Source organism: Astyanax mexicanus, chromosome 11, assembly GCF_023375975.1.
Source record: "Astyanax mexicanus isolate ESR-SI-001 chromosome 11, AstMex3_surface, whole genome shotgun sequence".
Lineage (NCBI taxonomy): Eukaryota > Metazoa > Chordata > Actinopteri > Characiformes > Acestrorhamphidae > Astyanax > Astyanax mexicanus.
The window spans coordinates 30,802,809-30,863,756 of NC_064418.1; the positions used below are offsets into that span (position 1 = coordinate 30,802,809).

Sequence of the window (60,948 nt, forward strand, 5' to 3'; positions counted from 1 at the left end):
AAAATTAAACACCTTACAATGTGATTGGCTGTGAGGCGTTCTATAAGTGCCGTTATCAGCCGGTAATGCACTGTATTACTCCGCCACAGTAACCTAACCTAACCTAACAACAATGCCGCGCTTTCAATCCCAACAGTGCAGCTACAAACAGAGCAGTAATGGAACTATTTTAACTAACAGAGGACTCCCTCTTGTGTATTATTGCTTAATAATACTATATCAGATGACCTGTGAGATGAATTATTCTTTGCTGGACCTTCTGATGATTATGAGTCTCATGTATTAATGAGAAATACCTCATTTCATTACATAAATATATCCAAAAATTAATCTGTTCATCATGAAGCTTACATTTATTTTTATTTTTCTTAAATCTTGTTGGTGAGATGACTTGCATCTCCTTCAGCTTGCTGCGGACTACATTTCCCTGCCGCTGAGCAAACATATTCAGTGTGCTAGCAGCCTGCTGCTGTCATTTGATAAAAGCCTCTGCATTCTGACAGCATCAAATATCCACCAGGCCAACAGGCAGGCAGGCAGACACACACACACACACACACACACACATATATGGCAGCCATTTTGACTGACTGATCTTCTGTCAGCTAAATGGATGAGGATAACACAAAATGAAGGCTGGGAAGAGTCACTGTTGTCCTTCTGAGTAAATGACAGTTTACTCATGGGCCTCACTGCTGAATGTTGATAAGGGGCTGCACTGGTTACACCTGATTTCACATTAAGTAGGAACTGCAGATTTCTTTTTTTTTTTACCTTGACAAGCTGAATCGCTCGAGAAGAAAAGTCTATGCAGTACAGGAATGTGTCTCTCTCTCTGGAAGAAAAAAAAACAAATAAATCCCATACACTTCTTTTTCTGACAGGTAAATAACAACATTTCCATAACAAATATGAAGCAATCTTGAGAAAACAGGCCACTGTACACCAATCAGCCATAACATTATCACCATAAACAATGATTATCTTCATCTACAGTGGCATCTGTGTGCATAAATAGGCATGGATATATTAGTCAGTTCCTGAAATTGATGGGATGGGTTGGAAGAAGAAAAAAACTCTGATATGGGCCAAATTGTGATGACTAGACAAATGGGTCAGATCTCCAAAACATCAGGGTGGATCAAAGGTCTTGTATCTAGTACTCCAAGAAAGGGTTACTGACTAGTGGACTGGCATGGGATCAAACGCAACAAGGGTTCATTATTACAATCCATGGAGGCAATCTCACCTCACAAATTAGAGGATTGCTGGGTCTGCTGCTATCGTCTTGGTAACAGACACCACAGGACACCTTCACAGGTCTTGTGGAGCTCATGCCTTGATTGGTCAAGTTACAAAAGGGGGACCTACTCAATACTAGAAAGGTGGTTTTAATATTTTGGATGATTGGTGTAAATATTTTAGTTGGTTCAGTTTTAAAAGTCAGAATTACCGTATATCAGAAAAATATTAGTCAGAGTTATATAATCAATCTGCTACTTATTATTAATTGCCAAAATTTAATCTCAAGATTAAGTTAAAACCGTAATATTTTAAATTCAAGCATTATCACTTAAAGCTGATGTCCGTACGTTTTGAGATTTAGGGCCCTCTCTGGTGAGAATAGGTAATTGTACAGAGCATGCGGACCACAATAATATATTATCCCGACGGACAGTTCTGGTGGAAACAAGAGAGTTGAGGTGCACATTGAATTCTGCCGTGATTTGGGCAGCCGTGGTTTTATGTTTTTTTGGATACAATCCGGGTCAGCACCCGAACATTACTTTCAGACAGCTTTCTCTTGTGTCCACAGTTAATCCTGTTGGATGTGGTTCGTCCTTCTTGGTGGTATGCAGACATTGCCCTGGATACCGTGGCTCTTGATACATCACAAAGACTTGCTGTCTTGGTCACAGTTGCGCCAGCAAGACGTGCACCAACAATTTGTCCTCTTTTGAACTCTGATATGTCACCCATAATGTTGTGTGCATTGCAATATTTTGAGCAAAACTGTGCTCTTACCCTGAACCTTCACACTCTGCTCTTACTGGTGCAATAATGTGCAATTAATGAAGATTGGCCACCAGGCTGCTCCAATTTAGCCATGAAACCTCTAAAATGACAGGTGTTTCAGTTTCATTGTCTAACCCCTGTATATTATCTTGCAAATAGTAAAAAAAAATCCTCTACAATGTGTTGAGCTTCTCTCCTGCTAACTGTATTTGTGGTTTAGATGCTTTGTTTGTTCTCTTTAAGTTAATCCTTAAAAGCAGGGTAAAAACTTTTGGTGATACTGCTTTCAGCCACTCCAAGCTACTGGAAAGTCTTTTCCAGTAGCTTGGAGTGGCTGAAAGCAGAAGTGAAAGGAGCTGATAATATTTACATCTTTAAATGCCAAATGTAAAGCTATGTATTCAGTCTGACTTCTATGTAGGGTTTTTATAAGTGTTATGTATGCGTTTGAAACATGCAAGAGTTTTAACCTGATTGTCTTCATAATAGGGAATGCACTGTGGCCTGCACCACAGCCCACCTAAAGAACAATAAAAAAAACATACATCAGCATTTCACACAAAATATATCAGAGGCTTTAAATGACATATACAAGATGCTGGTCTAAAATGTCAAAAGGCAAATAAACATTGAATAAAACAGACATTTAAATCAACCCTGTAGAAAATATCAATTACCTCGAGTATCCTGAAGGAAGCATGTTGTCCAGGGAAAGCAACAGTTTCTTGAGATTTCACTGCAAAACTGTAACTGGTGTCCTGCTGCTGCTGCTGCTCCCTAAGTACTTCAGGGCTGTCAGAGAGTGATGCTATATGACTGCTTCCTCTGCTGACCTGGTCAGTGTCTCCACGCTTCTGCCCCCCTGAGGTATGGTCTGTCTCAGAGCCCGGGGGCAAGAGCTCTGGGAACTCAGAGAAAAGCCACTGTCGATTTTTGAAAAACTTGTTATGGTGCCTCTCATAAAATCCATTCCAATACTGGTGAGCATCTCTTTCATATCTGACTGGAACACACACAAATAAGAGCCTGCAATCAAATAAACTGGTCAGCCAAAACATTAATGCACAAAACTCATCTGTGAACATACAGCATGCTCACATTAGGGAGGTGCTCATTAATTATGTTAACATAATTATTTATAAAACATACTGTATATCAGTATTTCTCAAACATTTTAGGCAAAACTAAAACCTCCAAGTACCACCTACAAGCCATTTCACAAAAACACATGTAGTTACCACATACATAGTTATTTACACAGTAATCTAGACATATAATCCACACATATGCACCCCATCATATATGTGGAGCTTGCTCGCTTTTGTAGTCTGTAAGTTAAGTTAGTATAATTACAGAGGTTGGACAATGAAACTGAAACACCTGTCATGCTAGTGTGGGAGGTTTCATGGCTAAATTGGAGCAGCCTGGTGGCCAATCTTCATTAATTGCACATTATTGCACCAGTAAGAGCAGAGTGTGAAGGTTCAATTAGCAGAGTAGAAGCACAGTTTTGCTCAAAATATTGCAATGCACACAACATTGTGAAAATATGGGTTTAAGAGTTTAAAAAAGGGCAAATTGTTGACCAAGACAGCAAGTCTTTGTGATGCATCAAGAACCATGTTATACAGGGTAATGTCAGCATACCACCAAGCAGGACCAACCACATCCAACAGGATTAACTGTGGATGCAAGAGGAAGCTGTCTGAAAGGGATGTTCGGGTGCTAACCCAGATTGTATTCAAAAAACATGAAACCAGGGCTGCCCAAATCACGGCAGAACTCAATGTGCACCTCAACTCAACCACCAGAACTGTCCGTCACCACAATAAATAATTTTGTGCTGTAAAACCAGGTGTTTCAGTTTCATTGTCCAACCCCTGTAGGTAAGTTATTTGATTAGTTATTGTTTCTGGTTAATACAGTATTCTTACTGAGAATCTTAGAAGGATTTAGACAGAGAGAAATAAAAATGAAAGCCTAGCATAGTTATTAAGCTATTAACTGTAATGCAGAAACTGTAGTAAAGTTTTGGTGACTGACTGATTGATGCACATTATCATATCTCGTGGCGTTCAACAAGGTTTTACTGGACCAATGAAACTGATGTTAATGAAAAAACTGTAGTTCTGAGAGAGAAGGACTAAAATGTAGCTTACATATAGGTTCTAACAGCAGTAAGTAAAGTAATGTTAGGAAAATTACAGGTGGAAACTTTATACATTTCAATATTAATATTTCAATGCAAGCAGAGGTTTTTCTGAGGTCACCTTGGGATGCTTCGAGGACCACCAGTGGTTACCTGACCACAGTTTGAGAACCACTGATATATATAATTAATATATATAATTGTGACCTGTTCCCTCTTTAATTCATCACAAATTAAGGAGAAAAAAATGATTGAAGCTGATTCCAAGTGTTGACTTTGGATTTGGCTGTTTATGGGAATTCCCAAATATGCAGTTCAAGGCCATTTTTTGGCTCAAAAACAACACACCTATCAGAGAGATGGCAGAAACTTAGGAAATTTAGGAAACTCTAGCTTTATTATATCTATACTGTATTTATTATGTTATAATATGTTCACGTTTGTGGACGGCCATTTTGTTAAATGTTTGTATAGTTCCTTTAAAGACATATTGCCTACAGAATAGAACCCTTTGGAGTAAATAAATATGAACAGTGGGCATCATGCCTAATGCCAGGCAATAGCTAAAGGGGTATATAGCCTCCCACCATTGAGCTGTGGAGCAGGGGAACTTTGTTCTCTGAAACGATGGAGCTCCATCCAGTTCTTTTGGGTTGAGTCATGGACTTGAAGAGGAGAATAATCTTGCTGCTGAATGCAAGCAAATCCTCTTCATTCTCTTGTAAGTACTAATAATTAATTTACAGTTATTTTGAGGTTAAACCTAAATGCCTATATTTCAATGAGATTTTGACTGCTAAATATCAAATCTATTAGGGTATTGGGTCAAAATGACAAAAATTGTCACTGTTCCAATTTATTTACCAGATTGTTTCTTTTCTACAGACCTTTTGTCTATATATATATATATATATATATATATATATATATATATATATATATATATATATATATATATATATATATATATACATACACACTACTGTTCAAAAGTTTGGGGTCACTCAAACAATTTTGTGTTTTCCATGAAAAGTCACACTTATTCACCACCATACGTTGTGAAATGAATAGAAAATAGAGTCAAGACATTGACAAGGTTAGAAATAATGATTTGTATTTGAAATAACATTGTTTTTACATCAAACTTTGCTTTCATCAAAGAATCCTCCATTTGCAGCAATTACAGCATTGCACACCTTTGGCATTCTAGCTGTTAATTTGTTGAGGTAAGCTGGAGAAATTGCACCCCACGCTTCTAGAAGCAGCTCCCACAAGTTGGATTGGCTGGATGGGCACTTCTGGCGTACCATACGGTCAAGCTGCTCCCACAACAGCTCAATGGGGTTCAGATCTGGTGACTGCGCTGGCCACTCCATTACCAATAGAATACCAGCTGCCTGCTTCTGCTGTAAATAGTTCTTGCACAATTTGGAGGTGTGTTTAGGGTCATTGTCCTGTTGTAGGATGAAATTGGCTCCGATCAGGCACTGTCCACTGGGTATGGCATGGCGTTGCAAAATGGAGTGAAAGCCTTCCTTATTCAGAATCCCTTTTACCCTGTACAAATCTCCCACCTTACCAGCACCAAAGCAACCCCAGACCATCACATTACCTCCACCATGCTTAACAGATGGCGTCAGGCATTCTTCCAGCATCTTTTCATTTGTTCTGCGTCTCACAAACGTTCTTCTTTGTGATCCAAACACCTCAAACTTGGATTCATCCGTCCACAACACTTTTTTCCAGTCTTCCTCTGTCCAATGTCTGTGTTCTTTTGTCCATCTTAATCTTTTTCTTTTATTAGCCAGTCTCAGATATGGCTTTTTCTTTGCCACTCTGCCCTGAAGCCCAAAATCCCGCAGCCGCCTCTTCACTGTAGATGTTGACACTGGTGTTTTGCGGGTACTATTTAATGAAGATGCCAGTTGGGGACCTGTGAGGCGTCTGTTTCTCAAACTAGAGACTCTAATGTACTTATCTTCTTGCTTAGTTGTGCAACGCGGCCTCCCACTTCTTTTTCTACTCTGGTTAGAGCCTGTTTGTGCTGTCCTCTGAAGGGAGTAGTACACACCGTTGTAGGAAATCTTCAATTTCTTAGCAATTTCTCGCATGGAATAGCCTTCATTTCTAAGAACAAGAATAGACTGTCGAGTTTCAGATGAAAGTTCTCTTTTTCTGGCCATTTTGAGCGTTTAATTGACCCCACAAATGTGATGCTCCAGAAACTCAATCTGCTCAAAGGAAGGTCAGTTTTGTAGCTTCTGTAATGAGCTAGACTGTTTTCAGGTGTGTGAACATGATTGCACAAGGGTTTTCTAATCATCAATTAGCCTTCTGAGCCAATGAGCAAACACATTGTACCATTAGAACACTGGAGTGATAGTTGCTGGAAATGGGCCTCTATACACCTATGTAGATATTGCACCAAAACCAGACATTTGCAGCTAGAATAGTCATTTACCACATTAGCAATATACAGAGTGTATTTGTTTAAAGTTAGGACTAGTTTAAAGTTATCTTCATTGAAAAGTACAGTGCTTTTCCTTCAAAAATAAGGAAGTTTCAATGTGACCCCAAACGGTAGTGAACGGTAGTGTGTATATATATATATATATACAGTTGTGGTCAAAAGTTTACATACACTTGTAAAAAAAACATAATGTTATGGCTGTCTTGAGTTTTCAATAAGTTCTACAACTCTTATTTTTCTGTGATAGAGTGATCGGAACACATACATGTTTGTCACAAAAAACAGTCATAAAATTTGGTTCTTTCATAAATTTATTATGGGTCCGTGAAAATGTCACCAAATCTGCTGGGTCAAAAATATACATACAGCAACATTAGTATTTGGTTACATGTCCCTTGGCCATTTTCACGGCAACTAGGCGCTTTTGGTAGCCATCCACAAGCTCCTGGCAAGCTTCAGGTCGAATGTTTGACCACTCTTCTTGACAGAATTGGTGCAGTTCAGCTAAATGTGATGGTTTTCTTGCATGAACCCGTTTCTTTAGCACTGTCCACATGTTCTCAATGGGGTTTAAGTCAGGACTTTGGGAAGGCCATTCTAAAACCTTAATTCTAGCCTGGTTTAGCCATTCCTTTACCACTTTTGATGTGTGTTTTGGGTCATTGTCTTGTTGGAACACCCAACTGCGCCCAAGACCCAACCTTCGGGCTGATGGTTTTAAGTTTTCCTGCAGAATTTGGAGGTAATCCTCCTTCTTCATTATCCCATTTACTTTCTGCAAAGAACCAGTTCCACTGGCAGCAAAACATCCCCAGAGCATAATACTACCACCACCATGCTTGACAGTAGGCATGGTGTTCCTGGGATTAAAGGCCTCACCTTTTCTCCTCCAAACATATTGCTGGGTGTTGTGGCCAAACAGCTCAATTTTTGTTTCGTCTGACCAGAGAACTTTCCTCCAGAAGGTTTTATCTTTGTCCATGTAATCAGCAGCAAACTTCAGCCGAGTCTTAAGGTGCCTTTTCTGGAGCAAGGGCTTCTTTCTTGCACGGCAGCCTCTCAGTCCATGGCGATGTAAAACACGCTTGACTGTGGAGACTGACACCTGTGTTCCATCAGCTTCCAAATCCTTGCAGACCTGCTTCTTGGTGATTCTTGGTTGACTCTTGACCATCCTGACCAATCTCCTCTCGGCAGCATGTGATAGCTTGCGTTTTCTTCCTGATCGTGGCAGTGACACAACTGTTCCATGCACTTTATACTTGCGTATAATTGTCTGCACAGTTGCTCTTGGGACCTGTAGCTGCTTTGAAATGGCTCCAAGTGACTTCCCTGACTTGTTCAAGTCAATAATTCGCTTTTTCAGATCCACACTGAGTTCCTTTGACTTTCCCATTGTAGCTTTTGTAGCTGAGTCTAATCACTGGGTCAAATGAGCCCTATTTAAATGGGCTCATGAGAAGTCAACAGCTGTAGTCAATGAGAATCACTTACAAGAAGTGAAGAGGCCATGACATGAAGCTAATTTGATTGACACAACTCGCTACATCACCAAAATTGACAAATTTTGTTGCTGTATGTATATTTTTGACCCAGCAGATTTGGTGACATTTTCAGCAGACCCATAATAAATTTATGAAAGAACCAAATTTTATGACTGTTTTTTGTGACAAACATGTATGTGTTCCGATCACTCTATCACAGAAAAATAAGAGTTGTAGAACTTATTGAAAACTCAAGACAGCCATAACATTATGTTTTTTTACAAGTGTATGTAAACTTTTGACCACAACTGTATATATATATATATATATATATATATATATATATATATATATATATATATATATATATATATATATATATATATATATACAATATATAATAGTAAATGCTCATAGTTCATATCATTTTATTCAGTTCATATATGAATGGTCTGTAGTGAACTTACCTTGCTCTTCCACCGGAATCCGGTCTCTGGAGTTTTCCTCTGCTTTTTGTTTGGCTGTTTCAAACTCCTCAGGTGACCACTGAACATGATCCCTAAAGCCCATAAATATCAGGCATGAGTGAACTGCCTCCGTCAGCTTATCAGAAAGTTTTAGAGTGACCTCTCCATATGAATATGGTTTGGAAATGAATGAGATGAATCTAATCTCATGCAACTGCCCAACACAGCTTATTATAGTTCCTTAACTTCTTACAATGATTAGAATTAACAGGAGAAACGTACCACATATTATGCTGCAAGACGTCATCAGGGTTGGTGAGGATTCTGGCTCCTAATGGTGCAGGTGGCCGTCCACTGTGGAGTCTGAATGGGACGCATCTAACACCATGGCCTACAGCAGACACGGTCAACTTCCACAGTCCTCTCATCTTCTCTCATTAATTTGATAAAGCTGAAGAGCTACAACATGGCAATAAGAGTGATTAACCAACAGCCATTTAAAGTAGTCTTTATTTTTACAACCAAAAAATATTAACAACATATTCTTCACTACTAAAGGCATTATAAAAGTAACTAAGAAATGTTTTGCATTTACTTCTATTTACAGTAATGTTTCCAAATAAATTAGTTTCAGGAAGGGTCTCTAAACTAGCTCTAGCTTTTTAGTTGACTGAAAGATAAAACAAGGTTTCATTGGCTGATAATATTTTCTCGTGCCTGTTGCTGCGTGATGATGTCATAAAAAATTACTAGACATTTTAGACGTGGACAAAAGTTATGAAAAACCTACAGGGGGTGGTCAGAGCCACCCAAACACTCTTTTTATTAAAAATGTTTTGTTTTAAAATGACATTTCTTTCCAATGTTATTTAAATTTATCTTAATGACTAACCTTAATGACATAGCAAAAGTCATTGGACAGGAACTAATATTGTGTCCCATAACTTTTGCCACATCACATGGAAGCTATGCAGTTTATGCCGCCCGACCTGTGGAATATGCACATATGGGCTGCGTTAAATGAGGATATGATTTATGCCCGAGTCACATTTCAATTGTTTCCATGGACAATTCATGCATGGACAGATGCTGCCAGTCACAACCATTACCACCCAATGTGCTGCTGTCCACTGTGGGTGGTAATGCCTTTTATGGTGTATTCCTGGTACACACGTGACCCTGTGGGTCATGGAGCGTTAACTCTCCACACAACTTCAGAAACAGAACTTCCTATCAATCTGTAACCCACTATCAGGCTTCTCTTTAACTTTGATAATTCACATTGCCTTGCAATGAGCACAATGGCCCTTGAGGTAACACATGACTTTTGGCGTCACAGCATAAAGTGTAAAGGCACATATGAACTTTAACATGTAATCTCTATGTATATTCTCTATTTTCTTGGCATAATTATAAATAAAATAGGATCCAGCTTCTCTGTACTAACATCACCATTTTTTCCTCAGGACTCTGGCTAGCTCAAATTGAAACTTGCACATCAACCACAGCCCCCCCTTTATTAAACTCAATTTACTGAAGTTACTGTGGTGGCGCTAATCAAATAAAAAAGGGTATACCTGCAGTGAAGAAAAGATTGGTTGTCAAATTCTGTGAAATTGACACAAATAAACACAAAATTGTTATTGTTTATTTCAGAGTCTTTTAAGCATGGCAATGACAGTAGGTAAAGTGCCAGGTCACCTTCAAATTTGATAGTGATGCATTCAGAGTTTGGGTTGCCTTATGGTGCGCGTCCACTGGCACTTAAGCCTCGGCGCATCCCATTCCGCGGTGCATGCTGGGTTGCATTCGTTGAGCGCAGCCCCGCCCTCCGGCAAAAAAAAGTTCAGCAGATCTCAACTTTATTCAAATTAATCCGGTCGCCGTGCTGCATCCAACCAATCAGGGAACAGCTGGCTGCCACGTCATACACATACGAGCCTAACACACACAGAACAGGCGCCTTTGAAACACAGAAAAGAGGCTACAAATGGCAGAATATGGAGTTACAGAGCTATAGATTACAGTGAGGTTTACTAAAAATGTAAAATCTCAAACTTATGATTGACTACATCTGTTGCTTCATTTGAATTCAAAACGTCACGGACACGCCCACACGCGGCGAGCCGAGAGATCCGGCACGGCGACATGCTTTGAAGGAAAGTGTCAGTGGACGCACACCGTTAAAACATGGGAACATCTAGAGTGCTGGATTAAGATGGATTTATGAATTAGTATAAAACAAACATACAAGTTACTGACAGATGTAGCGTTGCCTAAGTCTGAAAAAAAAAACACAGTCTCCCTAAAACAGGAAATTGGTTCTGAAAGTCAGGAACAATCCATGAACCACCAAGACACGGGTCTGCAATAAAGTTGAAGCTGCTGGATTACTAGCATCACTGGTTACAGTCAAGCAAGTTTAACATCACTGTGGATTAAGAGGCTACCGTCCAAAAAAGAAGCCCCTGCTCCAACAGTGACACCTTCAAGCTCTATTCTTTTTTCTTTAATTCTTTCAGGGTCGATTTCCCATATAGGGCTTTTTCTTTCAATTAAGATTTTCCATTAAGAAAGCTTTACAGTCCAAGACTAAATTAAATCTCTGTCTGGGAATCTGATCCTTAATCATCTAATTAAATGACCATATTTGCAATTATTACAGTAGTATAATAGCTAAGTCTATTCTCTATGACCTTTTTGTGTCTGTCTGCCCCAAGTTCTCTCCTTATTCCGCAACACATTCTTCCTTTTTTCCTCACCACAGTTGCCTCTGGCTCACTCAAATCGAGACTTGTACATCAGATTTCTTTGTTGCTCTGGTTGTGTCACGCTGACATTTGTTCAGGCCTTGGAGATTGTTTTCTAGTATATTGTTTATGTTTTTCAGGGAACTGAGATGTTCTGCTGAAGGCTGTTATCAACACGCTTTTGTGTGTTGGACAGAACTGACAATGAAGTAGAGGGCCCAGGTCACTAGAGTTTGAATTAAAGGACTACAAGCTATCAGAGTGACATATACATAACTTCTCCTCAGGGGTCCACACATGCCTGTTCTATGTGGCATAAACTTTCGTACTGGTCTATAGATTTTATTTTCCTTAGCCACTTTTAAGATTTTTTAAAAATAATTAATAACTCTAACTGCTCCTGGAGAAATGCACAGTGTTCAACTTCTTAAACTAATTTCTTTTTTTATTTTTGATTTTACAATCATTCAAGATGTCTTTTAAATTACACAACAAATAAGAAAGTCCTTGTTAATGTTTTTATGAATCGTGCTTAAAGTCCAGGGACATAAAATCATTAACTGGAGAGAAACAATTCTATTTAGATATAAGTTGACTTTAACAGTTCTGAAAGCTTTTTGAAATACAGACAAATAATATTAGAATCTCATTGGCATGGCATGTCTCAAGTGACTTTCCATTTAATATACAATTGATGTTCCAATTGACAGTCTGCCTCCGTAGAATATTTCTTTAAAATACAAGTGGAACTGTGGGTTTTTAGTGGCTGCCTCAAAACCGTGGATTATTTATCTGTTTTTCGAACAAGATATGCATCTTTAGTTCTCAGCTTCTTATCTGTGCATATCTGTGAAATGTGTCAAGTTTGTGTCAATATTTGTGTTATGTGGTTAATATTAATTCAAATTAACAACATTAATTTTATACTAAGAATGTTCATTTTTTAAGTATTTAATACAATTTATATGATGTTTTATTATGTTAATGTGTTTTCTGTTTGTGTTTTAACTAGGGGTGAGCAATATGGCCCTAAAATAATATCACAATATTTTAAGGTATTTTTACAGTAAGGATATTCTTAGCAAAATGACAAAAGCACTGACATTTTAAAATGAATTTCAAGAATATACTACTGCAACAGTTAGTAAAACATAATTAGTAATTAGTTTTAATATAAGAGTTTCATACATTCAGTAGATTTTTTATTTCTTTTATTGCATTGGATATGATATGACACACCCCTAATTTTAACCCTCAATGGCATGAATTATATTTGTGAGGAAAATATTTTTATAAAAGCATTGACTTCCCAGTGGATATATCCAATATAACGTTTTATTTTGACTTAAGATAACAAATCTTGTAACACTGATCATTTGAATCAGATGTTTTAGAGCAAGAATGCTCCTAAAACATGCAGGAGTGTTCTGCCTGCATAACGTTGCCCAAAGCAACAAATGAAAAAAAAAAAAAAAACGTTTTGTTAAGTTTACAACAAGCATATAGTAAGAATATAAACAGCAAAATATACTTCTTCGCATATTCTTGCACATATACATATTTATTTATTTACAACCCATTTGTACATTTCGTTGTAGTGAGTGTAGATATGCTTTGGAACGCAATATAATAATAAAAACGCAAAAAATAAATATGTAAGATATAAAAAGATATGGTATGGTATGGAGTAACTTAATAACATTCGGTTTGATGCCTGAGGGAAACACTATGCCATAGAGGGTATACTATGCCATATATACTATTTGGTGTTTTTAAGTTGGCTAATTTTATGTTTGCATAATAAATATGTCGCTTATGAGTGAAGACTGTGTGAAAAGTGTGAATATTAATACTGTACAAAGAGTCAGCGGCAGAGCTAGAGTTAAAATGAGGCGCAGTGCATTGTGGGATACTCCTCTCACAGAGTGATGTTTACACGCTGTATATGGAGTAAAATCGAGGGAGTGAGTCTCCTCATCTTCTTGTTCTCTGTAGCGACACTGTTTTACATTGGATTTCAGGCTTTTTTGGCGGATTTTACATCTGGTGGAAGGGAATTCTCAGAAAAAATGGCAGTGTTTTTTTATGGAAATCTCTAGCTAGATAGCTGTTAGCTGGGTTAACGTTACTTTATTTAAACTCATGCCCACACTTGCTTTGCTTCAGGTTAACTGGCTTGCTAACTAACGTTAACTGTGTCTGAGAGAAACTGAGGAAACACTGATCATAATCTGCAGACCTTAGCACTTAAAAATTGTCTTGACTGTACAAACATTACCGATAACTTAGTTAACTATAACTTAAATAACTAAGCTAGCTTGCCAACACGCTAACGCTGGCTAGCTACATTTGGATTTACAGTTAAACCAAGGCATAGGATAGGTTACACAACTATTTGATTCATATCACCAACATGACACGCCGATCTAAGTAGTTTACTGGCTAAAATAGCTTATTAACATTTACTACACCAAGATATGTTAGATAACCTAGCTAGCCTGTTGGCTACCTTATAAGTTAGCTCAGCAGACTTTTAAGATATCACTCAGGTTAGCTAATTAATCCCAGCTACTGAGGTGGACATTTTAGCGTTACATAGTTATCTAGCTAATGATCTGGCTTCACATAGACACAGCTGGTTTGTCCGCTAAAAAGAAACTATAAAAGCTAACGTTACCCCATCTGCCAACATACCTGCTGTACTGTACTTGGCTTGCCGGTCATCTCAATGGTGTCAACCTCATCCTCCATGTGTTTGGATCAGCGGTCTTCCTCCGGTCGCCCTCTAGCGACAAAACAACCAGTACAGAACGCCTGCACTGTTTTAGGCTGCAGGACAAGCGGTTTAACCTCCAATGACTTTGGTAAACTACACGCAGGAAACCTCAGGATCCTCAGGAACCTCATTCTCCAGGTATTTATCCCAATCTTTAAACTTTATCAATATTGACCTGGTTATCATATTGTTTATTAATTGGGGGTGGTCGATTTGGCCCTACCCAGCTGGCATTTCAACGTTGAATAAACGTTGAATCAACGTTGATAAACGTAGATGTTATGGTTTAATCAACGTTGAATTACATGATTACATGATTTTGAAAAGTGAATCAACGTTCATATAGCGACGTTGTTTCAACGTCATACATTCAACCTTTAATAAACCATAGCTCACTAAAATAAAAAAAATCCTATGGTTAACAAAGTGTTAACAATAAACTTACATCCCTGCAGTAAAACTAAGTTTAACGAAAGTTACCCAACACTACCAATCTGATTCAACATCTGATCTCAAAAACACTAAAAGAGTAAAACTTGAACATGGTGTTAAATTAAAAAGCAGTTACTGCAAATAGAAGTAAAACACTGTTTCATTCCACATCCATCGTTTTTAGAAATTATGGTGATGAAATGTAAAATGCTGATTCAAAAGGCAGAAGGTTGAGGACATTATGATGATTAAATGTATTAGCGCAACCAGTAAAAAAATAAATGTTGATGCAACGTTGTTTCAACGTTTAATCAATAACATACATTACTTTGTTTATATATCAACCACATTTCAACATTGAAGGTCAGTTGTGTGCCAGCTGTGTAAATTTACATCACGATATTTGAGGGTATTTTTGCTATAACAATATTCTTGGCAATATGACAAAACACTGAAAAAATATTTTATTAATTTCGTTAAGAAAATTATAGTACTACAACAAAGTAAGTATATCAGTTTAAACATTCAGTAGAAACAAGCTAAAAACATGTAAACTTTTGTCTATTTTATAACAAATAGTAATAACAATAATATGCAACCACAAATTATTAAAGTGTGGTCATAAGATAATTAAGTTGTGGGAATGAATTATATAGCCAGGATTTAATGATCTCATCCCCACAACTTAAGTCATCCCCATGACTTAATTATCTAACTCCCACACCTTAATAAGTTGTGGCCACACATTATTGTTATTTTTACATGATGTCACCCTAGAAAACAAGAAATATTCTGCACTTTTTTGTTACTTTATTAATTGAAACAATATCCGACCCTTGGTGAGTTATTCTTGTTTACAAAATACATACACTTTTTTTCATTTCTACTGAATGTTGATATACTTACATCAAATCAAACTTATTTTGTTGCAGTAGTATATTCTTGTTTTATTTTTTTTCTGTGTTTTTTATTATTAAGATGTGGGAACAAGATAATTAAGTTGTGGGGACAAATTATATGGCAAGGACTTAATTGTACTATTCCCACACCTTAGCAAGTATTGTACAAAAAGCTTTACGTAAATAATAGACTGTTTTTAAGACAGAATACTGCTATTGTGATTATATGCATATTTGTATTACAATATGCTTGTGTCACAATATATTGTCTATGATTCAATAAGGCACACCTTTGTTATTAATGCACTCTGCTGCTCTAGGATGGGACGGAATTCACCAAGGTATGGACAAAGTCATCCAAATCGCTCATCTCCTACGAAAGTGGAAGGATATACTTTGAGAATTACAGAAACTGCTACAGCAGGTAAACATACACAACCCAGAGGCATGATTTTTTTTTTTCTTTTTGCTGAATAAATTATAACTGCCCTTATTTGGAATTGTTAAGTCTGACTAAAACCCACACTAAATTTCAGCCTGACAGCTGAACCACAAGTCTTGTATGAGTTACCCAGAAGGTCCAAGGCTGAGAAGATTGAGGATTCCTTGTTATGTCAGTGTCCTCTTGTAAGTGTCCTCATGAAAATATAATAAATTATTTTTTTATATTTTTTACACTTACAGATGCATGATTGTATGAGGCATGGGTCTCTGTGGGGTGTCATTATGATCTCTTTATTACAGGAAAAGGTGCTCTCTCAGGCCTCACAGCAGAAGCCCTTCCTGCTGGCCTTAACAGCCAATAACTGGCTGTATTGTCTCTCTGCAGACACAGGAGAAACACTACAAAAAGTTTACCTCTCGTCTCATTTCAAATTTAGGTAATTCAGTTGTAAAACCTGCTATAAAACACACCTAATAAACTAATAACTATTTTAGAGTGGACTTTAAAAAAATGCTTTCTTTACCAACACTAATGTCTTAACAGATCTCTGGACTGGGATATCTCACAGGAAACATTTTATGTTAAATCTGTTCATCGCAAACAGACAGCAATAGCAAGACAGGTGAGATGTATCTATTTTTTTTAATGATTTGTGCTTTTTTTATTGTGTGCTCAGTGGACTCTTGCTGCTTTTAGACTCTTTGGCCCGTTTTCTGCGCTACAACTGAACACTCTCAGCTTTTAGGCTCTTTGGCCCGTTTTTTGCGCTACAACTGAACACTCTCTCCGCTTTTAGACTCTTTGGCCTGTTTTCTGCGCTACAACTGCGTACTCTCACTGCTTTTAGACCTTTTGGTCCGTTTTTTTCGCTACACCTGCGCACTCTCGCCGCTTTTAGACTCTGTGGCCCGTTTTCTGACATCTAGCGTTCAAACTTTGAATCTCACATTATAAAAACCTGCTGAAGAGGGTTAAAAACGAATTTATTTTTCATGGTGTCATAATGGCATCTATAGCTGAATTCCAAAGTTTTATAATCTTGTTTCATAATAATTGTCTAGACCCAGCAAAAAGGCTAAAAATGTTTTGTCTCTTTTTCAGGCTGGTACTGATAATGTCCTCATGCATTTAGCCATATTTACCGTCTTTCCTCTTCAAGTAGTTGGACTCTTGGAGATAAGCAAAAAAGTAAACCAAATTGCATTTTGCCATGTATATATTATTTTATTAGATTTTTTAATACTAATGTCTGATTGTATAGTTTATATATATATTATAGATATTGACTTTCATATTGTTTTTAGGTCTTTGGGAAGTCTGTGGTTGATGTGCTGCTGTCTCAGGGAGTCTTGGCAGTATCACACAGCTCAAAATGTGTAAAGCTGTACAGCTTGGAGTACATTGTGAAAAAAGTATGGTTCAATGTTTTGCAGTCTACACTGTATATGTCTTCATATAGCCAGTCATAAATGGAGGTAAACCTAAATCTGTAAATTCAAATTATAATCTTGTCAAAAACTATATTTGCAGTTCAGGACTACAGAGCTGGTCCTGGGACAGCAGTGTGATTTGTATGGTGCGAAGGGAACAGTTGGAGAAGTGCCATATGGCATTCCTGTCAACATTCAAATCAAAGGTGGGTCAGTCATTTCTTACCACTGGTCTTTGCAGAGTACATTGTACAAAGAGCCTCTAATAAACTTTAACATGTTGTATAAAAATGTACGTATGATAGAAAAGGGAAATATGTTTAACTGTGTTTTTTTCTTGTGATTGTGAGCGCCTGCTTTTGTAAATCTATACTAGTGATGGTAGTGTAGCTCTTTAACAAGAGTATGTCAGTGAATAAGCAGTGAATAATTAAAAATGATGAGTAACTCTTTACATTTTGACTTCCTTTTCACTCAACTTCTAGAGTGTCCTCCTGTACTGTTCGAGATGTCTTACTTGGACAACGGGATCCAAATTGGAGGCCATCCATGGCACTATATCTACACACCCAACCATAAGAAACACAAGGGGACTCATCACATCTGTTCAATCAGGGACGGTACCCTGGTAATTATTCACATGTGAAACTTGTATATTCTGTAATCTCTTTATAATAATTAGTTGGACTCTGAGTGGTCAAGCGGCCACTATGATCAGGAGATCGCAGTTCGAATCCTGTTTTTGTAGCCTGTCATCAGCTGCTGGAGCCCCGGGAGAGCACAATTGGCCCTGCTCTCTCTGGGTAGATGGCGCTCTTTCCCCACATCACTCCAAAGGGTGATGTCCGCAGTACAAGGTGTCTGTGAGCTGATGTATCGGAACTGAGTCGCTGCACTTTCCTCCGAATGCACTGTGATGCTACTCTGCAATGCTGCATGAGTAGCAGTTCAAAAAGAGGTAGTGGCTGACTTTACATGTGTCGGAGGAGGCTTGTGCTTGTCTTCACCTTCTTGGTGTGGGCTTTACTAGTGATGGGGGGAGTCGTAATGAGTGGGTTGGGTAATTGGCCATGTAAATTGTGGAGAAAATAGGAAAAAAATTAAATACAATTATTTAAAAAAATACAAATTTGAAAGGTGGTGCAAATCAAAATCTGGTATGATTAAAATAAGAGGTCTTGGTCTGGTTTGTCTGCAGTATGAAAGCCATTTTTGTAGATGTTTGGACATTCAAACCAGTTACAGTAAGCTGAAGCAAGCTATCATCAGAATTTAAACAATATCATATAGCAGTTTGAGGGTAAACACGTACATTTGTCATTTATATGTCTACTATAACTCTATATTAACCCTTATTTCATAAATAAAGTCAGGATTCAGCTCAACACCTGGAAAAGCAATTTGCCAAACTGGCAACACACTGGTTTTGCATGCACTTTCACAAACCAATTTATGTTGCCTATATAGGTGATGATGTGGGAAAGTTCTTTACTCACTAAAACTGCAGTATGGAAGAGAAACTAACAAGATCAACTGTATAAAATGTAACAAACATTTTTACAGGTGTAAAAAACCCTCAAATTCCTGAAAAGAACTGTGTGAAAGTTAGTGTTAACCATGTAAAAAAGTCCATAGTGCTTCTTGCAGATTCAAATAAACAGTTAATCTGTCTAATACATAAAAATATTTATTTTAAGATTATATAAAACATATCCATTGAAGCTTTGTACTATTGCAGCAGTGCAACCAGAAGGAATAAATAATAGAGAGCTCTCCAAGCATGTCACTACCAGTGGCAGGCAGGTGTGTTTGACAGTAATTGTGGAGAATTGTCTACAGGTACCACAGGCTCTGCAGAAGGCCCCAACTGTGAGTGCTGACAGAGATGGATAGAGCAGTCAGATCAAATGTGTTGATTAAAATAAAAATGAAAGCACTGAAGTATCTTATGATTTGTTGGAAAATTAAAAACATGGTTTTATTTCCCAACATCTGTTATTTATTAAAATGTGATAAACATATGTTCCACTCGGTCGGCTTCCTTTGAAACAGGCAAAGAATGGCGTGCAGGACATGAAATGTGACTCGCTGGAGGCAGATTGGATCTTTTTTCACCCTGATGATTCAGGAAGGATCATCCATGCTGGGCCTAGCACCATAAAGTGAGGCTCCTAAAAATATATTCCATATTGAATTACACACATATGCACATATACATATATTAACATGAAAGATTTGTAGTAGGGCAATAAATTAGATTATTATAGTGCAATTATATTTCTAAGTGATCGTTTTCTTTCAGTGTTCTATTATTAATATTTTGTTATGGTTTTCTCTAAAGTGTTCTCAAGATAATAGAAGGAAAAGAGGTTGACACGAACTATGAAGTGATCCATGATTTCTCCATCATTACTTCTCGAGACAGAAGTGTAAGTCATTCTTTACTGTCTGCTTAATTTCCGTAACAACACTTACCATTTTCACACCCACACTGACCATGAACAATGGACACCAACCGGACTTTACGGTACTTAATGATCTACTCTGTGCATGACAATTTATAAAATGTTAATTCTTTCTGCATATTTCATGCAGGCCACCTCAAAAGTGACAGTGACCTCCTCTGGTCGTACTGTTAAGAGAAGATTTCAGCAACTGGATGATGATCCTGAACAAGAGGTAATTGGGGGCCCCCCTTTTTTTATACATATAAACATGCAAAAAAAAAAAAGATATTTTTGCACACTAGTTAACAATAGTTTATTATTTAAAAAAAATCTTCAGATTTTTAAAGATTGTTTTTAATATTGCCTTTTTTCATATTTTTATTTATTTAGGCAATATAGCCTCATTTTGTCACCAAGGCCACTAGTACTGTGTCCTCTGACATTATGTGTATTATGTACTTATTTTCTCTGATATCTTTAGACATTTAAGATGGCTAAGTATGAAGATGAGCTTGATTTGTTGGCCATTGTGGATGTAAGTCCTACTGCAGAGGATGTGGGACAGGCTAGTGTTCGACTTTATGACAACAAAAGTGGAGGATTGATGAAGAGAATTACCCTTAATGAGCCATGGGATGTAGTGAGTAGATCATATTTTTTTTTTGTTTTTTAAGGTTTATTTATTTTATCTAAAAATAATTAAATTTATTTGTTTTTCTCCAGAGCAATTTTTCCCAAAAAAAGTTTCTTTCTTTCTTTCAGACCTACAGTCATGAAGTCTACCTTGACAGAGACACAGTTATTCACATTGAGCAAGAGAGGAATAACAGCTTCTGTTGCCATGTTTATAAGATGAACCGAAAGTCTAGTTGACCAGGCCACATGCCACTTTTTTAGATGTTACCTAGATCTTAGAAATTATTTTTGTATTTATTTTTATTTTCATTTTGCAGAATTTTAAAGACCACATGCCTTAATGTTTTATTAAAACTGAATTAAACGTTGAATTTCTGATAGTTTGTGTGAGTGGACAAATTATTCTCTTGGTCATACATTTCTGTCATGCTGGTTGCTGCTGGAGTAGTAACTGGTGGCCTCTTGTAACATGATAGCTTTAGCCTGGTTTGGGTCACTTTAACCCATCTCAAATATAAATGCAAGCACTTTAATATCGAAATGACTTAACATTTTGCTATTAAATGCATTGCCAATATTTACTTTCTTTTTTTTTTTTACATTGTCTTTGGTCATGGAGCATGTCATGATGCAAAAAGGACATACTGGCTGAAGCACTGCAGTCAAAAATGCAAGTGTTTAAAGGATAATTCTAAAGGTGTAGTAAAATATGATAACGAGTATGAACATTTGTCAAATAGCCCGTCTCCGTTTGATCCCAGCATTCTAAAATACAGTGCCTAAAGCCGATGCTCCCAATAGGCTCACAATTCAAGCGACAAGTTCATAGAGTCCATGCAAAGAAATCACTATTTTACAGTACAACTACTTCAGTACTGTAAGTACTAAAATGCTAAAATCTGTATCTACTGAAGTATTATTTTCTCCCAATTTCTTTTTAGCTGCATTTTTCAATGAGTTTAATACTTTTACTACGATATACATTGTTGTGCTCATTCCAAACCCAGATGCTCTGCACTGTGGGAATGGAAAATGAAAATAAAATAAAGGTTAATAAAATCTCATTTCAGCTACCCATCAAAGAGGAATTAAGGAACTGAAGACATACAATCTATACCGGGTATAGCTATATCTATACCGGGTGCTTAAAGGTTTGTACCAGTTCTTAGGGGGAGGATTTCACCCCTTACCCTTGTACTTAAAAAAAGAGGTAGGGGTCATACCTGTCAAGTCTCCCGTTTGGCCGGGAAACTACCGTATCTTACCTCTCTTTCCTGCTGTCCTCCCTTAATAGTATTGTCCCGTATTCTATTTTTATTTTTTATTTTTTTTAAATCATGCGCCTCGCCAAACTAAAATGTCACTAACCTTAAGGCCCTGTCCGACTGCGATTGCGTCTAAATATCCACTAAAGTACGTCCAAATTTATCAGAAAACACTGCGTCCACTGAGTGAACGCGCTGCGTCCAAAATATAGACGCAGTGCGTCCAAATTACGTCCATATTCCGTCTAAATTGAAGTTGGACGCCGACTTCCAAATTTGTACTTCGACGTCCACTTTTTGGACGTCGACTTCCAACTATATATGGTTGTTTTTTCTAGTGAATCATCATTTCTTCTTGAGCTACAAGAGAGAGCACATCTATTCTCTTCTACACAACCATGGACCACAGATTCCTTGCAGTGATTGTGCAGCAGCAGAACATACTCCTCCATGTGCTGGACCAGACCAGGAGGAGGAGGAGGCGGCAGCAGGAGAGGACTGTATGGGTCAGGCCTTGGATTGTACGCCGGGTGGAGTTTGGACTGTATGACCGGCTGATGGTAAAGCGATGGACGCCAGAAAAATATTTTTATGGACGTCGACGTCCACCTGTACGTGCCGTCCAAATATCCACTAAAATACATCCGTACTGCGTCTAAATATCCACTAAATTACGTCCATATTAGTCGCCGTCTATTCCAAAAATTTTGGGAGGTACCAAAACCACTTTTGCGTCTAAAGTGGACGGCAACGTCTAAACTACGTCCACTTGGACGGTGCCGTCCAAATATCCACTAAACTACGTCCAGATTGCGTCTAAATATCCACTAAACTGCGTCCACTGAAATTTGGACATACTTTAGTGGATATTTAGATGCAATCGCAGTGGGACAGGGCCTTTACAAGAACTGCCACCCAGGAGAGAGAAGGAATTCCTGCCAGAAAGTTTGTAAGTGGTTCACAGGTGGTTATTTTTTATTTCTTGCATCGTAAAATGTAAGGAATACTAAACCTGGAGGGCAGCTCAAAGCGGGCAGCAGAAAATTTCCCTTATTTTTAAATCCAAATCTTAACAGGTATGGTAGGGGTGCACAAGAAAAATGGGACTGGGCCTTGGTCTCTCTACTTTATACATGTCTGAACCGCACCCACTTTCCCGCCAAAAATACTCCCATCTCAAAAGCAGCTGTAGTTGTCGCTTTAGCAGGGAGGTTTGCTGGGCATAATATTGTTGCAGTTCCCCTTTAAATGTAGGACAGATGTCCGTGACGTCAGGTTTAGTATAGTGGACTGAATCTCAACACAAGGGTGTTTAGTATTGAGAGTTTTTTTAGTCTAGTATTTGTAGTGTGGTGTTATGTGATGATGAATCTCACCATTATGTCTTATTGCGTAATGATGGTAGATGTGGCAAGTTACAAAACGGAGACTGTGGAGTAAAAAAACAGAAGAAGTTTGTGTTGGAGGAGCTGCTTGAGACGGAGCCAGCCCCCTGAGTGACCTCTCGAAATTCCTGCAGAGAGAGTCTAGAGCTGTCTCTCAGTACTGAGGAAATGGAAGCAATGGAGAACTACAGGCTTTTCCTCTCTCTGCTGCTCCTCGCCCTCTCGCTGGGCTTCGTCTCGGTCGTGTTCGTCCTCAGATGGGTTTTACACTTCCGAGAGGGGCTCGGCTGGGACGGAGGAGCGGCGGAGTTTAACTGGCATCCGCTCCTGATTATCATCGGCTTCATTTTCCTTCAGGGAATCGGTAAGAAACTCGAGTTAAACTTAGTTTAACTGTTGAAATAGTGCTTTGTGTTCCGTATTTTATTATTGCAGTTATGTGTAGAAGTGTAGCTAAGAACTCTAGCGCTTGTTGTTGAGTTTCTCACTGTGTTGAATTACATTCCTAGTTTTTAAATCCAGTTGAGAAACAGCAGCTTTACCCAATTCAGGTCACATGATCTCTCATGGAAATCCTGAAGTAAAGGCGTCTGTTTGCCAAGATTAAACAGAATAGCTGCACAGAGCTGTTTAGATAATTAATTAAAGGAATCAGGAGTAAATGTCTCTAATAAAGTAAAAATAAATAATACCTCTATTCTTTATTTGCTTTGTTAAATAAGAACTCCGGTGTAAAATTAACTTTGGTGTAAGCTAAGAAAATATGATGAAAAATACTTAACTTTGTTGAATAGCCCACCTCTGCTTTATATAAGATTATCCAGGTTCAAACTAGCTCCACACCTCCTTGGTAGAATCCGGAGAGCTCTGACATTTAAAATGAAGCATTAATAACCTCAAAAGTGCACAAGAAGCTTATTAAAAGACACTGTTTACATCCTGTGCCTCTGTCATTGTACTGATAATAACATAAATAAGGCTTCATTGACTCTGCAGTAGACATATATACATAGAGTCTGCATAGCCTGCCATCAGGCTATGCAGACTCTATGTATATATGTGTCTGTCATTATCAGTATGATGATTATCAGTATGATGATGGCAGTGCACAGAGCTAAAAGCTAGCAGCATGGGATGCAAACAGTGTTTATTAATAAGTTTCTTTTTTTTACCATTGTTTACCATTTACATTTAATTTGATATAAAAGTTTCAGTATAGAATACATGTGATTTCTATTTATTTATTTACTTAGAAAAAATTGACCGTTGTTTTGGTTTGTATAACTCTGTTTAATCATGATTCTGACTGGTATATGCATGAAGTCACATACTGAAATGGTTTAATTTTACTGCAAGATGTTTTTTAGATGTCTGTCAAAGATTGTAAAAGGCACAGCCAAAATGTCAGTGTTTTTGCCAGTAAAGCTTCAGTCACTGAGCAATGAAGAACTTCCTTCCTGTTTCAAGCGTATTTCAGAGAACCAGACAGCCTGGGTTAGAAAGCTGAAAGCTAAATAATATGATAATCAGCAATACTGCCTTTTAGAATATTAAATGTATAGTTTAGTTATTTTCTTCAGTAGTCTTAGTTTAACAGTCCATAATCCACTGTCACATGTATAAGCAGCAGGGAATAATTTACCCATATTTATTGTCCAGTATTTTTTATGCTAAAGGTTTGCTTTCATTTACACGCCACTTAACCAAAATTCTCTCAGTTTAGAAAAAGTTCATTTTGTTTGTTTGGTGCAGACACTTTGATGTGGTTTGGAACACAGTATGACTTATAAACACAAAAATAAACCTCTCTACATGGATGGCTGAAATGTGGGACAGTTATTTTCAGTAGCCTTTCCATTTTTATCTTAAATGTCTGAATAAGGTCTACCCATGCCAATTTGCTAAATATTTGTGTATACAGAGATTAGCTTGGAGTCTGCCTATGTGCAATGTCTGTTAACAATGTAAGCCTAGCAACCTCCTATTGCAGTGATTTGCAGTTCTGGTCATGCTCTGATGTTCCCCGAATTTCAACACATCTTATTCAAATAATACACTAAGTAATGAGACTTCACTTGATACCACAAGGGTGTTTTACAGCAGGGAAAAACTACAACAAGCAGGGTAGTGGTGAAGAAATACGAAATTAAGTATTAAGAAATAATACACTAAACGAGTCACTGAAGAAACACTGAAGAGATTATTATTTTTCACAATTAATCACGGATCCTCACAGAAGAGTGATGGGGCTGCAGTTTTTAGAAGCGTTACAACGTATTTCTAGCTGAATATATGCTTTTTTGGAATGTTAGCAGACTGTTTAGAAAATATACTTGGGTTGGTCTATGGGAGGCGCCAGTAACCAAAGTAAGATGGATAAACACTTCAGAAATGAGTGTAATTTTAAAAGATAAAATGTCGGTATGTAAAATCGTGATTACTCCATGATTCGAATTACAGTTACATCTGAATTAATCGTAAAAATCACCCAGCACTAAAAGAAAGTATTATTTGATGAGTCCGACTAAATCAGAACACAAATCAAAGTGATTATGCTCTTTTTTTTCCAGCAATTGTTGTGTACAGGCTCCCATGGACGTGGAAGTGCAGTAAGCTGATGATGAAGTTCATTCATGCAGGCCTAAATGTGCTGGCCTTCATCCTGGCTGCTATTTCTCTGGTAGCGGTGTTTGACTTTCATAATACTCAGAACATTCCCAACATGTATAGTCTGCACAGCTGGGTGGGGCTAACTGCTGTCATATTGTACTCATTACAAGTAAGTATTTACAGAATTTACACACATTAATAAGTTCCAAATATAAATCAAACACTTATATATATTTGTTTTTTGTTTTTGTTTTTTGCTGCAATTGAACAGATCGTACTGGGCATTGCCATCTACCTCCTTCCTGTAAGCCCAGTACCTTTACGAGCTGCATTTATGCCTCTACATGTGTACAGCGGCCTATTCATCTTTACTAGTGTGATTGCTGCTGCTCTAATGGGCATTACTGAGAAGCTCATATTTGGCCTGTAAGTATGCTTACACACTGTGCTGATGAGTATTCCAGTATTACTGGTGCTTTGTGTCCTGCCACTGTGGCCACACTCAATAACACCATTCTGGTCAACCCGAAATTATGTCATCAGTAATGTTTAGGCACTTTATATGATCCATGTCATTAAAAACGTGTTATTAGTTATTATATGACTTATGGTTCTGATACAGATAGAACCATTATAGGAAAGACCTTGAGATGAACTCTTACTTGCAATATACAGTTTCTTTACCAATTTAAAAAAGGATTTAACTTTATCAACGCATTTAAAACGTTTTTCTTTTCCAATTGTCTCATAGGAAAGACCCAAAATATAAAGATTCTCCACCAGAAGCCACATTTGTGAATGTCCTTGGCTTGCTGATAAGTGTTTTTGGAGGCCTTATCCTCTGGATAGCCACTCGACCTTCGTGGAAGAGACCCAATGAGCAGCTCCTCCGCTCGCAGCTCAACAGTGAGCCTACACCATCAGGAATCAGTGCGAACACAGCAATGCCTGAGAGAACAGACGCAGAGACAGATAGTGGAAAAATGAGCAAAATGTAACATTCAAGATTAACAGTGTAATGGGGGACGGTTGAAATGAAAGGCGTCTATCTGCTGAATTTAAATAATTTAAAAGCAAGCTAGCAAAAACTAAAAAGAAAAGAACACGCACATGCTTTATGTTCATTCTCCAAAACCTTTTTTTTTTTGAACAGAAGATATTTATACCATACATACAAGATTTTAATGTTGTATTATTGTAATGCTAGTTTTTACATTTATTCGAAAAAATGGGGAAAAAAGGGATCATACAGTGGTCAGTGTATGTACAAAATGATCAAGCATAACATTATGATTATTTATGATAAATATTCATAAGACACTGTGTAGTTCTGTGATTGCTGATTGTAGTCCTTCTGTTTCTCTGCATGGTTTAATATCCTCCTTTCACCCTTTTATTTTTATGGTAACCACAGAGAGGTTTTATTTGGGTGGCGGGTCATTTCTCAGACACTGACGTGTGTTGTGCTGGTGAGCGGATCAGTTCAGCGGATCAGTACACCTCAGTGTCACTACCGGACTGAGAATAGTCCACCAGCAGCGTCCTGTGGGCACCGTCCTGTAACCACTAATGACTTCACGTCTACATAGTGGAGCAGGGTAGGTAGGAGTGTCTAATAGAGTGGACAGTAATTGGACACAGTTGTTTTCAATTTTCTTGTACCAACACAACACACAGTAACTAACCACCCCAATATCAGTGTCACTGCAGTGCTGAGAATTACCCAGCACCCAAGTAATAGTAATATCCTGACCATTGAAGAATAAGGGGAAAGGAACAGAAACAGAAGGACTACAGTCTGTAATTACAGATATACAAGGTGTCCAATAAGATCAGTGGCGTTTAAAAAAGATGGACAGTGGGTGTAGATGGACAAGGTGGTGGTAATAATGTTATTCTTGGTTAGTTTAAGCCCCTTGGACCAAAAATGAGTCACTTACTTTAGCCATTAACTTTAATAACAGCTACAGTCCTGTTAGGTAAGCATTACATCAGTCAGTTTTAGTGTGTAATCAGGTATCAGAAAATAAATGCATGTGACTCATTTTTTGTCTAGTGAGCTTATTTTCTCCACATGAATGCCTTTATGGCTAATTTTGTAACAATGCTTTGCCTTTATAGAGTTGATATTGTTTCTATCAAATCATTAACTTCCATACAGACTAAACACAATGAGTATCTATTATGAGTTTTGCCAGTATCTGCCAATTAAATTGCACTAATAGTATTTTACTGTAGTTAGTAATTATTTAACACTTTACACAATATATTCCAAAACTTACTTTTATAATAGCAAACTTTTTGGTAAAGATGTTTTGAGGCGTCATAGTGTTTACATTTTTGCTGGATGGTGTCATGTCTGTTAGAGATGTTATTGTTGTTGGTAAGAGGGGGAGGGGCTTTTGCACGAACAAGGTCTGAAAAAACTTGTGTGCAGCACAAGATGGGCAGCAGCTGTTCACTTCAGCAGGCAGGACTTACTGCTTACTTACTGTCATGGTAGATCCATGCTTTCAGATGCTGGATTGCTTATATGCTTTGCTCTGCAGATGAATGAAAACCATCTCAAATAAAGGGAATATATCCAGGCATGTAGTTCACTGAACATGTATTATTCCAACATACAAGAAAAGCATTATTTTCAATATTCTTTTGTTATATTTGTAATATTTTTCAAAGGTAAATAAAGTATTCTGCAGTATCTGTGTGACTCTCATCTTCTTTTCAGTTAAACTAGCTTTTATATCATGTTTTCGTTTTGTAGTGTAGCATTTTATCCATCAGTCTCATGTGCTTTTACCTACAGTACTCACTCTACATGACTATACTCGCTTTGTCGTACCTGCTTTGTTTTTTCTCTACCACAGCTTCCCTCCCAAATTTAGCAGGTGACATCGGACCGCTCAATGGATTCTTTTGTTTGCCCACTAATGTGTAAATTACAAGCTGCCATTGTGAGTTAAAAACATGGTCACTAATGATGCTAAGATATTTATACAAATGTCTAGTTTAAAATGAATGTGTCATTCTTTTGGGTAGAGTGACATTTCTCTGGCCAATCGGCTCACTTCAAGGTTTACGTCATGTTTAAGTCTTTAATGAAACCACAATCAAGCAGTAACTAGTTATCTAGTTCCAGGTATCAGGTACAAAATTTAGTAGCAGAGTAAATTTAGGCTTGAGTAGCAGAGTATAGTCAAGTTGAGTAGTTTAGGTACCATGCAAAAGAACTATTCGTCTTACCTTAGCATCACTTTTAACTCATTCCTCCAACCCAATTTTTAGAATTGTACTGGAGTTAAACTGTCCATACCATACATTACGCTGTATAACAATAAGTTATAAATAAGTGTATTTAACGTTTTTTATTCTTTAAACTGTAAAAGCCGCAGTGCTGACTGTCTTTTGTGGAAAAAAGGAAAGAAAATCGCTCGGCTAATGCCGTCTGACAGCCAGAACGCTAACCAGCCAGGCTAGGCTAAGTTAATGCTGAGCTAAAGCAAGCTACGCTAACCTAACCACAGTCCAGCCGGCTAGCTAAAACCAACACGACCCTGCAAAACAAGCAGAAATGCAAAAAAATTACGCAGCTTTCACCTGAAGACGACTCCACAAAGCAGGAGAGGAGAGTATTAGCGTTATTTCACGGTCCTAACGTTACCATCTTCGCTTATTCCCAATTTTGCTTTCAAGCTAACTTTCGTGGTGTTATTCTGTATAAACAATAACTTACACTGTTTTGCAGTTAAGTTTCAGTTCTGTTTCAGTTGTGGTGGAACTATTTTTTGGCGGAAGGCACAGTCCATATTAAAGCATATTCATTCTTAATTTCTTAAAGTTCTTTGAATTATTTTCTTTATTCATTTTGTAAAAAAAGGAACTGTTGTATAAAAGCAATAGAACACTCGATGTCGTGTATTATCACAAATAACATCACGGCTGTGATGATCTACGACGGAATCACATCCGTGATGTAATTCGTGATAACACACTCCCTCTCGTGTTCTGTTGCTTAAGTATATATATATGTGTTATTTTCAGTTAAATGCGCTCGGAGCTGAAGCTAGAGTTATAGGATGTAAATAGTGTTTTTTTAATAAGCTTCTTGGTATAAATGCCTCGTTTTAAATATCAGAGCTCTCCGGATTCTAGCAAGGAGGTGTGGAGCTAGTTTGAGCCTGGATAACGGTGGAAAAAGCGATGTATTGAGGCAAATTAAGCTCCGTTTCACCCAGTCTAAAGGGTGTTTGGACAAACTGTTAAAATTTCTGGATCTCAGAACTCTGTAGGAGAATGGAGGTGTGTTGTTCATCAAAGGTAAGTAATATTTATTATGTTTTACTACACCAGAAGTCCATTTACACTGGATTTCTCTTTTAATGTAATTTTCTGAGTCACTTATCTGTGTGCACAGACGATTGTAGCCAGACACTGCCAGTCCTGATCATTACCGCCCATTGCGCTGTTCACTGTTGGTGGTAATGTCTTCCATTACATATTACCGGAAGCATATTAAGTGCCTCCACCTAGCCCCTACTATCAAGCCATGCTCAAGATTTGTTCATTCACATTGTGTTGCTGTAAGCACACCTATGGAAGCCCATTTCCGCCACCTGAAGAAAAAAAAACGTAACTAAGTCATAATTATGAGATAAAAAGGTCATAATTATGAGATAGTAAGTCATAATTATGAGATAGAAAAGTCATAATTATGGGATAGTAAGTCATAATTATGAGATAGTAAGTCATAATTATGAGATAGTAAGTCATAATTATGAGATAAAAAAGTCATAATTATGAGATAGTAAGTCATATTTATGAGATAAAAAGTCATCTCATAATTATGACTTTCTATCTCATAATTATGACTTTCTATCTCATAATTATGACTTAGTATCTCATAATTATGACTTTCTATCTCATAATTATGACTTTTTATCTCATAAATATGACTTACTATCTCATAATTATGACTTTTTATCTCATAATTATGACTTACTATCTCATAATTATGACTTAGTATCTCATAATTATGACTTACTATCTCATAATTATGACTTACTATCTCATAATTATGACTTACTATCCCATAATTATGACTTTTCTATCTCATAATTATGACTTAGTTGAGGACGTTTTTTTTTTCTTCAGGTGGCGGAAATGGGCTTCCATACACACCAGCCATTGTACGGTCTGACTTGTTATTCAGGTGGGGGTGTTCTCAAGCAGTCCCCAAAGGTAACACTTTATATACTCTATATATACTGTATATATATACAATATATAAATGTTGGAACATAAAAAATGGAACCATAAAGAACAAGAATTTGATCTGTATAATCCATAGTATGTGGAGTTTTATAAGCATTTTTAGCAATAACATTTAGCAATAACAAACTAGTCTAAGTTAGCTGTTATGGTAAAGAAATCATTGTCTCTAGGGCATTACTGATTAAGCAGGCCTCACAGAGAGTAAAGACCTGTACCTTATAAAGAGCACACTAATTTAAGCAGATATCAGATTTAACTCTTAAGAGAGTTTGCATGAACATGATTTTCCCAAACATTTTATTAAACATGGAACTAACATCTGCCTTCAGATAAAAGCCTGCTCCTTTATGCAAGAGGCCAATTAATTCCAGCACGACTCACACAGTGTACGTGACTCATGTGGATTACAAGGATTCACTGTGAATGGTAATGCAGCCTATTAGATTCTGCTGTAGAGTATGTGTACATCATAGATTGATCACCGGAAGAAGGCTGACAGTCCAGCCTCAGCCCTGTCCTGTCCTAACAGACCTGATCCAATAAACAAAAACCTTTCAGCCAGGTGTGCTGGTTTTCAACTCGCCAAGTCCTGGATTAGACACCTGTGGTTCAGACATATTACAGAGATTTGTTTACAAATCCAATCAGAGTGTTTTCAGATGTATTTACCTAGGTACTCATGAAGCCATGCCAAGTTTATATTTTCATTCTATGTTCTAAGTTCTAAGTTATTCCAGGAAAAATGTGGAATGACTGTGGCTCATTAGTGAAATCAGAAGGTAATAAAAACACATTTTAAATCAATACAATCCTTACTGGATAGAATAATATTCTCCTAGGTTAAAGTACTTTATACTTACAGTTTGCTTTGCCATTCATAGTCACATTACACAGCTGAACAAAGTTATTGGTTTCTGCCAGAGACTCAAGTCCAAGTCATGTCCCAAGTCTTTGTGGGGTGAGACAGTTATTACAAAAATTGTAAAAGTTCTCAATTTAATTTCATACCGGCAGAAACCATGTAGGTGTAGAAATGGGCTGTGTCCCTATAAACATACCTTGTATAACTTTTGCCCAATAGCAATAGTGTGTTGTTGATGTCACCAGAGTGTAGACTCTTGAGGAGCAGTGCAGGGTGCAGGGGTGATTTGGGACTTAAGTCCGAATCGCAAACTTGTTATATTGTCTTGTTTGTGTATTTGCCCTATAATGTATTTTAAAATATAAGCATGGTGTTCTATGGTAACAATGGCTCATAATGGCAAACAAAGTACTCTAAATAGCACAAAATGTGTTTGTATTACTCATAAAATTGGCATGACCTGGAATTAGGGGGATGTTTTAAATATTGAGTAAATTTTGCACATTTGTGGAACTGTGAAATAACTCAGTTGAGTTAGTGGATTTAGAGCACTGATAACAAATATATTGGTTGTGATAAATAAAACACTGCCCACAAGTCCGTTTCTAAGTTTAAATTTTTTTAATCAATGTAAATAACAGCCATCATTTTCTTCTCTCTCCACTGGTAACTCCAATCCTCAGAATACGATTGTGCTTGTGACACTTTTCTTTTTTTGCTTTAAAAAAAAACTTCACAGTTTAAGAAATAACTTGGAAAATCTTTGGCCTATTAAGATTGAGACAAAAAAATAAATAAAAAAATATGTAAAAGAACTTCAATATTTACAAAATCAAATCATACTCAGTACTTTAGAAATAGTCCAAGTATACAAACAGAATGTAAGGGTTGCTCCAGTTTCCAGAGTATGTGCAAAGACTTTTCAGGCGAAGTAAAAACAAAATATATCTTTAATTTACACTCAACCATTGCCTGATCATTGCTGTTTTTAAATCCAGTACACAGAGTCTTTCTCTTGCAGTTTGCTTCTTCGGTCTGCCAACACAGACTGTATGAAGTCCTGAATCCATGTCCCTGAATCTTGATTGGACACCAGATGGTCCTACAGTGTTTCAGACAATGTAGAAAAGAAAACGTCTCAGGAGTAGCTCTCGTTCTCACTCCACGTAGTCATCCACTGCTTCTTCTCAAAGGGATCGAACATGACGCTATCATCGTTAAAGTGGCGTGTCTCCTTCCGGATCCTCACAGCATGGTATTTAGGAACACTGTCATCATTCTTGGAACGTTTGAAAAATCCACACTAATGAAAAGAACAGAAAAAATTATTCATATCAGTATATTGTATATCTTTGATGACTTTATAAGACATGTAAAAAAGCTTTTGAAGGCTGAAGGTTTGGAACAGTGTTTCTTTAACCTGGTCCTGGAGGCACCCTGCCCTGCAAATGTAATGCTTTATCTTTTCCCCAACACCGCTGGTTGAACGAATCAGCTAATTAATGAGGGTATGGGAAAGCAGGGAAAGCACTAAAATATGCAGGGCAGGGTGCCTCCAGGACCCTCCAAGATTGAGAAACATGTACATAGACTGCGCATACATGCATTTCATAATCCGATTATAACTGGATTCTTGCAAATATCTTATTATTAGCAGTGGTAGCTCAGCACTTAGCGTATCGAGCCATCAAAAACAAGACTGTGGGTTCAATTCCCATTCTCTGCAAGCTGCCACTGTAGGGCCTTTGAGCAAAGGCAGAGGCTGCTGCCTGGGTGTGGCAGCGATGGCTGTCTACACTCCGGGCATGTGTGCTCACTGTATTTCACAGAATTTGTGTATATGTGTGTGCTACATTCCTTTCTAAGTATAATAAATATCTTTGTTTTGTCTTGTCTATTTAAAAATAGTGTAGATTCACAAAATCAATTAAAAGAGCTATATATTAGCTCAGTTATCATATTTTAAATGCATGTATAGTCTTTAACTCTTAGTATTCTCTGATTTCTCAGTCTGTGCATGAGTGAAAACAGACCTTGGCGAATCAAATCATGAAAATCAGCAAGCAGCATTTTAAACTGACACTGAAGGATTTAAATAACCTTCATATTTTAGCTGATGTGTGTTCATATTGAGTGCTGATTTCTTAACAAATACGGCATTGATTTTACAGGTCACATGTTTATGTAACGTTTTAATTCTGTGAGATTATTGTCTAGTTGTTAAGAAAAAAATATTGATCTACTTTTCTAAACTCTGACTTTTCCCATTGTCTAAATCATGTAAATGCATTAATCAGATTTCTGACAAACTCTGATGTTGTGCAGTAATCAGATAATGAAAAGCATGTAAATAACAAACACACTGTTTAAAACACAACTTTAAAAAAAGCACATATTGTTGAAAGGGCATGCTCAACATGTAAAAAGCATTCATAGCAGTCAAGCTGGCAAAGAAGAAGCAGCTTAAAATAAAACTTAAGAAAAAAGGAAAGACAAATAGGAAAAGTGCTGGAGAAAGAAGAAAAGCAACAAACGTGATACGTGCAAATGAGCAAGCATAATCATTTCTCTTGTTCACATTTATAAATTTACACAGTACTGACACAGCAAGGGAGGCACACTGTTCACAAGAAAGCTTTCGGGTCTTTCTTTTTCTTTTGGCAAAGCAAAAGAGGCGTTAGTGATTGTTAAAGCTGTGCATCACTGCAGACTTGGGCACGCTTGTAATCTTGTATATTTTACCCAGGCTAGGCCTCTAGGCCTCTGTGGACAGCTTGTCTTTGTCTGAGGGCTGAGCATGGATCTCAGCTTTGTGATACGCTGCATCGTATTGGTCTTTTTTGGCTCGCTTGAAGAAACCGCACTACAGAGGGAGCAAGGGGTTTGATCACTGCAAACAACTGATGGCAAGGTCTGTGCAACACTTTTGCACAGTACAGGTTAGATAGACATTAAACCATAAATATCCAAACGTTACCAAAGCTTTAGCTAACTGGAAAGACATTTACACTATAATGATGGCTTGATAAATTATGACTATTGTCTTAGGTCTGTCTCTATTGGGCTTACCTTCCAAAGTAGAAGTACTAATAGAGCTAGCATCAGGATGCCAGCCAACACAGCCACCAGGATTATCCACCATGGAACCCCACCATAGTGAGCCACAGTATTTTCGGGGAACACAGTCAGTCTCACCTTTGGTAAAGAAAAATTATTAAGTATGTTGAGAAATGTTTTTTGGCACATTCACATCCAATGTTTCTTTTTAAATCAATGATATTATTAAACATATAGCTTTGGAAAAAAATAAGAGATCACTTAAAATTTATAAGTTTCTTTGATTTCACGAAATTGAAAACCTCTGGAATATAATCAAGAGGAAGATGGATGATCACAAAACATCAAACCAAGCTGAACCGCTTGTATTTTTGCACCAGGAGTGGCATAAAGTTATCCAAAAGCAGTGTGTAAGACTGGTGGAGGAGAACATGCCAAGATACATGAAAACTGTGATTAAAATCCAGGGTTATTCAACCAAAAATTGATTTCTGAACTTTTAAAACTTTATAAATATGAACTTGTTTTCTTTGCATTATTTGAGATCTGAAAGCTCTGCATCTTTTTCTTTTGTTATTTCAGGCATTTCTTATTTTCTGCAAATAAATGCTCTAAATGACAATATTTTTATTTGGAATTTGGGAGAAATGTTCTCCGTAGTTTCTAGAATAAAACAACAATGTTAATTTAACTCAAACATATATCTATACATAGCAAAATCAGAGAAACTGATTCAGAAACTGAGGTGGTCTCTTAACTTTTTCCAGAGCTGTATAAGATAGAAAGCAGGGAGTGCCCTTTATATAATTACAAATTTAGAGGATTCCATGCTTTACAAATCTCTAAAACTCTTAAAAGGACTGGTTAATGAGCTAGTTAGTTGAATCAGGTGTTTTGCGAGAAAGCACTAAATGTGCACTTGATTTTCAGGACCATTCACAATAGTCAAATTCACTATAACTAATTATAAAAGGACACTTTTAGACATACAGTGTATCTTTTTTTCCATATATTTTGTCTCCAGTATGTCATATAATATATAATATAATATAATGACTATTGACTAATATTACCTGTGTCTCAGGGTTTTTCAGCACAATGTTCTTGGCAGAAACATCGAGACTGATGGATGCATGCACGATCACATCCAGATAATTATAAGATGAAAATTCCTGTTTTGGAAAAAGAAGAGATAACATTTCAGAGGTAGCACTTAATCTGCGTGCACATTACCAGTACACAATTACATTATATTCATCATAATGAAAATTTCCAAGCTTACTTCAATGAATGTAGCATTCCAAAGCCGTGACCTCAGAATTATGTCTGCACTACTGTCCAGGTTCAGCAGAGGGCACTTGATCTCCACACATCTTGCATCTCCAAGACAGGACTATAAAAGTGCAACAAATTCCGAAATTTAGCACATCTTTAAACAGGATTATTTAAATGAACAAGGAAAAGGATGGATAGAAATAATCATTTCTAGTTCACTTACCAGAGTTTTGTATTTCCTTTGATCTGTAAAAACTGATGTTTTGCTGGTTTCTGTGCTTCTGCTTTCTTCTGCTTCACGCTTCTTCCTGGATGAACGCTGAAGGTACAGGGCAGGAAATGGTTAATGGGGAAGCAGGTTTATTATAATATAGCCTAAATAAAGAGAGTTGTTGTGTTGATTAGTCAGTTTATGAGGTTAAGTATTGCTTCACAATCTAGAGGTGGGCGATATGGCCCTAAAATAATATCACGATATTTCATGGTATTTTTGCGATAACAATATTCTTGGCGATATGACAAATATTCAATTAAAACATAATTATTCAAGAATACACTACTGCAACAAAACAAAAATAAAATTGTATTATTGCATACGATATAATATGGCACACCCAACTAAGATAAAAAAAAAAAATACAAGAATTTTATCAGATTTGTAACAGAAGTCAATGATTCAGAAAGTCATGATACAAATACTACACTCCAAAGATCTCCATATATCCTTTCATCACAACAATTTTCTTTAGATTATGTAAACAATGAACAGGTCAATTAGAAGTCCTCTTAGAATAAAATATATTTACATTCACTTATTATTTTTTTGGTTACCCTATAAACTTTTTTAGAGGATGTTATTTGGACAGCAACAATTTAAGTGTTGGCTTACTGGTAAGGTCAGTTGTTTTATAGAACTACAAGTGCCTCTCAAAAATTTGAATATCATTGAAAAGTTACATTATTTATTGGCTTACAGCCAATGAAAACCCAAAGGCCAGTGTTTCAGATCATTTTAATATTATTACCAATTGGTACTTTTGGCAGTGTGGGCAGTGTGCCAAGTCGTGCTGGAAAATTTAATCTGCAGCTCCATAAAAGTTGTCAGCAGAGGAAAACATGAAGTGCTGTTCATTTGGAAATCAAGGTTTCTGGAGTCTGGAGGAAGAGTGGAGAGACTTGTGGATACTCTACCTCGGTCAGTCCCAAAAGGTTTATCTCCTTCTCAGGTGAACATTTGATCTCCTCCAATTCTTTAGAGTTGATCTTCACCAGGTATAGAAGCCACCTCCCCGTGGAAGTTTCTTTAGGCCACTGGATGTTGAGATAGGCTGTGCCAAACGATTTCAGAGGCTTGCCCAAATTAATTACCTGATGTACAAATGTAAAATTTTTCAAGATCAGTATTTTATTGAGGAAAATGACATGATTGTATTCACAGCCTTTGACACTATATTAACAGATATATTTAAAAATCATATCTACAACATTTACCCTGAATTCATAATCGATCAAACTGCCAACATCCTCCTCTGACTTCATGGCGCTTTCTCCTTTAACAACTCCTCCAAAATACACCTGAGAGGGCTTAGCAATCCTAATTCACAGCAAATAAGTGTTAAAAATAAAAAATAATGTCCACTTTACACACTGTAATTGTTTCAGTCAGTCGTGCATATAAAGTAAGAGGTGATGCAGACCCTTGCACAGACAGCAGAAGCTCAATCATAACTTTAGCCTTCGCTCGTACTTTACGCAAACCCTCCTGAAGGCTTGTTCTGTTGAGGAAAGTATGTTTAAACTCATTAATCCAGAGGTTTTCATGTAACAATAAAAAGGTGAAACAATTAACCATGAATGAACACAAAACCGTTGTATCCCGAAACTAGTTTATAATCAGTAACTCACGTCTCCAGCTGGAGATCAACTTCGACTTCTGTGGTGTTGAGTGAGATCCTGGCAGTGCTCAGTATGATGTAAAATGTGACCTATAGCATAATATAAGTACCATAATAAGGTCAGTACAGTCAGTTACAGTATGATAAAAATGAATAACAGTATTGTGTGTAAATGTGTACCTCAGAATCTCTTTTAAAAGGGTTTCCCAGCTCACAGTCTGCTTGGGAGCCATTCTGATTGGCTACACAGATCACTTGTTTGTCCTGAGGAATATAAATATTATTATATAATAAATGAAATTCAAATTAATGTATCTTTTAACATTTCAAATATGATTTACGGAAATATACAGCTCTGGAAAAAATTAAGAGACCACTTAAGTTTCTAAATTATTTTCTCGGATTTTGCTATTTATAGGTATATGTTCGAATAAAATTAACATTGTTGTTTTATTCTGTAAACTACAGACAACATAATCACAGTGTTCATGCATCTTGGCATGTTCTCCTCCAGCAGTCTTACACACTGCTTTTGGATGACTTCATGCCACTCCTGGTTCAAAACTTTAAGCAGTTTAGCTTGGTTTAATGGCTTGTGATCATCCATCTTCCTCTTGATTATATTCCAGAGATTTTCAATTTAGTAAAATTAAAGAAACTCATCTTTTTTAAGTGGTGTCTTACTTTTTTCCAGAGCTGTATATCACATAACATCAGCACAATTATTGCCCACAATTACTTTTTAATCTTTAAATGTAATATAATAAAATAGTTGCCTACTTTGCTGCTCATGCTGTTTCTGTGGGACCTGAATCCAGAGTATGAGAGCAAGTCCCCAAACTGTCCTACAAGTTTGGCTTCATGAGCATCATCTCCATTCCTGTTCCTCACTGTGACTTCCAGAGCGATGTCCTTCTGATCACTCAGAGAAACAACCGCAACACCATTCTTCCTGTAAAAGACAACAAAAACACACATCAATATACTGAAATATGGTTTAATACTGAAGTCGGTTATATTAAGACCTGATGTATGTAAAATCAATCTATGGCAAAATTTGATTCAATGATGAGCCAAAAGTTGTCTCAAGTGTGCCTACGTTATTTACAGTTTTTTAACTTTTTTTAAAAAGCTTTGTTTATTGAGTTTTTAAAGTGCTTGGCATTTACAACATAAGTATGCTTGTGAAAGGCTAAAGTACAAAAGACCAATTATTGCAAAGGCTAAAAAACACATAAAAAGGGTGTTGGGGGAAACTAAACCAACAACAATTTCCTTTTTTAATAACTTTTCCATGCCTTCTAGGCAACATTTCATGGCCATGCGGTATTTAAAACATCAGTGCAGACATGGACAATAAAATAAAAAATCAACTAAAATTATAATCAAAATTGTATACAGTAGACCTAAAATAAATCTAATAAAAATGTTTACACACAATCTTCAATAACAAAATGTGTGTCAGATTCTGAGAGCTCCATTGTAAAGGCCTACATTACTGAACTAACTCTGTGCTGATGTATTTATTTTTTTATAGCTCAAAATAGATTTTCTTTGTCAGTAACATATTTGTACACCAAATTTCCACTGCCTATTTGTATTTTTTCAAAACTTATCCACTTATCACACTTTTCTTGTAGACCCTTAAAGTGTGTGATTGTAGTGTTTTTAAACTTAACTCACACAAAACACTCTGCACTATTTTTAACACCAAATGCAAAGCTATGGCCATGGCAACATTTCTATCCTGAGCAAACACATCCTCTAAATCAGTTGCTGTCCATCACAAAACATTAGGCCAAAGGCAAAATGTTAAAACTACTGTAGTTACATTTTTGCTATTACAGTGGGAGTAACAATACCACAAATGTTGTGATAAATGAGCCAACAGTTAAGAACCAGAATAAAATCTTTTTTTTTAGTTTGTTTTGCTTGTCCTGTAATGTTGCCACTTAGGATATACAAGGTTTTTGACTGCCAACAAAAGCATGCTTCATATTTTATAGTCCACTGAATTGGTACTTACACAGGTAATGGGGGAAAGATGTCCTGATTGGATTCTCTGTAACAGAATCTGTACTGAAGGTGCAGGTTACTCTGGCAGATGTTATCAGTCCCACACCCTTCCTTTAGGAAGTTGACCTGAGACAGAAAATGAAAGCACTGGTTAGGCTGCATATGCTTGTGTCTCTACAGCTACTGTATGTTTTGATCATAAACTGTGTATAGCTGGACAGAGCATCGTCTCTCACAAGTGAAGTCACCACAGGTCGAGCGCCCCCTGCTGTTCGGTTGCAGAAAGCTGTGTAACCTCACCCATCCCCAAAGGTTTCAATGGCAAAACAGACAACTTTTAATCACGTACCTCCATTATTTAAATGCAACAGCTAGTGTAACCTCTGCTTATATTGTTACATTTTTATATCCCCACAGAACTCGCTTTTTTTTTAAGTTAATCAGCTCTATTCAAAAAGGTGTGGTTATTGTAAATGGGCTGGGTTACACCTAGCTGGGGTGGGACCAATGACAGTATTGGTGGGACCATAGACTGTGTATAGCTCTGTGGAGGCAGCCCTCAGGGGCAGGGTTATTTAAATGAGTGGGCTGTCTCGCCACAGTCTTTCTCCCTCCTCTGGTCTCTACTGCGCAGACTCGGGTATCAGGATCGCCAACATGGCAGAAGATTTTGGCTTCATTTTCGTTGAATGAGTGGGAACGACGACACAGCGTCCATCTTTATTACAGTTTCTGGTTTTAATGATCATAGTATTGTTTAAGAGAAGTCAAGCAGTAGCTGCACTGTACATGTTTACCTCTGTGCTGTTTTTGCTGGGCAGACTGGAGTCCAGCACTGGCACCAGCTCTGGTAAAGAGTTCTGTCTTTTGCCTCTTTTGGCGCTTGCAATATCCACAGACACCTCAATGGGGATTGCTCTGAGCTTATCCTTGATGTTTTCCTGGAAAAAATAAAAATGTTTGATGAAAACTTAACACACTTTATTAGAATAGTCCACGGTGAATGCTTTGTAAACTCTTTAATCATAATATTAATATCAACCCAAAATCCTAAATCCTAACGCTGAACCTGCTCCTAATCCTAAACCTCTAACTCAGATTCAAAATGTTATTAATTAATTAACAATAAGAACAATAAGAAAATTGCCCCATAAATTATGAAAGAATGTTCAAATAAATCTGTTATAAATTATTTTTTTCTGTTTATTAAAAAAATGTTTTAACATATACCTTTTATATTTCAGTTTGTTATGGGTAAATATCATACATATGGCATGTAACAATGTATTTTTGTATATTTTCTAATATGCTCAGCAGCATGTTTTTTTCAGTTATTAAAAGGGAATATATCATATATATAATGCTACAATTTATTTTCTGTAAAATGTGTAATGTACTACAACATGTACCTTTATACTTTAGTTTTTATAGGAAAATATCCCACATATGGTATGTAAAAATGTTTTTTCTCTATATTTTGTAATATACTAACAACATGTATCTTCGTATTTTAGCTTTTTATTGGGAATTATCAGATTCAAGATTGTAAGCTAATTATAAGGTGCAGTGTTTAATCCTATTTTGCATTTTGTGCTTGAAGACAGTGCACATCTGGTACCTGCAGCCGGAGTTTGGTCTTGTAGCAGGCTCTCTTGTTCTGCCCTTTGAGCTCCAGTGAGCCTGTAGACTGGAAATCCTGATCTGTTGGTTTCTTATCCTGGAAGGACACTCTGGAGGGCATTCCCTGCTTCCTGCGGACTGACTCTGCCTCCAGTGTGTAGGAAATCCCTGCCAGAGTAAACACATGACATGATCGGTCTCAATGCAGGAATATTATCAATGACAACTGTGACAGTGTGCATTAAGGAAAGTTAAACACTTAAAATTTGCCTCTCATTCATCAGTCCTGGCCTGAACATATCATAATTTTCGCACGATAAGGCATGCCGTATTATAAGTCGCACTTACAATAAACGTCTATTTTTAGGTCTATTTTTATACATAAGGCATAGTACCGGATTATAAGATGCATTTTATGCAACAATAGTAACTAGTAACTACTAGTAGGAACAGGGGTGTCACCATGTTTTCCTTCTAAATTCATCAGGTCTGGCCACTAGGTGGCGAGACCTGTAAAGCTAAACTACATTAAGTAAATTCTTAATTCTGTAATTAAAAAAAAAAAGCATTTCAGACAAGTCAGACAAGTCAAAAGATGGCTGGATGTTAATCTACACAGATTTCTCTACTAAAAACTGTTTATTTGTGTGAGTAAAGTGCTTCCGTTTATTTACAGTGAGCTTAAATTTACAGATTTCCACTAAAGCTGAAGCATTAGCATTAGCATTAAAGGTTAGCGGCTAATGCCACCAGACCCCTGAACCCCTGAGTCTTCCGGTAAGCCAGAGTGATATTAGCAAGCAGTTCATCCCACGTAGCTTGTTTTAATATGGTAAATGTGCAGGCTAAAGTCCAATATACTCACCTCTGAACAGTAAAAGAGCTAGCGTGGTTAGCGGCTAATGCTAAATGCTGCTCGAGCAGTGCTATCCGGGGTTAGCAGCAGGCTACAGGCCGATAATACTCACCTCTGAACGGCAAAAGAGCTAGCACTTAGCATGGTTAGCAGCTAATGCTAATACTGCTTGAGAACTAAACTGAAACTCCTGTATAACGCTGCACTTCAGTGGAGTGGCTTTACTACTCCTTACAACCTGACTAGCAAAATTAATACTTAAGGTGCACCAGATTATAAGGCACACTGACAATTTTTGGGAAAATTAAAGGATTTTAAGTGCGCCTTAAAGTGTGTAAAATACAGTAATTCACACTGTCTTGCCATAAAAACACTGGCCAGCCTCATTGACTCAAGCTAGCACCTCATAACTCACAAACGTCCGGGGTTCCCAAGTTCCTTATAGTAACACTTCACAAACAGTTTACATACTGTGAGCCTTGACTTTTGGCATTTTTATGTAGAATAATGTTGATCATAAATAGTAGAGGTTTAAAAACCCAAATCAGCTAATTTATACTTACTTAGTTTAGGACTGTATGTGGGTGGGTTCGCTTTGTAGGTGAAGCAAGCTTCAACATTTAAGCTGTAAATAAAATAAAAAAAACGTAAATGTGATGGCTTAAAAAAAACATAATCAATGTAAAATACATTCCAATCACCATGCAAAAACATCTTACCAAATACTGTTGCCACATGTTTTCTTGGTCAGATCAATTTCCCTTGGTGTAACCTTGATTTCTTTCGTCATAGTGATGACAGGTCTGGACCTAAAATAGATTTTAAGTTTTAAGTTTATTTGCAGTTTTGTAAGATAGAGACAGATAATTGGTGATTGTAGGACTGTCACAATAACTACTTTTTATGTAGTTATTATGTAATAAGATATGTTGTCCCTGAAAGGACTGCAATAAAGTATATTATTTAATATAATGATAATACTGTATAATGGCAAAGTAATGCAATTACACCCTTTATATAGCAATGATATTATGGATATTCAAACACTGGAACTTTTAAAAAATAACCTAAATAAATAAAACATATATTTTAAAGTGGACATACCAGCTCATTCATTTTCATGGACTTGCCATGTTAAATAAATGCAATAACCAATAGTTCATCAGGAAAAAAATGATTCTTTTTTAAATTTATTTCTATTTTTATCAATTTTTTTCCCAAATTTATGATAACTGTATGATAACTTAATATTGTAATTACCATGATAGGCCTAGTTGATAGTAAACAACATATGATGCATACCTGTAAATAAACACTGAATCGGATAGAGACCCAACAGCCAGATCCGGATAGGAGTTCTCATCCAAGTCCATATTTCCAGCCAAAGAATAGCCAAACATCTTTATACCATGCTGCTTCCCTTCCAGAACCTGAAGCACAAAGCAAAAAAATGTAATATATATACCATGCAATGATTACAAAACACAGCCTACTGTACATGTTTTACTCAGTGGCCAGAGAGTAGCCTTATGTAATACATCACTAGTGAAATTCAGCGAATGGTGGTCCAGGTCTATAAGTACCTTTGTAGTTTGCTGTGAAATTGTCTAAAATTGCTCTCCCTGCCCTTTATCATAGTAATGGTGTTTTGCTCTCAAGGCTGTTATCCATTACAAAAGCCCATAAACAGCAGAATAGAGAGAGCCAGGAAGATCAAGAGGTTAGAGAATCAGAGAGAGATGTAGAGATGGAGCGAGCGGCCGAGTGAGATAAAGAGAGACCTGAGCTGCTTTAGTGTTTATGCCGTCCGCAGATCCATGATAGATGTACACTCGTCCTGAACCCCCATCTGCATAAGGAGCACCTACTGCAATATCTGCCATAGAAAAAATAAAGGAGGTTAAACAAATCATGCAAAGACCAAACAAACTAGTACACAGATGAACTGACACTTTGGAATATAAAAAGAAGAATTAAGAACACCAGTTAACTACCAATGTAAAAAAAATATATATATATATAAATATATATATATATATATATATATATATATATATATATATATATATATATATATATTAGCCTGTTTAACTGTGAAAAACTACATCTCAACCAAGTGTGAATGTCTGCTGCCTGACATCCTGACATAACAGAACTCGAAGCTTGTTCAGCTGTCAAATGACGCTGCATTCTCAGCAGTTGTAAAAGATGCAGTTGTTTGCATCATGTGGCTAAGAAGAAACACATGCTAGCTTTCACCCTCCTAGCGGAGTTTTGTGATGTGACAGGCTTAGGTTTGTCATAATAACTACGTTATCTACTTATTGTACAGTATATGGACATTGCCTTGGAACTGCCATATGTATTTGTTGTTGGGCTTAATATCGCCTATTCTGTGTAATTAGCAAGGAGAGCCCACTGTTGTAAATGAGGACATATGTTGACTTTTATTTTATTTTATTTCTATTCAAAACTCTCAGATTTAAATTCCAATTTCTAAATATGGTGAAATAACTAAATGTTAATTATTATTTAAAAGAAATGCTTAAATGTATTATTATATGTATTATCTAATTTGAGTGGCATGAAATGGTCCAATAATGGCAATAATATCATTTACTGAGAATATTTAAAATAATGGTATTAGTGTCAGGTCTATTTATTATCTTGCTTTGTGGTAACAGGGTCTTGTGCTTGCTATACTGTTGCTTAGTGATTGCTATAGTGTTGCTCCTTGTTTGGATTGGTTCCCAAGGTGATTACTGTGGTGTTGCCATCATGTTGCTAAGTGGTTGCCAAGCAGTTGCTATGGTATCTCAGGTGGTTGACTGGGTGTTGCAAGTGATACTCATTGCTCTGATTGTATGGTATGTTTGTGGTACCACAATTAAAAGTGTATTTTAGCTAACAACTGCACATCTTCTCCTAATTGGTCCCAGCCTGCATGATTCTGAATTTTAATTAAGAATTTAATTTAGACTTTCTATAGCATTTCTACAATCCTCATACGCACACACTGAATAGGTTTACAGACAGCTCATCATTTCATTATTTGGGTCAAATTATTTCTTTCTTTCTTTCTCATTCTGTTTCTCAAACAAACAGACATACTATAAATACCCCACTCAAAAGCACAAAGAATCCAGTATACCCCACCATCATAAGAATCCAGGTTGATGTCACCAATCTTCTCCACCACCAGTCCAAACATGGAGTCTTTAGTTCCATTGAGGCGGATGGGCACCACACTGCTCCACTTTCCAGCCCTGTTCATGTAGATGTACACAGCTCCGCCCACCTCCCCATCTCTCTGAAAGAACTGAGGAGCTCCCACCACAATGTCCTCCCACCTGAATTAATATTCAAACATTAACAAATTAATACATTAAAAGTTCTCATTGGCCCTTTTTTCAATTTTTGATGTCAGAAGGTCATAAAAGCAACAAAAGTGAAATTCTTTGCTGTACCCATCTCCATTCAGGTCCACTACTACTACATCATATCCAAATGAAGAGGCCAGTCCAGGTCCTTCCAGAATGTATACTGGTGAGAGCATGCTGGACACCTCACCCTCTTTCCCCAGCAGGATTACCGCTCCACTGTGATTGGCTCTGGGAGCTCCAGACACCACAATCAGTTTGCCCTTCTCAGTAATGCTGTGGCCAGAATCCAGAGAGAAACCTTGGGACAATAATCCAAAATATTTTCAGATTGCAGAGAAAAAAAAAAATAAAACAAGAAAAACTTGACCTTTAAAATACTATTATCTTGTACTTTTCTATAATGTAAATAATTACATCCAGAAATACTGCTGGTCTGCTTATCACCCTGACATAGACTGTAAAAGGATTTCAGTAAGAAATATAAGTAAGCATTTTTGACGGATGCAAAAATAGAAAATCATATCTTAAATACAGCCCTGGAAAACAATGAAACCACTTCAGTTTCTGAATCAGTTTCTCTGATTTTGCTATCTATAGGTATATGTTTGAGAAAAATGAACATTGCTGTTTTATGCTATAAACCACGGACAACATGTCTCCCAAATTCCAAATAAAAATATTGTCATTTAGAGCATGTATTTGTAGAAAATAAGAAATAGCTAAAATAATAAAAAAGATGGAGAGTTTTCAGACCTCAAATAATGCAAACAAAACAAGTTTATATTCATAAAGTTTTAACAGTTCAGAAATCAATGTTTCGTAGAATAACCCTGGTTTTTAATCACAGTTTTCATGCATTTTGGCATGTTCTCCTACACCAGTCTTACACACTGCTTTTGGATAACTTTATGCCACTCCTGGTGCAAACATTTAAGCAGTTCAGCTTGGTTTGATGGCTTGTGATCATCCATCTTCCTCTTAAATATTCCAGAGGTTTTCAATTTGGTAAAATCAAAGAAACTCATTATTTTAAAAGTGGTTTCTTATTTTTTTTCTAGAGATGAATAACACTGCACATAAAATAACTGAAGCTAATCGTGGATGAAATTAATACAGAACATCAGATTGTCCTTTAATAATTGACACACACTATACAAAACCATGTAGGGGGTGGTAGTACTATTTATTCCATATAATGGAAAACCTGTTGCATATGCATGACCCTTTCCATTCAAAATCCTTTACTAAACATTTATTTAAGAATACATCTAATACATGTTAGGCAAATATGTACCAACAAAGTTAATCAGGAACAGTTCAAACTCACCTAAGTAACTGTTAGCAGGAACAGGCACCAGTTCAGGGTTCAGACGACTTTCATCTCCAACCTCATATGGTCCATCATCATAAAAGCCCATTTCCAACAAGGTGTTGTTCTTCTGTTCTACTCGCACAATGCCTGAAAGACACAGAGGAACATAGATCAGGGCAAGAGTATGCACATAGCAAACTAAACCTACATTTGTGTTCTGTTTAGTGGTTAGCTACAGTAAACAAGACACATCTTTATCTATGAACTGTACCATGGAAAGTAAGTTTCTTTAAAGCTTCTTGAACTCTACCTTTCCAGTTGTAAGCTCCTGGGGCTCCAAAGATGAGGTAATGGTAGTCATTGGTAAAGGCGGCAGCCAGGCCCTGCTGACAGGCTCCGAACCTTTCATGACCTCTGGCACGCCCTTCACAGAACTTCCAGTTCCCACCATCCTCGTCTGACTGGCTGTCAATGCTCAAGTCCTGACTGAGAACGTAGCAGCGGCCGGTGATGTCACGTGACTCTTGTGGGCTGTTCACAAACAGCCGCCTCTGATAGCGGTGGGCACATGTCTAACAGGAAAAAGGAGAAAACATGATTACCTCTACTGTTTACTATTTACTTTAATATTTGGAGAAGCCACATAAATGGAGAATGAGGCAATTAAACAATAATCTAACTGTACAATATATATGGCATTAGCAGTTTAGCATGAAGTAATGTATTTAGTAATGAGTCTTACCACAATCTTTCCACCTGGCCCTTGACTCTGCACAGTTACACCCATCCACTGATTCTCCTTACTCTCCTTTTGCGCATCAGCTAATGGCAAAACATTCAAAATAATCTGTTAAATTCTGTACAGAGTGCAAAATTTCAATCTTTTTTAAAATAAAATTATCATATTGCAATGCTATTTGAAGGAAAATAAGGGTTACCAGGATCAACACATTATTACAAATAAATACTGATACAGTATAAATTGATATAATACTTATTGATCTACAAATACAGTACAGGAGTGATGTGTAACGCATGTGTAACATGTCTAACACAACTTGTCCGATATCTTGGCACAGTGCTTGAAGAGGTTCCTAATAGTGTTCTGCTATTGCAATAGCTATTGCATCAATAGTGCTGTCGTCATATTGGTATGCATGCACCCAGTCCAGAAATGAGCAGCCGTCTGCCAATGGTGCTGGCACTGGTTAATTCTCATTGGTATTTGTACTGTAGGTCGCCCAGACCCCTCATGTTGCTGGTGCATGCTTTCTTTTATCCATTGCTGCCATCCCACTTCCTGAAGCCCTATGATGCGACCCCTCTGGAACTCTTTCAACTGCTCAAATTGCTTTCAAATTCTTTTACAAAGGCACAGCATGAGTCCAACTAGAAAGCATGCACACCCACCATTCCTGTCAGTTGATTTCCTGTGGTTGGAACAATTTTTTAAAATATTTTTTGATGAGTGTTTGATTTTGTAAAAATGTAAAAAAAAAAAAAAAGAGAGAGAGAGTTTTAGATTTGTGTCACTAACCTTCATTGTCAAACTCAATCCGATTGCAGTCATCAGTGTGGGCGGTAATGTCACAGCTGTACAAACCCCCGGTGATGTTAGCTCTCTGATAGGCTAAAGCTTTGGCCCTGGGCGCTCCAATCAACAATCTACAAAAAAGTCAATAAAGCCAACAATAATATTAATAATTAATGCACTCTCAGGATAAAAGAACACCTTTACACTCAATATAAGTGATGTATCATTAATAATCCATGGTGATGCCCTATAAAATAACTTTTGTATTTAACCCCTGTCCAAATAAAAATCAGTAATGAACAAAGCAATCTGTATTCCTGTGCATTCTTGTGTTTGTACTACAGAGATGTTTTGTCAGACAGTAATGTGAGGATCAGTGTGATGATCAGGAAAGATGACAGCTCACTTTAGCTCCAGCTGTCTGTCTGTCTCCTGTTCCATCAGCCAGCTGGACTAGCTCAATAATTTATGCAGACCACCATCATCACACTGGGCCAATTTACAAACAGTACTAACCATATCCAACATAATTTACAAAAGCTGCTTAGTTACACTGGGAATAGTGTTAGCAACACAGTGAATTAGCAAAAAGTTAATGTTTATAAGAGTACTGACTATAATATAATCATATACTGTTTCAGATAATGCCCAACATACACTTTATCTTACCTTTCTGGACAGTTCTATTATATATACAAGACAGATACGTTTATACATTTTAAACATTTCTCACTAAGTTTAATTCTGATTTGGCTTTCTGAAGTCTACACTGTAAGAAAATTCTCTTTAGGACTGAAAATTATTTGACTCGTGAATAGGTGCGTGCCATATCTTTTCATACACAATATATCTGTAATATCATGATTTGAAAAAGACTTATTGTGATAACAGCAAAATTACGCATAAAAACAGACTGTTAGTACTGTAATGGTTTAAGAGTATTTTTTGTTGATTACATTATTACATTTGCCGATTACTATAATAAACACTACATGCTCAGCATGTATGTATGTTATTATTGTGGTAGTTACATTACACAGTTTTTATGTATTTTGTTACATTATTTTTTTGCATGAAATCAGTAATATACATAATTTATTTACCCTTATTGTAAAGTGTTACCTATTTTTTTAATCCCAAGAATGTTGTTATTACAAAAATACCCTGATAAATTGTAATATTATTTCATGTCCATTTTGCACAGCTTTACTGTAAGGTTTTCCTTTAATCTTAGGAACGCATAAACTAAGAAATCAAAAACCACTCAGGCAATTAAATGGTTCTTGCATAAAGAACTATTTCCTTTACTAAAGAACCTTCTATAAGAGTGTAAGTAAGAGTAACATGCACCATATCAGTGACTTAAGCTAAGTGCAGAGTGACAGTTATCATAAAGAAACCTTTCTAAAAAGGCGTTTGGCATGTCCTACTGCACAGTAATGAAAAAGAAAAAGTTACTTCTGGACCAGCAGAGCACATAGGGAACTTATTGTTGGACAAACGACTGCAGGAAAAAAAATGGAGACAGGCTCATTTTTTCCAGGCAGGGCTGGGTGGACTAGGGCGTAGGGGTGACCAGCAGAATAGGACACATACAAGCATGAGGAGGGAGAAAAGAAAGCAAGATTTTAAAGGAGCTACTGTTAACAGATTTTACATGAAGCCACAAGCTTTCCCACACTACTGCATGATTTAAACGAAGTGAATGAAGTATTGGCTGCTGACTGACAGAATAAATATCCCACACATCAGGATGAAGAAAATTAATGTCTTTTTATCTATAAAAATTGTTAATTTACAGTATGAGGAAAAAAAATCTACTGAAGGGTCAAAGGTCAAAGTAGAAATATCGTATTCCATCTCATGCCAAAAGTACTGAATGGAGGACCACCATTCCAGAGAACACTGTTCCACTGCTCCACAGCTCAGGCTGCATTGGTTCTTTTCTACCCCATGTCTGGCATTAGGCCTGGTGCCAATAGGTTCGTGTTTCTTTACTCCAGAGTCCTATTCTGTTGCACTATTCCTCTACAGGGACAAACCCAGCTGTATGAGTGCATTTGTACATTTGTACATCTTTGCCAGCAGTGGGTGCAACTTAAAGTAGCTGAATGCCTTCATTCATTCATTACAAGGTGTGTCCACAAACATTTGGACATATATAGTGTATATAAGCATTCACTGTTTTTACTGAGCTACAAAAAAAAGAGAACACTAAAGATCTGTCCAAAACATGATACTGGTCAACATTTCCACTGAACTGGGTGGAGTAATTGACCAATTTACCCAACAGCAATACAACAACAGATCATGTAGGACTGGGCAAAAAGACTAAAACCTTTCATCTTGATATGTTTCAAAGAAATGGTGACGATAGGAGACAATATGATTCAATGACAACATTAACAAAGTATGATCATAAAGGATTGGTATTAAAGTGTGAACTTATTGTTTAATAACTTCAACAGCACTTCCGTATTGATCACCTCACCTGATACCAGTGCAACACACAGTAATACACCGCTCTGGAAAAAAAATAAGAGACCACTTCACTTCCTTTCTGAATAAGTTGCTCTGATTACTATTTATAGGTATATGTCTGAGTAAAATGAACATTGTTGTTTTATTCTATAAACTATGGGAAACATTTGTCCCGAATTCCAAACAAAATACTGTCATTTAGAGCATTTATTTGCAGAAAATGAGTAAAGGCTAAAATAATAAAAAAAACGCAGAGCTTTCAGACCTCAAATAATGCAAAGAAAACAAGTTCATATTCATAAAGTTTTAAGATTTCAAAAATCAATATTTGGTGGAATAACCCTGTTTTTTAAATCACAATTTTCATGTTTCTAGGCATGTTCTCCTCCACCAGTCTTACACACTGCTTTTGGATAACTTTGGATAACAGTTCAGCTTGGTTTGATGGCTTGTGATCATCCATCTTCCTCTTAATTATATTCCAAAGGGTTTTAATTTGGTAAAATAAAAAAAAATAAGTGATCTCTTATTTTTTCCAGAGCTGTATATTTTAAATATTATTAACATATTTTTTATGGGAGAGCATTGGACTGGCCAAGCACATCTCCAGAGCTAAACATTGGGCATCTGTGGGGCATCCTCAAACCAAAGGTGGAGGAGCACATTATTAAGTAGTGGAGGAGGTTTCAGTGGCAACCTGTGAAGCTTTAGTAAAGTTTCGTGCCCACACAATTTGGCAATTTTCATTTACACGGTTATACAAGCTGTACACTCACTACTTTCCAATGTATCAATGTGTCATATGTTTAGCGTTGTCACATGAAAAGATATGATAAATTATTTACAAAAATGTGAGGGGTGTACTTATTTTAGTGAGATACTGTATATTCTACAATAAAGTTTGCACAAGATTATACTCTGTGGTGTATCACCAATCCAGAAACAAAACAACCCAATCACATTCCATTTTGACACTGAATCACATTTGTTAACTGGTTAACTGATGCTATATTACAATATGGATAAATATAAAATGGTTTTGATTAAATGGTTTCAAATATATCAATAATTGTGACATACTGCCCAGTTCTAGTTGTCACTGTTGTTAAACATTACAAACGAAAAAAAAACTTGGAATTCTCTTCATTTCCTGCAAACATTTGCCAGGAAGAGGTTTAGTTTGGCAAGTGAGAGCACACTACAGTGCAACAAGAGTTGTAGAATTTAGCACGTCACTGAAGGACAACATTGGCATTTACTCGCCACGGCTCGAGCACTTAGGTCCAGCAAACTACTCAACACGTTGAAAACAGGCCAGTCATTATAGTGGAGAGAAATCTCATCTTTTCATCTGTGAACCCAAAGCCACTTAATCTGCTTTACGCCATGGGTTCATTCAGATGAGTGGGCAGCCAGGCTGTGGGAACCACAGAGCGCTACACAGGATCTTTACTGGGTCACTCGGCCATAAGGATGAATGAGAGGCTTCATGCTGATCACAGGATAATGGTCATTGTCCAACATTTCCCATATAGACTCAATCCTGGCCAAATCACGCTTCAGATCATGGCCCCTATCGCTAGCTCTCTCTCTCTCTCTTAGCAGTAAAAAGTGTGAACAGTAAAGCAAATGCTCTGTAAAGATAGCCAACAATGACTGTTTTGACTATGGATCTCAAAGAGATCTACGAAAGAAAAAGTCTACAGTCCAGTCAGTATATTATGATGGAGCACTTTTGTAGTTCTGTAATTACAGACTGTAGTCCATCTGCTTCTCTGCATACTTTATTACCCGCATTTCACTCTGTTCTTTAATGGTCAGAACCTTAAGAAGACCACAACTGAGCAGTTACACTGACATGATCAGGGTGTTTTTGTGTGTGTTGTGCTGATATGATTGAATCAGACACAGCAGTGCTGCTTGAGTTTTTGAACACCGCTGAACTGAGAAATAGTGTCCTGTGCCCACTGATGTACTTTGAAATACTAGGGGATAACCAAAACAAAGTGCACAGCAACAGATCAACTTCTGTATCTGATTCTGACATCTACAAGCACTGGCGTATGAACCAGAATGTCAGAAATGATACCCCAGAAAAAGCAGACGTCGTTTTAAAATAAACTTTTATTTTGAAAGCCTGCCGAAATCTGCACCCCCTCCTTTCAGGAGCGCGTTTCTAAGTAAAGTTAGCTACAGCGATTATCACCGCCTTTTTTCTGGAACATGGTGCGTAGGCACTGCCAAGTCGGGGTGCTTTTCCTGGCTGGGTGTTGATTTAGGCACTACTACATTGCTGAATTCAGCACCCCCCTGCCAGGATAAGCACCCCCTTACAGAAGAGGTCAGTGTAGCTTAGAACAGTATCTTGGGTATTTCCATTTTCTAAGTTAAATTAAAGCCAGGAACACATGGCTGCACACGCTCCCGAGAGGGGGTGCTTTTCCTGGTGGGGGTACTGAAATCGGCACTATTAAGTCACTATTAGTGTGGGCTTTGATTCATTTTAGCAAATGTGTCCCCCCCCCCCCATGTCAAACCTGCTTCTATGCCTTTGTCTACAAGGTGGAGCAGCTAGGTAATGAGTGAGTGAACAGTGAGTAGACACAGTGTTTAAAAACTCCAGCAGCACAGCTGTTTCTGATCTATCATACCAGTGTAACGGTGGTGAATGGAGGCTAATAAAGTGTAAATGCAGAGTAAAAAAAGGGCTACACTTGGGAATGACAAAACTATGTGTCCTATGTAGTCAGTTGAGCTGAAAATGGACAGTGAGTGCAGAAATAACAATTGCAGTCATAATATTCTAAATGGACAACGTGTAGTTAATGGACAAAGAACACAGAAGTCATCCGATGTGAATGTAGAGAATTTGCCAGTCTACCAGGCCACCACCCTAAAGATGCCACTCCCAGATTGCTAATGCTGCTGAGCAATGTCAGGGTCAAATGACCTCACTGTGGAAATCATGATTTTTTTAGACTTTTCAGCCTATCTAAAGGCATTCAAGACATGCTTCCATTCTGATCTTTAGACATGTTTATTTGTACCCCTCAGTAACTCTAGAAAAGGGCCAGATTTTGATTAAGTTCAATCCAGGCAGCTGTTAAACATCTGTAATTCATACTGGCACAACCAGCGCCACAATATATTAAAATAAATATCACACAACCTGGATAAAATGATGGAATCTTTAGTATTTTAACTTCTGCAGGTTTTGTCAATAGTTTTTGGTTGAACTAGCATTTTGTGTGTATGTGTGAGTTTGTGGCTTGTGCGTGTGTATGTGTGTGTGTGTGTGTGTGCATACACAAAGACTCTAGTTACACTGTCCACAGCTGTGTCTTCACAGCCAGATGGGCTACAGCAGCTGGTTGATGCCTGTCACTTTCCCCAAAAACTGTACCCTTTACCAAGCCCTACCAACACAAGCAGTGCCAGTAACAGCAGCTGCCTCTGGCCTAGCAAGCTGAGTTCCTAAGCACTTTTTCATATCCATAAATAATTGCAACTGTTCAGGAGTGGGCATTTCATTCATTTCCAAGAATGAGTGTACAAAGACTCACTGCAGTTGTTCGGGATCTGTAAGATAAGAAACGTCCTCCGAACCACATTACAGCCTAATCTGAAAGAAATTTTGGGTCATAAGCGGGGGAAAATTTAGAGGCATGAAATTCAGTCCTGGAATTAAGGCCTAAGATTTCTGTGATTCAAAGCATACGAACCAAATTGTGAGCTATACAAGCATATTTTAGATAAAACAATGAAAATAGAAGGAAAAAAGTCTACAGTCACACAGCAGATGAAAGTAGCCCAAATAAAAAAAAAAATCACAAAATCAACAATGATGTTTATTTAAGGCTGTTCACGCAATCATTTAAATGTGATCTTTAACATTTATCTGAAAGGTTTGTACTGTGTAAAACAGAAATGCTTCACATGAAGTTTCAGTTTCACCTTTGCCACCGTCACTTTACAACTTTTCAGTTCCCATTTTTGTCCAAATTTTGTTCAGCTATTTCTTTAGAAATGTAAGTCTTCTAAAAGAGACATTAGTCCAAATATTTCATTATCTCATCAATGAAACTATTACTCACTGCTGTTGTCCATTTTTCTGTCTACCCATATTTATTTTCCTTTCCCATCATGCCCTTTTCCCCTTCTCTTTGTTGTAAAAGTCATATGAATTGGCCTAATTTGGAATTGAAAATGTCGCATCCACACAAACAACACGTATGACGTAAAAGATCAGACTTGTGCCACCTTCACCAGCAAACCAAAGCATATTATTCAAAAACTGAATCTGTTATTTTAGCACCTGCACTAAATATTCACGCTAACATATTTCAACATATATCTGTCTTTTCACTTACAGTACAGTTAGTTGTGTAGTGAATCATGAATAACCTATATTAAGAAAAATCTAAAACTGGAAGTTGCTAATGCTCTTCACTACTATATTACTGTGCTCTAGGCAATCATGCACCTGACAAAAACCAAACAACACCATACAATAGAGTTATTGTGTTGCATTAACAGCTAGCAGTATCTCAGTCAACCTGCAGTTGCAGTGTATAGGTTTTCTGATTTGTACCGCTTTGGTAAAAGCTTGCTTCCAGCTATCCCCTGTCTATCGGGTTACATTAGCACAGATGGCCTTGTGTATGTATAACCTCCATTCTCGGGTGAAGCAGTAAACAAACACCAACCCCATACACCATCATCCATCCTGAATATTCACAGAAGCATTGATTGCTTTCCTTGCAGATACTGAAATATGACAAAAGAAAAGTTGGCTCAGCATTTGCCCCTTCCACTGTACAATCCACTGTGTTTACACTGTCCACTACATTAGGAGTAGTGTGAAGAAGGCAGATCCTGCAGCAGACAGAAGGTAGCAGTGATTGAAATCTGGCCTGTATTTTGAGTGTGACCTGCAGATCCCACATATATAGTTACACAGAAAACTGATCGCCACCTGTAGACCAAATACATGATCCTCCCACAGACAACTGCATAACTGATATAACTGCCAGGATGTTGACAACTTCCAAAAACTCCATCTAGCCCATGAGAAACTCAACGAGAGACTAAACCATTAAGGAAACCCGATTCCCAGTCCAGCATGACCTGCTGCTCATTAGCCAAAGAGTCCAAGGAGTCCAACCATAGCTTTAGGAATAGGGGTGTAACAATACACTCAGCCCTGTGATTCAGTTCACGATACTGTATTCCTAACCCAATATTCTTTCAATCTTTTAAACTCAATTTAAATACAATATACTTTTTCACTGCACTGTTTATTAAGCCCTTTTTAAGCATGTTTAAAATGTTCATTTCTTCTGTTTGTGCGAGTTTCTAAAATTTTGTGCCAATTAGAAATAGGAATAGGCACATATACAGCTCTGGAAAACATTAAGAGACCACTTCAGTTTCTGAATCAGTTTCTTTGATTTTGCTATTTATAGGTATTTGTTTGAGTAAAATGAACATTGTTGTTTTATTCTATAAAATACGGACAACATTTCTCCCAAATTCAAAAATACTAATATTGTCATTTAGAGCATTTATTTGCAGAAACTGATATTTGGTTGAATAATGCTGGTTTTTAATCACAGTTTTCATGCATGTTGGCATGTTCTCCTCCACCAGTCTTACACACTGCTTTTGGATAACTTTATGCCTTTACTCCTGGTGCAAAACTTCAAGCAGTTCAGCTTGGTTTGATGGCTTGTGATCATCCATCTTTCTCTTGATTATATTCCAGATTTTTTTAATTTGGTAAAATCAAAGAAACTCATCATTTTTAAGTGGTCTCTTATTTTTTTCCAGAGCTGTGGATTTACATTGGCCCCTTAAAACCAAGATCTTTCACAAACCTTAGATAAAATCTCATTAGAATTTTAGATCTATTTCCAAACACTTAAATACATATAGCTTTAGGTGTTTACTCTTAGTAACCAAGTTTAAATAAACCCACATCCCTCCTTTCTCTCTGTCTTGCTCTCTCACACCCACACTCGCATATGTGAGTGTGTCTTTTAACACCCTCTCTAACACACACACACACACACACACACACACAAAAAAAAAAAAAAACACACCACGCTTTGTGTGACACAATGCCCTCTCACCTTTGGACACCATACTCATCTTTATCCCTCCTGCTGTCCACTCATTCAGCTCTATCTGACGCATGACTGCTCATGCAGCCTATAAGCTCAACACCGTCTGGTCCAGAAGCTATTATATATTAACCCACTGCATTTATCACACACAAATATACAAGTACATGTCTCATATACTTTGTTCTAACTTTGGGTTGTGAAGGTCAGTAGCTGTTCAATGTGGTTTTAATGCACTACTAACAAGCAACTATATTTACTATTTTATCACAGTTAACAGCTTAACATCATTATTTGATGACGGTCAAACGCATACATACTAAAAAGTCAATTTGGCTACTTTTTTACCTTTACAAACAAGTTCATTCGTATTTTCTTTCAGAATTAAGGGTATTAAAAAGAGTTTTGCATTGCAATTGCATACAGAAACAGTAGCGTTAGTGAGGTCAAGATGTTGGGACAGTCCTCAATCCCCAACTCATCCCAAAGGTATTGGCCTGAGCACCATCATTCCAGAGAACACAGTTCCTCTGCTCCACAGTTCAGCTCAATCCCGGTGGGATTTAAACCTCTTTAGCCCATGTCTGGCATAAGACATGGTGCCAATAAGTTAATGATTCTAATAAAAGACTCATATTCTCTCTATTCTACAGTAAGTTCTTCTCTACAGTAACTAGAAAAGCTAAGTAAACAACATCCAATACATTTAGGATGAATTAGGATGGAGTTGTTATCTTGAGAAAATGCAATCAAATCCTTACAACAATGATCCAACATCTAATGTAAGACCTTTGTAGAAAAATAAAGGCTGTTTCTGCATTACAGTGACAACAAACTTCCTATTAATCTCCTTCATTCCAAAAGGAACACTAAAAGAGCAGGTGCAAAGAGCAGCAAAGCGTTGGACAAACACTATATAATTACAGAACTAGGTAAACGCAGCAGATTCTTTAGGCTTATTCTGCTTTCATTACTCTCTTGATCAGCCTGCTGCTGTTTCCCCACTCTGCGCTATTAGTGATTTAGATTTCATTGAGGCATTGTTAAGATGTTAAATGAGTGCAGCCCAGGCATGTGGAGACTCCTCTTTGGGATTGATCCACTTAGAAAGCGCATTGAGCACGGCATTGTTAACTTGTAGCAGCACTGTTCAAAAGCTCCACTTCCCCCAACACAAGACAGTCCCACCACAGCCACTTCTATATTCAATAAAAGTTACAAGCTCTATCATAAAAACACTGTATTGGCGACTTATTCTAGAATTGTTGGTACATTTCAAGATTGGAAAAATTCTACTCAGTCTTGATCATTTGGCTCTGTTAACCATTTTAACCATATTAAGACATGAACATTTTCTCGAACTAGGTTCCTCACACAGCATGGAGAAGCCGAACAGACTGTCCAGGTCTTTGTCTTTTCTCAGAACAGTCTGGGTGTCCAGCACCTGTCCACAGAACCAGCGGGAAAATCCACCAGCTGAAGCCCACAAACACACCTCGAGTTCCCATCACAACTGACAGGCTGTACAGTTTTTTTTTACCAAACATTTACTCAAACTAGATTCCATGTCTAAAAATCTATATCACAATAAAATACCATATGTGGCAAATAATAAATATAGATGTGTCAAACTCTAAATATAGGAGTTTGACACATCTCACCTTTCACGTTTCCTGTCAGAGGAAGTGGCATTACTGGGTACAGGTCACATATTGTTTTATTAGGTGTTTATGCAGATTTAAATGTTTGACCAGGACATATGGGACAGAAAAAGAAATTATAAAATTATATAAAATATATACAGCTCTGGAAAATTAAGAGACCACTTAATGATGTTTTTCCTTGATATCACCTAATTTAAATCCTCTAGAATGTAATCAAGAAAAAGATGATCATCACAGGCATCAAACCAAGCTGAACTTCATAAGTTTTTGCATCAGGAGTGGCATAAAGTAATCCAAAAGTAGTGTGTAAGACTGGTGGAGGAGAACATGCCAATATATAGGTTATAGAATAAAACAACAATGTTCATTTTACACAAACATATACCTATAAATAGCAAAATCAGAAAAAAACTGATGTTGTTAGAAAACCTTTATATTCTACAGAAAATAGATATTAAGTGCAATTAACTGTATAATTGTTAGATAGAGTAATTGTAAATAGATTAATTGGTAAAATTAGAATTTGCATGTGAAATTAAGAATTCCTGTATATATATGTATAAATAATGAGGAGGAGATATAATAAATAATAAATTATAAAAAAAAGTCAATAGTGGGGGTTAATATTTTGTACAAATATAAACTGTGTCTAAAGTATACAGCAAGCTTAACTAATACTGAAAACGTAATATAATTTATATTTTTATTTAAAACTGGCTTATTCATGATTTTTTGTTCAAAAAACTTCAGGCATATTTGGGAGGCAAAAAATACCAACATTTTTGTTAGCTAAAAAAGTAAGATTTTAGGCGAGAAGCCGAACTATAATTTACATTTTGAGTGGAAATAATATAGCAGGTGCATTAAGAGACACGGGCTAAGTTACTTAACCATGACCACTTTAACCATGAAACACAATTCCTCCATGCTCAATCACAGCCATTAATTCCAGTGCTCCCAGTAGCTACTCACATTCTCCGGTCCTCGGGCTGGAGCTGGCGGTGCAGGGCGATGGAGAAGCCGAACAGAGAGCCCGGGTCTCCGTCTTTCCTCAGCACGGTCTGGGTGTCCAGGTTAAAGGCGGCTGCACCTGTCCACAGAAGCAGCGGGGAAATCCACCAGCTGAAGCCCACAAACACACCCAGAGCTCCCATCGCGACTGACGGGCTGTAAACGAGCCTAAATCCAGCGCTTCAGCTGCTGCCCTGCTCTTCACTGAGGAGAGAACACCGCGCTTCACCATTCACTCTCATCTACCGCCGAGCGGAGAAGTTAGAAAGCCAGAACGCTCCTCCTCCTCCTGAAACCCCCCTTCCCCCATCACTACACACTGCACACACACCAGCAGCTCAGCGCTCATTCAGTCCTCCTCAATCCCAACAATTTAATACCGGAAGACACATACTGACACCTGCTGAGTACTTTCTACTTTATAATCATCTGTGGTGTCAGTCAATAAAAAATACATAGGGATCACAACAGAATTCTCAGTTAACAGCTTAACATCATGATTTGTATACATACTAAAAAGTCAATTTGTCTACTTTAAAAATAGCTCACTGCTAATAGAATATTTTTGTCACCTTTACAGATAAATGGACAAAAATATAGGAACACCTCAGACATCCCAAGTTGCAAAAATTAATTTCAGGAAGGTACCCCAAGACCTGGACTTGGACCTCCATCCCCTGTCCCCCCAAAAATGGCTATTTTGGCTATTTAACAGATAAATCTCACAATAACTAACCTCAACATGCCTTTTGCAATTATTTACTCCCCCATGGGCAATGCTAAAATCACTAATGCTAAAATCACTTGTACAAACTGTACAGCAGGTAAGACTTTTATTGTTTTTTTTTTACCTTTACCAGACCTGGATTACAAGGTGAAATGAGTTTTGATGGGAGCCATGATGTTCCTGAATGCAATTCATCCAAAA

The 60,948-nt window shown here is 37.1% G+C and overlaps 4 protein-coding genes across 6 annotated transcripts in view; 2 read left to right on the top strand and 2 right to left on the bottom strand.

Moving 5' to 3' along the window:
• The window catches only part of mettl8 (methyltransferase 8, methylcytidine), a 24,766-nt gene extending 10,639 nt beyond the window's left edge, over positions 1–14,127 (bottom strand). The window contains exons 1-6 of the mRNA XM_049484556.1: positions 14,031–14,127; positions 8,869–9,045; positions 8,587–8,678; positions 2,694–3,019; positions 2,487–2,536; positions 775–835 (exon numbers count right to left, since the gene is read on the bottom strand). Of these exons, the coding sequence (XP_049340513.1) occupies positions 775–835; positions 2,487–2,536; positions 2,694–3,019; positions 8,587–8,678; positions 8,869–9,014 (675 nt within the window). The 5' untranslated portion in view covers positions 9,015–9,045; positions 14,031–14,127. The remainder of the gene's footprint in view (positions 1–774; positions 836–2,486; positions 2,537–2,693; positions 3,020–8,586; positions 8,679–8,868; positions 9,046–14,030) is intronic.
• Positions 14,065–20,781, top strand: dcaf17 (ddb1 and cul4 associated factor 17). 2 transcript variants are annotated; one of them, XM_007253506.4, is made up of 14 exons: positions 14,065–14,250; positions 15,764–15,867; positions 15,980–16,070; positions 16,188–16,324; positions 16,432–16,510; positions 16,990–17,076; positions 17,193–17,300; positions 17,419–17,524; positions 17,804–17,946; positions 19,371–19,480; positions 19,660–19,747; positions 19,914–19,997; positions 20,247–20,405; positions 20,528–20,781. In XM_007253506.4, exons 1-14 carry the CDS (start codon positions 14,065–14,067, stop codon positions 20,636–20,638), a joined length of 1,593 nt encoding a protein of 530 aa, XP_007253568.2. In that variant the 3' UTR covers positions 20,639–20,781. The 2 variants fall into 2 exon arrangements, with proteins under 2 accessions (XP_007253568.2, XP_049340512.1); XM_049484555.1 differs by lacking the exon at positions 16,990–17,076.
• A 2,239-nt stretch (positions 20,782–23,020) lies between these two features.
• LOC103030267 (plasma membrane ascorbate-dependent reductase CYBRD1) lies at positions 23,021–28,362 on the top strand. Its single transcript, XM_007253508.4, has 4 exons — positions 23,021–23,415; positions 25,622–25,830; positions 25,933–26,087; positions 26,413–28,362. The coding sequence occupies exons 1-4, from the start codon at positions 23,220–23,222 to the stop codon at positions 26,657–26,659; spliced, it is 807 nt and encodes a 268-aa protein (XP_007253570.1). The 5' UTR covers positions 23,021–23,219; the 3' UTR covers positions 26,660–28,362.
• A 4,034-nt stretch (positions 28,363–32,396) lies between these two features.
• Positions 32,397–60,269, bottom strand: itga6a (integrin, alpha 6a). Of its 2 annotated transcripts, XM_049484554.1 has the most exons (26): positions 59,982–60,269; positions 48,746–48,873; positions 47,951–48,030; positions 47,519–47,780; positions 47,224–47,355; positions 45,981–46,194; positions 45,670–45,863; positions 44,295–44,389; positions 43,816–43,943; positions 43,233–43,322; positions 43,077–43,138; positions 41,656–41,825; positions 40,835–40,978; positions 40,048–40,163; positions 38,802–38,973; positions 38,202–38,285; positions 38,032–38,111; positions 37,824–37,901; positions 37,618–37,720; positions 37,318–37,494; positions 36,350–36,445; positions 36,134–36,244; positions 35,925–36,023; positions 34,864–34,989; positions 34,537–34,657; positions 32,962–33,097 (listed from the first exon to the last, which is right to left on the bottom strand). In XM_049484554.1, exons 1-25 carry the CDS (start codon positions 60,161–60,163, stop codon positions 34,550–34,552), a joined length of 3,231 nt encoding a protein of 1,076 aa, XP_049340511.1. In that variant the 5' UTR covers positions 60,164–60,269; the 3' UTR covers positions 32,962–33,097; positions 34,537–34,549. The 2 variants fall into 2 exon arrangements, with proteins under 2 accessions (XP_049340510.1, XP_049340511.1); XM_049484553.1 differs by lacking the exon at positions 34,537–34,657 and having other exon boundaries at positions 32,397–33,097.
• Between the last annotated feature and the right edge of the window lie 679 nt (positions 60,270–60,948).

Excerpts from the sequence above, each read along its gene's own strand:
- dcaf17 (XM_007253506.4), top strand. The coding sequence starts at position 14,065 with ATGGTGTCAACCTCATCCTCCATGTGTTTGGATCAGCGGTCTTCCTCC. Across the intron at positions 17,301-17,418 it reads TGGAGTACATTGTGAAAAAA|TTCAGGACTACAGAGCTGGT; the intron begins GTATGGTTCAAT and ends CTATATTTGCAG. Across the intron at positions 17,525-17,803 it reads TGTCAACATTCAAATCAAAG|AGTGTCCTCCTGTACTGTTC; the intron begins GTGGGTCAGTCA and ends CTCAACTTCTAG.
- LOC103030267 (XM_007253508.4), top strand. The coding sequence starts at position 23,220 with ATGGAAGCAATGGAGAACTACAGGCTTTTCCTCTCTCTGCTGCTCCTC. Across the intron at positions 23,416-25,621 it reads CATTTTCCTTCAGGGAATCG|CAATTGTTGTGTACAGGCTC; the intron begins GTAAGAAACTCG and ends TTTTTTTTCCAG. Across the intron at positions 26,088-26,412 it reads GAGAAGCTCATATTTGGCCT|GAAAGACCCAAAATATAAAG; the intron begins GTAAGTATGCTT and ends ATTGTCTCATAG.
- itga6a (XM_049484553.1), bottom strand. The coding sequence starts at position 60,163 with ATGGGAGCTCTGGGTGTGTTTGTGGGCTTCAGCTGGTGGATTTCCCCG. Across the intron at positions 38,112-38,201 it reads CTTTTAAAAGAGATTCTGAG|GTCACATTTTACATCATACT; the intron begins GTACACATTTAC and ends ATTATGCTATAG. Across the intron at positions 37,902-38,031 it reads GTTGATCTCCAGCTGGAGAC|AACAAGCCTTCAGGAGGGTT; the intron begins GTGAGTTACTGA and ends TTTCCTCAACAG.